At 41.2% G+C, this 72,089-nt stretch overlaps 2 pseudogenes; one reads left to right on the top strand and one right to left on the bottom strand.

Annotated features, from left to right (window-relative positions):
* Positions 1–31,725: 31,725 nt before the first annotated feature.
* On the top strand, positions 31,726–32,171 carry LOC100756861 (annotated as a pseudogene).
* Positions 32,172–42,354: 10,183 nt separating this feature from the next.
* On the bottom strand, positions 42,355–43,098 carry LOC107979286 (annotated as a pseudogene).
* Positions 43,099–72,089: the final 28,991 nt, after the last annotated feature.

The raw sequence follows: 72,089 nt of genomic DNA, 5'->3' as shown, positions 1-72,089 counted from the left end.
CACCTATCAGTCTGGGGTCCATGAGCAAGCCCTTGTTCAGGTCAGCTGTTTCTGTGGATTTTTCCAGCTTGGTCTTGACCATTGCTCATCACTCCTCCCTCTCTGCAACTGATTCCAGAGTTCAGCCCAGTGTTTAGCTGTGGGTGTCTGCTTCTGCTTCCATCATCTACTGGATGAAGGCTCTAGGATGGCATATAAGATAGTCATCAATTTCATTATCAGAGAAGAGCATTTAAGGTAGGCTCTCGACTATTGCTTAGATTGTTAGTTGGGGTCAACCTTGTAGATCTCTGGACATTTCTTTAGTTCCAAAATTCTCTTTAAAACGTATAATGGCTCCCTCTATTATGTTATCTCTTTTCTTGTCCTCCTCTCTTCTTCCCCTGGCAAGATCTTCATGCTCCCTCATGTCCTCCTCTCCCCTCCCCCATGCTCCCAATTATCTTAGGAGATCTTGTCCCTTTCTCCTTCTCTGGGGGGCGATGTATATCTCTCTCATGGTCCTCCTTGTTTCCTAGCTTCTCTGGTGGTGTGGATTGTAGACTGGTACTCCCTTGCTCTGGATCTAAAATCTATATGAGTGAGTACATACCATTTTTGTCTTTTTTTGTGACTGGGTTACCTCACTCAGGATGGTTTCTTATAGTTCCATCCATTTGCCTGTGAATTTTAAGATTACATTTTTTTTTTCTGCTTAGTAGTACTCCATTGTGTAAAGGTACCACATTTTCTCCATCCATTCTTCAGTTGAGGGGCATCTAGGTTGCTTCCAGGTTCTGGCTATTACAAATAATGCTGCTATAAACATGGTTGAACAGATGTCTTTGTTATATGAATGTGCATTTATGACACTATCTTATCTTTTATTTGCTGTCTCCATTGGTCTATTCCAGTCATCTCTATGGAATATTTGGAATACCTGATTTGGTGACATTTTGCTATTTGTCTGCTGTTTCTATCTGCAACTTGATAGTCATTCATTTGTTTATTTTTACTTTTGCTTACCATATTGATAAATTTGCTTACCTATTGATAAATCTGCTCATTCAAAATGGAAAGCACTGCTGTCAGAGGTCATTTTCCAGACTTTACAGAATAGGGAGACACTATAGAATAGAAGAGGTGTGCACGCTGTTGATTTCTGGCACTGCTTCTGTAATCCTAAGTACTTGTTCCTTTGTTTTCCAGGTTTTTCTACAACAATAGTCCCTCAAGTAGGGATAGAGATCATAGAGAGAACAGTGGAGGCTGCAGTCTTGAGAGAAGGATGGAGATCAAATTGGGGTAGGCTGGCTACCTCCATGTACTCAGCTGGAGAGGGCACACATGTACACTAGGTTGAGCCCAAGCCAAGCCAACAGAGGGGATGAGGTGATGCCAAGCCTAGGAGAAATCTGGAAAGGGGAACCACATTGCAGCAGTCCCAGGCATAGAGTCAAATGCTGGAGATTGCTTTTTCCCCGTGATGAGCCTGTTAAGAGTATTAAAGTTGATGCAAAATACTAAATACAATTTGAAGGTACCTACTGAAGTTGACTCAGATTCCGATTTTAATATTATAGCTTTGTATACAAAGTGTGAGGTTGAGTTTCCAATGAGGAATAGTTCTTTTCTTCTCTTCAGTGTCTTTACATCTTAAGCTCTCATTTAAAAAAATCTTTTGCCCCTGTCTACAGAGCAAATTACAGAACAGTCATGTACAGGCTGTTCTGTACATGTGAAGGTAACTATGGAAAACATAAAGCTAGTTAAGATGTAATTTAACAAGGGGACCATTTTCTAGCCTCAGCAAAACCTGATCTTGGTGGTTTCAGCAACATGGTTCTGGTTTTACTGTGCACACCAAAAAAAAAAAAAAAGGCATTGTGGATGATTTTCTGGATAGATACCATTTACAAAAATTAAATCAAGAACAAATAAACAATTTAAATAGACGTATAACCCCTAACAAAATAGAAGCACTCATCAAAAGTTTTCCAACCAAAAAAAGTCAAAAGAAAAAAAAATCTTTTGCACGAGTCAAGAACGACCTTGCCTTTCATGGTTTCCAACGAGAACATCGCAAATACTTAATAAATAACCGTTATGGAACTAATTGTTTCGTTCAGCATGCATGAGAAATTCATCGATTCAGATTTAATTGGAAAAGCATAATGAATTCAAGAGCCCATTCCCAGCATAGTTGTGTAGATAAAATTAAGAAGTGATAGTTTATAAATTTGATGCTTTAACGGGATATTGTAATGTTAGTTAGAAAATGTCCCTGAAACAGCCTGACCCTGATAAGAAATTTCCAGAAACAGCTTTTTTAAAAAAAAGCCACACTTGCAGAGAAATTGGGAAATGGGGCTTTTGCTCTAAGATCAATATGGGGAGGGAGGGTGGCAGCAAGGATTTGACCGAGGGCTCAAAAACCCAACAGCATTTGCAGTTCCACTCAGAGGTCTTATCTTCAATCACAGGCTGCTTAGTTCTCGGGAGTTATATTTATAAAGCTCATGGCTCATCTACTCAGTGAGATGGATGCTAAGATTATTTTTGCCTTCTTAGCTATGTGATGCTGGATTGTGATCCAATGAAGTGGTTCTCTGAGCAGAATGCCTTCTCTTTGCCAATGTAAAAGAAAAAATCCTATTAAATGGCAAGTTATAAAATCTCAGAATGGCTCCCAGCTGAAATACTGTGTTTGTATGTGCCACGATAGAGCCTTCCTTTGAAGTCATTGCTATTTCAAAGGAGATTGTAGGCACTTAAAAAATCTAGGTCATTCCTCACAGATTCCAGAAAGGAAACTGTGATAGACAAAGGCCCGAGGACCCATCTGGAGCTATGTGGGAACTGATGAGGTTGTAAATAAAACCAGTGGGGAGTCCAGTGCAGCTTCACACTCTGACCTTAATGCCAAGAGGGCCACATGCTCAGAGCTGTGAGTGGAAAATAAAGCGGAGAAATCAGATCTCTATTTGAGCTCCTAATTAGGATGCCAATTGTATTCACTTAATAATGAGGATTTTAACATTGAGGAAGGGTGACAAGGGACCACCAAAGCTCAGCAAATGATGATTTGCTGACAGTCGACCATTCTTAGCTGTGAGAGTCATACTGGTCTCTTTTGGGTTTAAAAAGAAAAGATGGATTAGCTTTTAGGACAAAAAGATTGTTGATAATACTTACATTGATTGGTAAATGAAATAGTTGAATGGAAGGAAGGGAATGGTTTTTCTCTGGGCTTTCTGATCTCACACATGCACATGCACACAAAATTCATGGCCCCTTTTTTGATAGTGTGTGTGTGTGTGTGTGTGTGTGTGTGTGTGTCTGTGTGTCTGTGTGTGTGTGTGTGTGTCTGTGTGTGTGTGTGTGTGTGTGTGTCTGTGTGTGTGTCTGTGTCTGTGTGTGTCTGTGTGTGTGTGTGTCTGTGTGTGTGTGTGTGTGTCTGTGTGTGTGTGTGTGTCTGTGTCTGTGTGTGTGTGTGTGTCTGTGTGTGTGTGTGTGTGTGTGTGTGTGTGTGTGTGTGTGTCTGTGTGTGTGTGTCTGTGTGTGTGTGTCTGTGTGTGTGTGTGTGTGTGTGTGTGTGTGTGTGTGTGTGTGTGTGTGTGTGTGTGTGTGTGTCTGTGTGTGTGTGTGTGTGTGTGTGTGTGTCTGTGTGTGTGTGTGTGTGTGTGTGTGTCTGTGTGTGTGTGTGTGTGTGTGTGTCTGTGTCTGTGTGTGTATGTGTTCAGGCAGGCACTTGTGTGTGTATAGGTGCACCTGTATGGGCATGAATGTGCATGTAAAGGTGTTTTCTTGGTTTATCCTTCATGTTATTTTTTGGGGCCAGGGTCTCTCACTGAACCTGTGGCTCACAAATTCATCTATACTCTCTGTCCAGCAAGTCCCATGGTTCCTCCTGTCTCCACTTCCTCAGTGTTGGGATTGCAGGTGATGGCTGAGATGGAGCATTTGATGAGTGCTGGGGAACTGGGCTCAGGTTCTGTTGTTGTGTGGCTCAATCTTTCCTGAGACATGTTCTCAGCCCCTCTTCTTGGAACTTTTCACTTTCCTCTGTTCTTTCTATTTTGTCCTTTATCTTTCCCTTCTGTAATGATAACTCTTTCTGCCAGCTGCCTGAGTTCCGATGCCATGTTAGGGCCCCAAATAACACAGAGTCTTATGTTAGTTACAATGATGCTGGCCAATGGCTAGGATTTCTCATTTTCTAGCTCTGTCCTAAGTATCAACCATAACCATTAATCTATATATTTTATAAAGACTTATTTTACCGAGGACACCAGCAGTATGAGTCCTCTCTTGCTGGGATCACATGGCAACTCCCTCCTTTACTACATTTCCCAGAATCCCCCTCGACTCCTGCCCCACCTATCTTGCTTTCCTATTGGCCAACAGTGCTTTATTTATCAACCAATTTTTTTTTTTTTTTTTGAGACAGGGTTTCCCGGTGTAGCCCTGGCTGTCCTGGAACTCACTCTGTAGGCCAGGCTGGCCTCAAATTCACAGAGATCCACCTACCTCTGCCTCCCAAGTGCTGGGATTGAAGGTGTGCACCACCATAACCTGGACCTTTTTTTCTTTCTGTGACAGAGATGTGTAGCCCAGGTTGGCCTTGAACTTGATATGTAGCTGAAAACAAACTTGAACTTCTGATCCTCCTGGCCCTGCCTCTCAGGTGTTGAGATTACAGGCATGGGCACCCTATCTGGTTTATGCACTACTGGGGATAAAACCCAGGCTTTCCTGCATGTTTACTATACACAACTGAGCTACCTCATTAGCCCCCATTCCTTCATAGATTTTAAGAATTTGTAGTAAGCCTGATAGGTAGTGAATATAGAAGAGAAGGTAGGGCTACAGGTGCTGGAACTGCATTGAGTTTCAGTCTTGACTGTGATCATTTGTGTGACCTTGATCCCCCAGTCTATGTCATCAATGAAGGGGTTTATGGAAATGCATAAGTAGAGCACTATCATACTCATATCAATACTTAATATTAGCTGGGCGTGGTGGCACACGCCTTTAATCCCAGCACTTGGGAGGCAGAGGCAGGCAGATCAATGTGAGTTTGAGGCCAGCCTGGTCTCCAGAGCGAGTGCCAGGATAGGCTCCAAAGCTACACAGAGAAACCAAAAAACCAAAAAAAAAAAAAAAAAAACCAAAAAAAAATCCCAACAACTTAATATTGATAGGTTTGTGCCCACCAAAGGATTTACTACAGCAAAGAAACTGTCTAGCATTTTACCAATTGCTGCTTCATTGACTTTTGCTTACTGATGCTTTAGTGGTATCTGATAAATGTGATTATCTGTGAAAGATCATGCTGAATTCATTTTTGCTACTTAAAAGTTTATCTCCATTGGCCAGAAAATGGTTGTTTGTGTGCAATTCCAGACTAATATATAACCACCCACAACAAATGACAAAGAGACAGTGTTTCTACAAAGTCAATCCCAGGAGAATTGTGATGAGCTGACCCATGTCTGAAGTGGAGGAGAACAGGGCATTGTAATAGGCAGGCTTACTGTGTCCTGATGATACCTGACAAGTAAATCTTAGGAAAGAGTAGGATGCCATCAGCAAAAGAAAAAAAAAGGATGGAGGTGTTCAAAACCAGGAGGTGCCACAAAAACCCTTGATGGCTACCACATGTGCAGGGTGAAGCCTTCTGCTCCAAATGAGCAAGGGCTTCAGGGCCACTGCTTGGAGCTCAGTATCTTTTGGCACAGGACAGTTCTCTCTTGAAATGCTTTCCCCATAGCTTCTGTCACCTCAGTTACCTGGTCTTCCTTCTGCCTCACTAACCTTTTACTCTGTCTTCTTCTGGCTTTTCTGTTTAAATGTGGAGTGTTTTCTGCCATGAGCTTTTATCTTTTCCTTATGAACATCCTGAAATTAGTGATCCAGGCAGTCTTAATCCCCAAATTACAAAGTAATAGTAATTGACGAAGCAAATATTCTTCTAACATTAGGTCCAAGTTAGACTTTGAGTACTCTATTATTTATGAAATGAGTTAACATAGTACAGCCCGAGTGAAGTAGGCAGTAATATCCCTGTGGATAGTTGAGCTACCTGTCTAAAGTCAAATAGGATGAGAAGAGCTGGGATCAAGGACAGATGGTGCAGCTTTCTTGTAGCAGGTTAGGGCAATGCCTTTTGCAGTGAGTCTTTCTCTGTCTCACCTGCCAGCTCCCAAATAACCACACAGAGACTTCTTATTAACTATGAAAGCTTGGCTAATAGCTTAGGCTTGTTTCTAGCTAGCTCTTATAACTTAAATTAACCCATATCTTTTAATCTATGTTCTTTTACGTGGCATAGTTATCTTTACTTTGTGATGCCCATGCTGTTTGTTCTGTGTGTCCTGGCAACTCCCCCTTCTTCTTAGAATCCTCTGTGCCTGGAAATCCTGCCTGGCTGTTGGCCATTCAGCTTTTTATTAAACCAATCAGAGTGACAGATCTTTACAGTGTACAAAAAGATTATTCCACCACAGTCTTTGACTAATGATCTTAGGAAGTCAGTCATGGTGGTGGGACTATTCTGGACATTGCATTGCTACCTTCTCTCTGCCCTGGTTACCACCTACTTTGGTAACTGGCATTATACACCATCAAGTAGATGACTCCCTTGTTTAAATCACTTACCCCATTGTCTACTGATGTTTCTCATACTTTCCAAGTAATCCTTTGGCATCTAAATCCTCATCTCAGGGGCAGTTCCTGTGAGAACTCAAGCTAAGATAAATAGAAGTTGTGGAGGTCCCCATAATAGAGTGTCCGATGCATGTATCCAGGTCTCCAATGGCCTCTGCATATAAAGAGGTGAAAACCCAGAACTCCCTTTGATTTCCTTTGCACACTATCCAAAGTCCTCACTTCTTTGTCACACTGATCTCACTTCTCTACAGCATTCTCTTACCACTCCCATCCTGTCTCTGGTCTATAGACATATTGACATCATTCAGGTTCCAAGACATTCTTCTATATCTAGTACTGAATGTTTTCTTAAAATCAAGGGCAAGTGTTGAGCTTAGGCAAGAGTTTTTTTTTTTTCCTACAGCTATTGGGATGAGCTTATACTTTGCCTCTTGTTCAGAATGCAATGTGTTAAAATAATTGATTTGTATATATCAAGCCATTCTTTGACTCTAAGGATGAATTGCATTTGGTCATGGTGTGTAATTCTTCTAATTATTTCTGAATGTAATTTTCTGGTGTTTTGTTGAGGATTTTTGCACATAGTCTAGATAGGTATTTGTCAGTTTTGTTTATCTTCTTAAAACAGCTTTTGTTTCATTGACTTTTTTCTCTCTCTCACTTTTTCTATTCTTATTTTGTTTATTTAAACTAATTCTTTCTTTCCTTCTGCCTGCTATTGGGCTAATTTCATCTTCAGTCTTTTGATATGTAACATTAGGTTTCTTGGGAAAGAGACTCATTTATTTATTTATTTATTTTTGTTTTTTTCAAGACAGGGTTTCTCTGAATTGCTTTGGAGGTTGTCCTGGAACTCACTCTGTAGATCAGGCTGGCCTTGCACAGAGATCTGCCTGCCTCTGCCTCTGCCTCCCAAGTGCTGGGATTAAAGGTGTGCACCACCAACACCTGTCGAGACTCTTTTTTTAATGAAGGTATTTATGATTATAGACTTTGTTTTGTTTACTACTAATATCATATCCAATAAGTTTTGCATGTTTTGTTTTTATTTGTCTTAAGCTATTTTCTTGGCTAGAGAGATGGCTCTTTTGATAATACACTTGCTTGGTAAGCATGAGGATCTGAGTTCAGATCACAGCACTCACAAGTTTGCAGACATGCATGTGTGTCAGGAGCCAGCCCTGGTCAGATATAAAAGTCTCCTTTACAAGAGGCTGGCGACCTCCATGCTAAACTGCCAATTTAGTCAAGCATTCCACCCCTTAGATTAGTGTTTGAGATAACCACAGGAAAGTTCTGGGACACCTGTTCAGGCCTGAGGGCATTTAACACCCATTCCTCCCCCCTCCCATACTTCCTCTTTCTTTGCTTCCTTTTTTCTCTTTAAAAACTCCTTGCTTATAATCAATAAAATTAGACCTTGACAAGGACACTGCTTGGTCTCGCTCTTTCTTTCTCGCCCATTTATTTTCAGGTGTAGTCCCCCTCGCACCCACGAATTACCAGAACCCTACGGGCCGGGGCACATGTGTGCTCATGTGTACACACACACACACACACACACACACACACACACACACACACACTTTTTTAAAAGATTGTGTTGTTTCTTTCCAGTTCACTTCTTAAATTATCCACATATTTAAAGTTTTATTTAATTGTGGTTGGAAATTATATCTGGCATGGTTTTAATATTGTTAAATTTGGAAAGACTTGTTTTGTGACCCAATGGTAACCTATCTTTGAGGATGCTTGAGAAGAATGCATTCTGTTGCTGCTGCTGGAATGTTCTGTGTGCCTGAAACATCTGTTTAGTCTATAGTGACACAAAAATCCACCATTTCCCTTGGAATTTTGGCTTTGATGTTCTATTCATTATTGAAAGTAGGAAGCAAAACTCTCCCTTTGATGTTATGTTGTTGACTACTTCTTTCTTCAACTCTGTCAATGCTTGATTATTGGTAGATTGTCTCCAAATTAATGTTGATTCAACTTAGGATTTTTCTACTATATGATAGTGTGAAAGTTACCCAGATAGACATTTTGCTTTCATTACATCATTGACCAAATTGTGGGAGAGTCAATATTTTGTTGTAAAGTATCTTTGTGATAGATGATTTTGCTCAGTCTTCGACTATGTAAGTGGTTTGAGCATGTTTGAAATAGGCTAGGCTACACTATGATGTTTGTCAGATTGGTGACATAATATTGACTGTCAGTTTATGATATTTTCAACTTAGAGTGGGCTCATTGGAATGGAACTCATTGTAAGTCAAGGAACATCTATATTTAAGTACTCTACTGTGTGGTATGTATATAATTGTTTTATCTCTTATTGAATTAGCACCTGTATCATTTCATAGTGACTCTATTTATTGCCACAGTTTTTAATTTAAAATATAGCACCTTCTCACATAAATGTAACTACCTCTGCACTCTTGGCTATTATATATCAGGAATATCTTTTATATATATATTAGTTGGTTTGGGTAGTTATAGGAAATCGCCTTTAACTCTATAGCTTATAAATAACGCAATTTATGCCTTAGTTCACGAAGCTAAAAGTTTAAGATTGGGATTCTCTTAGGGAACCTCTTCTGTGTTTCAGGCTTCCATTTTCATGAAGTACTCTCACACAGCAGAAGGGAAGAGAGTGCCCTTGGGACTCTTAGAAAGGTTGTAATCCCAATAATGAGGACCCCATTCTCAGGAACACATCTGATCTAGATTATCCCCTAACAATGCTGCCTCTTAATTACATCAGTGGACAGGATTTTAATATCTAAGTGAGTGGGGAGAGGGACACAAGTGTTCATGCCCTAACATCTTTCCTTCACTTTCAACTTACATGTGGTTTCAATTCTGGAACGAGTCAGTTGTTGATGATACATAATTGGGTCTTGTCTTCAAAGTCCATTTAGCTATTTTGTGTCTTTGATTGAAGGATTTAATCCATTTCCTTTAATTATTGATAAGCAAGGACTTATTACTGCTATTCAAATTGTTTGCTGCCTGTCTTATAGCTCCTTTGTCTTTGCTCTGTTTCTCTGCCTTTGTGCTTTGTTGAATTTTTGTGGTGATAAGCTTTTATTTCCCCCCATCTCTTATCTCTACCTTTTATGGGTAATTTTCTCTAGATACTATGAGGCTGATAGAAAACACATAGCAATTATGAGAGTATATTTTTCAACTGACAACTCAATGGCATATGACATTGCACATGTCTAACCCTTTATGTTCTCGATGTCACACCTTCCATGTTTATATCGTTTATCTTCTGACAAGAATGCAAAGTGAAGATATTTAGAGGCTAGACTTGGTGGTGCAGTGTAACTGGAGTTTCTTGTCCCACCAGGTCCTGCCACCCTTCAGCCCCAAATAAGCACACAGAGATGCTATATTAGTTATAAATCTGATGGCTGATGACTAGGGCTTCTTATTGGCTAGCTCTGTCTTAATTATTAACCCATAACTACTAATCTATTTATTTCTACATGGCCTTATCTTACCAGAGAACACCTGGTGTGTTCTATCCTCCCGGTCTCTACATAGCTTCTCCTCATCTCTTAGTCCTTTCTTACTGCCTCTATTGTTCAAACAGTGTTTTATTCATCAACCAATAAGAGAAATATATATACAGAAGGACATCCCCCATCAGTGCAAGCCTGTAGACCAGGAGGTCAGAGAGTAGAGTCAGTAGGATCACAGATTCCAGGCTAGCCTGGGTCACACAGTAAGGCTGTAGCCATCATCAGAGAAGTTTCCTTCAGCAGCAGATGGAAACAAATACAGAGATCCACAGCCAGACAATGTACAGAGAGTGAGAGATCTTGGAATAAAGCCCTAAAAGGGATATCTCCATCAAATTCCTCCCCTCAGAGCCCAGGAAACTCTGTTGAAGAGGAGGAAAGATTTTAAGAGCCAGAGGGGATGGAGGACACCAAGGAATTAAGGCCTTCTAGACCCAAGAGGGTCGGTGGACATATGAGCTCACAGAGACTGTGTCAGCATGCACCAGGCACACAAGGGTCAACACCAAATGAGGTCCTAGAGCTGAAAGAAGTGGTCACAGCCCCATCTCTAACTCAGAAGCTATTTCCAATTGATAGCCATTTCTCAAATGAAAGATTAATTTTCTCCAAGGGAGTGTCACTGGGAAACAAACCACTCTTAAATGTGGGTCCCATACCCAGAAGTAGATAGCCAACACAACACAAAACAAGCTTAATAACATCTTTGGAGGCTCTTTGTCTCATGATGTTAAGTCAGAGCAAGCTGTTGTTTTTTGTTTTTTTTGTTGTTATTTTGGTTTTTCTACCTTACAGATCCTTTGCATACATATTATGCCTTCCAGTTTTGTTTTGTGTTTTTTTTGGGGGGGCATTTCTGAGTGCAGAAGTGTGTCTGTATCTATGTGTGTTTCTTATGCTTTTTCTTTGCCTTTTTCTTGTTTGTTTTGGCATATTCTGATGATTGTTTTGGTTCGGAGTCATCTCACTTCTTTTTTTTATTATTATTCTTTAGATGCCTGTTCCGTTTTCCTAAGGAGAGACAGAAAAGGCGTGGACCCAGATAAAAGAGGAGATGGAGAAGAACTGGGGAGGAGTTGGGGGAAAGGGAAACTATAATCAGAATATATTGTATGGGGAAAATCTATTTTTAATAAAAGGAAAAAAATAGCAACCTAACTAATTTGCACATTAATGCTCCACACATGGTTTTCAACCAAGGTTCTCATCTGTAACAGCACAGAAATAAATTTTGCTTTTAGAGACATTTTCAAGAACATGGCTGTTAAATTCTCAATTTCCTCTCATGAGTAATGTGCTTATAATTAATGCTAACTAAGGAAATAGGAGAGATTTATACATTGGTATACACACTGAAGTGTTATTCAGTCATTTCAAACCAGAAATAACCCTAATCTGTCCCTCACTGGCAGTTCTGTTGAAAATATGCTTATCTTCTTGGAAAATTCCACTATTATGAATCGGATTTCAAATATTTATTTAACAATATGGAAAATTTTTACAGTATTATATGAAAAAAAAGAAACATTTGTTGGACATACCTTTGCTCCTAATTTGGGGACCAAAAAATAGTAGTTCTCTCCTAAAGAACGTAAAAGGATAGATCACATTATTCACTGCTTTTTTCTACATTAAATTAAGCAAATTATTTTTAAAGCTTCAAAACTTAAAGATTGATGTTATTTATTTTCTAGTTATGAAAATGAGTGTTTTTAGAAAAGAAATGAAGTAATCTTGTGTTCAGAAATTAATTTGTGTTTTCTACTTCTATTCTTTTAGTGGGGTCTCTGATTCAATACTTACACCAGTCTGAAGAATTTTACTCTAGTATCTGCACATTTGTTTAGTTCTTCAACTTTCCTTTTCTGGGGGAAATGTTAGACTTTTCCTTCCTCACCACTTTACTATCAGTTGATTTCTTAATGACAAAAGGGAGGTGGGTTGAGGTGAGATGGCTCAGTGGGTAAAAGTATTTGTGGCACAAGACTGAGGGTCTGGATTCAGTTCCCACCCACAGTGGAAGAGAAGCAACACAACCCCCCCAAGAGTCCATTGAATCCCACACATTCACTGTTGTATGTGCATGTCTGAACATTCCCCAATGCAACAATAGCATACTTAAAATAATTTTATTTTAAAAATATTTAATCTATCCAACCAAAGCATTATGAATGATGTTAAACCAAAAGTGCTGAGGACCAAGTTGAAAGTGCTATTTCTGCATATGAAATAACATAATAGGACATAATAGCAAAATAGGATTTATGTGGGAAGCAGAGACAATGAGATGTCACAGTGATTCATAAATCTAATGCTGATTTTCCAAGGTTAGTCTATTGCTTTGATTTGAAAGATGAAAAAAAGTGAGAATAAGAGATTTCTGCAGCATCGCAGGGGTAATTATGAGGAAGAACCCATTTTAACAATGTAGGATAATACACAAAATTCCAAAGAAATCAAATTCAGCCTCCATTAAAGAGTTTCAAAAGAAGCGGGAAGGGGACTACTCAATGACTATCCTCTGGCTGTGACTATTTCAGCAGGTCACTAGCCTGGGTGGCCCTCAGTCACCAAAACGACCCTCATCAATGTCACAGACTGTGGTTATACCCTAGGTGTCAGGTACAAGCTTTTCAAATGTACAAAACGTTTGCTGGGGCAAATATTAGTTTTTTAAATTGGGCAATGAAGTTGTCAGGATACTTTTAAGTGCTAGAAACTGAAACTATAATAAAATAAAGAGATGGAAGAACTTGTTGATTTATTCCTGGGAGGGACCATGGAAACTGCCTTCAGGAATTGTGGGTTTACATGTTGGTGTTCGAGGGCCTTGCCACTGTTAGGGCCATGCTGATTAGAATGTCCTGTGCTCTGACCCAGCATCATGGTGTCCTCTGGGCCAGGGCTACAGTGTCTATGGCCCTATAGCAACCAGGGTCTGAGTTGATGTCTGTGGCTCCTAATACTACCAAGGGCCATGCAGATGACCAGGGTTTGGTCAGCCATGGAAGACCATCTCAGTGTTCATTCAGAACCATCTGGAACTCCAGTTTTAGGAGATCTGATACCCTCTTCTGGTCTCTGTGGGTACCAGGGACACAGTGCTATACATGTACCAAAACACCCATACACATAAAAGAACTTTAAGAAATGGTGGTCTTGAGGGGCTCCATGGTCTGCTTTGACTCTGGTTTCCTGTCTTAGCTCATCTCTGTGTGGCTTTTCTTGTTGGCAGATGTTCCCAGGTGCTTGGTAGTATGGCCCCAGACACCAAAAGACCATCATCTACTGCTTAGGACTCACGGGAGATGTTTTCCTAGAATGCCATAGCAGAAAAGCCTTTGGGGGAGACTTTTGTTTCCAAGGGCATGCCATAGAATCCGAGTATTTGGAGAATTATCAGTCTTTCCTAACCATGTAAATTCGTCTATCTAAAGAGTGTCCTCTTGACAGGACACTGGGAAGGGACAAAGTCTGATCTGGTATCTAGTGTAGGAGATGTACCAATGAGCTCAGCTGTTAACTGTGTAAGAGGACTGATAAATACAGGAGGCGATGACAAACACTGGAAACACAAGCACAGCTTTCCGGAGAAGGAGGTCGATGACATATACTAGGGTAATGCACAATTCTGCTTAAAGTAACAGACTAAATATGGTCTAATTATAAAGTGGATCTCATTTAAAAACAAAAACCCACCCTCTGCTAAACAGAGACTCATTTTTTTTAAATGACATTTGCTTTTAGTGGTAATTGCAGTGACTAGGCCAGTCCAGCTCACAGCTATTAGAAATGAGATACTCCTTTCTGAACAAACACTTGGACCAAAGTCTACAGGGCAAAGTTGCAATAGTGATATCCCTTTAGATTAGAAGCTAATCATTCATATGAAGTTAATGGAAATTTTAATTAGGCAGCACCATTTCTGCAAACAAAGAAAGAAAAAACATCCTGCCGATCTCAGCAACACCTGGACGTTGACAGTGAGTATTCTCTTTTCCAGTGTGGTGTGTGCACAATGTAGCAGAACAGTAATCCCCCTGATGTTCGCATCAAGCTTCTACACTGTCACAGGCTGACTTGATTGATCGATGCCATGTTCCCACAAAGCAGACGTTGTCATACTCCTCTGCATCTGCTAGAAACGAAAACTGAGGTCACAGTAAAGAGAGGAGAACTTTAACTCTCCTGCTTTTGTTACCGTCAGGTTCCAAAGTGAGAGAGAAATGAATTTGAATTCTGTCTCCACCACCTGCCTGCTACACACACACATCAGTCACATTTTAAACTCATTTTCACCAGCGCGTAAATGTGTGACAGTTAATGCTTTTGTGTTGCAAGGACACAGATCCTGATATGAGCAACTGGTTAACTGGCTGTGTTGACTCTGGGCCCAAAGTGGTGCAGAACAACATGGGGCATGCGGCAGAGGCTGCTCGCCCCGTGACACACAGGAAGCAGTGAGAGAAATACAGGAAAAGGAAAGATGAACAACCTCCAGTGACCCACTTCCTCTGTCTTGATCCTGTTTCCTCCTTTTCGTCACCTTCCATTTGGGATTATTATATTGATAAGATCGGGGTCCTCAGGATCCAATCACTTCCTAAAGGTCAATCAATTGACAACCACACCCCAATATGTGAGCCCAGGGGGACATTATGTAATAAATCATAAGACACATTACAAGCTGTCTCTCACTGCAGGTCCTCTTAAGAGCTGCTTTCTATCACTCTGTGTGTCATCAAGCATAGCCTTAAGATGAGAGTGATGACAAAGAAAGAGGACCAAAGCCATTCTCTGGTTTGGCAGAGGTGAGAAGTTCTCACTTACAGGGTAGAGGGTGGGGTGGGGTGGAGACAGGACAGGGCATAGCCTGCCCCTTGTAGCTTGAGGGGCATAGACTCAGAGGGAAGGGATGAGAGTCAGCCTGCCACATCAGGATTTCTGCTTCTTCTCCTATAGGAAGTCCACCTACAGGCTGATCCAGCCCGTGCTGAGTAGACAATAAAAAGGCCGAGTGCATAGTGTGACTTACATGGAGAGGGCTCTGCCTTTTCTCCCCAAGCCCCTTAGTTGCTGATGGCAGGGTGAGTGAGGGCATTTACGAAGGTTCCCTTAGCCAAAGTCTCCTGATATACAGAAAGACCTGGAAGATCCCAGAGGTCACAGCTGGAGGCTTAGCTTTGGAGATCTGTAAGTCTAATTGACTGCTTGTACCCCTCACCATGACCACACATTCTGGTTTTATTAACACATTTCACAACTGAGATTTCTTTTTTTGCAAATTTATTTTGCATCCATTGTCTCTTCACTCCCAAAGCATGATGCCGTTCTGAGGCGTTAACTAAGTATGGGCTAAATATTAGATTATAAGCAACAGGAGAACAACAGGCGAAAGCCACCTGTGTGTGGGTGTTCCCGGAAGCCAGAAGAAGGCGGTAGATCCCTTAGAGCTGGAGTTACAGGTAGTCCTGAGCCAACTAATGTGGGTACTGGGAACTGAACTGTGGTCTTCTGGAAGAAGATCAGGTGCTCTTAACTGCTGAGCCACCTCACCAGACCCTGAGAACACAATTTCTTGTCAGCTAACTTTAATTTCCTGTGAAAGAAAAACGAGTGTATAGATTTCCAGTAAAGAAAACAAACACAGAACACTTAACACTCTCCCACTGGGTCTTTTGGCTGTGAGTTTAGCCTCCAGGACCCAGTTGCCCAGGTCCTTGTAAAAACTATCTTCAGTGCTGATGGGTGGTGTCACACGCCTTTAATCCTAGTACTTGGGAGGCAGAGGCAGGCGGATCTCTGTGAGTTGGAGATCAGCCTGGTCTACAAGAACTAGTTCCAGGACAACCTCCAAAGCCACAGAGAAACCCTGTCTTGAAAAAACAAAACAAAACAAAACAAAACAAAACAACAAAAACCCTAAAAATAACAACAAAACAATCTTTAATTGACTGTTTTTAGTGCCACCATTTTGTGATCGGAACAGCAGCAAACTTGAAATTTCTTGTAAACAAATGCTTACAAGTAATAATTTAAATGTGCATCTCCTTTCAGGTTTCATGGTAACCAAAGAAGATCTCTTTCGTCTGGATGCTGCCATTCAGAGTCAAAACACCTCCCTTTTGAGACATATGTTATCTTCTCACTATTATAATCAAAGGCACAGTGAAACCACTGAGTTGGACCACTCCTTGGGCAGAAGGGAAGGCTTACTGGAGAAAATTAAACTAAGGCTACCAGGAGCAAGAGAATGGTAAGAGGTGGGCAAAGCATTACCAGTTTTAATGGGGTGTGTTTGCAGTGGGAAGGAGCAGGCAAACAAGAACAGCTTGGAAGTAAGAGTAGCAGAGGGTGGAACGGAGTGTGGACTAGAGGGTCCTGGGAGCTAGCCTAGGAACTTTGATATGTATTAATAAGGACTAGGTGTCCCATTTCTGGAGATAGTCTGGTGTAGAGGCAGATAAGGGAAGTAACAGCTCTTCCTGACAAACAGAAACCCTCTTCACAAGTTTCTGAGCAGTGCTCATTTTAGGTTTCTGTTTATCTACCAGCTATCTTTCTGATCACCCGGTCTAAGTGCAGCCTGAGCTGAGCCCAGACTGCCATTTATGACATTGTCATTGGCACAGCCATTTGGGGCGAGGGGTTGGGAGCCCACTTAGGACTTGACAACTACCGGTTTGTGTGGGTAGTTTCTCAACTTTTGTGTCAAGGCCATCTGGTGCTAGATAATTCTTGGTCACTGGAGCTGGTCTCTGCATAGTCACCTGTGTAATAACACCCTTGACCTGAACTCATTAGATGCCAGGAGCAACAATCAAGATTGCTCCAGACACTGTCACATGTAACTTCAAGTGGGATGGGTGGTAATCAAAATGACCCCCCCACACACACACCCCGTGAATGGTCAGTAACATGGGATGCTCTTGGTCTTTGTAAATCTGTCCTAATGGAGCACTAATATGATTTCTGTACGATTAAAGAAAACAAAGAATGCCCTTTTGGAAACGTAACTACTTTGTAACTGCATGAGTTAACCTGTAATAAAAACAATGATCAAACTCTGCCTTTTAAAAAGTATTCACTGTCATTTCTGCTGGGCCCTGAACTTCAAGACACATCTGCCTTTAGGTCACCCTCCACCTGGTCGAGGCTCAGTCCGTGAGACAGGAGAGGTTAGCTTGGGGGCGACTTTGACCATAGAGGCCTGTGAGTGAGGTCATGAGTGAGGCTGAGGGCAGAGTCCTAGCTGCTAGCAAAGTCTACATAGGCATCACTGTAGGGAGACACCGTAAACACGCCACCTTAGGGCGTGGTCGGGCAGACCTGTAGCCAGCCTTTAGGAGGCGTGGTTAGAGGCGTGTTTACGGTGTCTCCCTACACATTGCTCTCTGTGGAACTTATTAACCATCAGTATAATCACCGAGATAATCAAGGGCTTCTTTTTAAATTTTCTCAGCTCTTTAACAACAACAACAACAACAGCAAAAAACCTATCTCATGTTTATTTATCTCACTGTGTGGTACAAAGAACATTATTTATTACATTATTTTAATGACAAGTAAAAATGCACAGCTGTAAAGACTGTGGAAAGATTTCACCAAATAGATCATAATCATATCCGTGGTTTCCAGATACTTATTTTTGTGTGTGTCATGAAAGCACTTAAAAATCTGTTCTCAAGGGCTGGTGAGATGACTCAGCGGTTAAGAGCACTGGCTGCTCTCCCAGAGGACTCAGGTTCAATTCCCAGAGCCCAGCACCTATATTTTGACTCCCAACTGTCTCTAACTCCAGTCCCAGGGGATCTGATGCCTTCTTTTGACATCTGCATGCATTGCATGTATATAGTGCCCAGACACGGAATGCGGGTAAAATATTCCATGCACATAAAACAAATAAATCTAAAATTGACTCTTTCTACAATCTTAAAGTAGAAGTGACATTGTTATTAACTGTAGCCACTGTGAAATGACTGAGATTATTCCTCTGTCCAAATGAAATGTTATAACCTTTAACCAAAACCTTCGTCATTTTCCCTCCTCTCACCCAGCCCCACAAAGAGGATCACTGAGAACAGGAGCCATGGCATGAAGAAGCATGGGGTGACCAATGGGAAGTGCGGAGAGTACTTTGGAGGGCCTTTCTGAGCGTTCTGAGGGTGAAGACCATGCTTATTTAAAATCTGTATTGTGGTGTATGAACAAGGAATTTTACTCTTTTTTTTTTTTAAACAGTCCAGAGACCAAATTGAGAACCTAGGAGGGTAATGAGCAAAGATGCTCCCTCAGAGGGCTCTGCATATCCAGTTTCTAACAGACCACTTGCTTGCTCAAAGCAACAAGATTGCCTCCTATTCCCTCTTTGGTTGGCTGGAGGGCTTCATTACATCCCAATTAAAGTCCAAGACAATAGGACCTCTTACTCAGCAGCGCTGTTTTGATTATTTGATTGAATTTCCCCCCAATTCCCTTGGCTGTACACATCTGTAGCCTTCCTATTTTTCTGAAAAATCAATGTGCACAGCTCAATTAGTTTATTTATTTTTTTAAAGAGAGAACTGAAATGAACAGCTGAATTTATTGAGGAAGCTCCCGCTCCAGTTCTGCTTGAAACAAGGTTTTCCGCAGCCTGTCTTTATCAGTGGAAGGCCAACATACACTCAGTCAGCAGGTTGCCGACCTAAGAAACCAAGGCGTCCTGGAGTTTCTGCCAGCGAAGCATTCCCTGGGAGTTGGCAGAAGACAGCAAAGTGCCAGCTTCATTCACAGAAGAGGACTCCTGCTTTTGGAGAAGATGCCACCAGCTCACAGAGAGCCCAGCAGGGGGATTCTGAGGACATGGCTCAGAAACTGTCAAGTGACATTCTCTATGACGACCCCCCCACACACACACAGCACCTCTAGGTTTCTTTTCATTGCTCATCTCCTGCTTGGGCAATGGCATGGATCTCATTTTCCAAATAGAAGGAGAATGACAGCATGCTGTGAAAATACCTCTTGACTGTGAAAAAGCAGTGTTTGTCCCAGCTTCTCAGCTATTACTCGGGCTAATCATTTTCTCAGTGGGAACCATGCTGCCCAGATAACCAAAGAGCCTTTTGTTTTTTGTTTTGTTTTTCTGAATCTAATTCTAGTATGATCATGGCTGTATATATGGATACCTTCCAATACAGTGAGATGAACAAGGTGGTGATTGAACTTCTCAGCTCATTCAACAAATATGCCTAATGGATATAGATTAGGATATTCATCATGGAAAGTCAAAACAGACCTGGTCCCCACCCCCACTGGACTCGATGATCCTAATCAGAAAAGTCACTCAAAAGGATTTTGAAACACAAGATCAAAAAGAGAGGTGCAAGAAATTATGGGAGCCCTTTTGTCAGAGACGGCCCAGCTAAGAGGCCAAGAAAAGCCCCTGAAGAGAGTGAGCACCGAGTTGAGAGCTGTGAAGTGGGGAAATGGGAAGAAATAGAGGGGCATACATTGTTGAGTTAGTGCTTCCCTCTTGCAGAGGTTACATGCCACTTTAGGAGAACAAGGTAAGTGTAGCTGGCTGCAGAGAGAGCTAGTGAAGATCAGATTGGAAGCAAGACCATGCTGTTCAATGCTTAGTATAGGTCTTTGTCCTAAAGCAATGAACACATATTAGCAGTGGGTCTGAGCAAGAATCTAATAGAATCAAACTTGCCTCGTATAATGTAAGTGATTTAAGAAAAACCTTTATTTTTAAAGGGTTATTGAGTAGTTGAACTAGTATGAACTAGCGCTGAGCTAGTGTGGATGCTCAGAATCCCACAGTGATTCCCGAAGCAGATATGAGAGACTGGCAACTCCATCTCCATCTGAGCAGAGCTTTTCTAATTGGCTGGGGAATGGGCATGGGGAAGGATGGTTTATTTCACTGTGTATTATTTGAATGCTTTAAGGTTTTGTGTACATGAAATTTATTACCTGCCCCCACTAAAGCTAGGCAAATAGCAGATATGCCCTTTAAATTACAGGCATCAGTCAGATGACCCAAATGCTTGTCATTTTTCTATACATGTCATTTCCAAGCATTTATGTGCATTGACTCACGTGGCTCTTAAAGCAAGTTCACACTGTAAGTGCTATCTATTATCTTTGTTTCACAGATGAAGAACCAGATGAGGCACAGACATGTTGAACAACTTGTTTAAGGCTGCAAGGCTATGTATGGTGGCAGTCCTAGGCTCAGGGCACATAAGGACAGGAGCTGAAACACATAGCCACCACCCACTGCCTCACCCAGAACTACTCCGGTTGTCACTTGGCATCTGGCCTTTGCTCTCTTGATTTCGTGCCTGAGAATATCTATGCAAACCTGTTAGAGTGACATCCCTGGGAGTGGGTTTTTATCTGAGGAATTAAAAGTCCTCTTGAGCAGTACAATAGGGGAGGAAAAATCCCAGCTTGGATAAATGTTTGCCTGGTGTCTGTCCTGGGACTGTCTTCTAGGCTGGTCTTTGTAATATCATGGATGAGTTATATGGTAAGATGGCTATAGTCTAGTGCATGTTAGGAATAAATACAACAGAAAAAGGAGCCATGCCATTTTTCTCAGTGACAGTCATGAGTGGATAAGGAGAAACTCATTCCATGTAGTAATCTTCTTGCTTGGCACCAATCCGAATTGTTTTGATTTGGACATGCTATATGTGTTAGCTTCTTGTCACTATAACAAAACACCTGAGGCAAACTTATAAAGATAGAGGGTTTATTTTGGCTCAATGTTTTGGAGGTTTCAAACCACAATTGGTTAGCTTTGTGTCTTTGGGCCTGTGGTGAGGTACCAAACAATGGCAGAAGTATGTCACAGAGCTAAATAACTAGCCTCATGTCCGGGAAGCAAGTGATAGAGAGAAGAGAGGTTCAGAGTTGCACTGTCTCCAGCACAAACATGCTGCCAATGACATAAAGTCCTCCCTCTGGGCCCTACCTTTAAAAAATCCTGCCATCTTTCACTAGTGCCTTTGGGAGACATACAAGATACAAACTCTAGTGATAGGTGACAGCAGTGGGACTAATGTCAACAGAACTCAACTTTCCAATTAACAGTGAATGACAGGATCCATCTTCATCATGAAGTAAAATGGGCTGGAGGAAGCAGCCACTCCCATTGCTGAGAGAAGGGCATTGGGAGACACATGGAGTGAGTTTGGAAATTCCCGAAAACACTTCAAAGGAATTTCTGTAATACTTGAAGTGACTTCAAAAATAAACTGCTGTCCTCCAGCAACTGGAAAAACACTCTTGCTACTGTTTAGTTTGATACTGGGTACCAGATATTTGATGACTCTCTAAAGAGATCCCTGCTTCTACACACACACACACACACACACACACACACACACACACACACACACACCACATACATATACATACTCTCACACACACCACATACACAAATGCATACATATGCACACATACATGCACACACACATAAACACACACTACATTGTTCATTGATTGATGGTGGGTGGAACTAGGAAAGGGGCATGGACTGAGATGACCCAGAGTAAAGCATTCAATACCATTTTTATTTTTATATCAGGCATGATCTAGTTTAAAAATAAGTGAATGCCAACCAAAAATTAAAAATAGTATTAAGATAATTTTTGTCTAATATAGCTGTGCCATGGGTGCTCATCTTGGATGTTATTTCTGGCAGGGTATGAGAGGGTGCTTGTAGACAGATGATGCTGGGGTCATATCTATCAATTGTGAGGTAGATTGCCCAAATGGGCAGATATCACTCAGTCCACTGAAGGACTAAGCAGAGTGTCAGGAGAAGGAGGAATTTACTCAGTTTTCTCCCACCTGCCTGGTTGACCTGTGTCTTCCCTTTATCTGCTCCTGTAGTTCCAGGCCTTTAAAATCAGGCTAGCGTCACCTCTCTGACCTTTGTGAGTTTCCATCTCACAGATAGCTTCACCCCACACCATTGTCGTATGAGTCCATTCTTCATAATCTCTCTCACCTTCCAGACTTCTCTCCCTTTCTTGATGATTTTACTTCTCTGGAGAACCCTAACTGAAAGCAGACAATCCAGCAGTTCTATTTCAAATAATATATATGGAACTAAAAGCAGGGTCTTAAGGTGATATTTTGTATGCCCATGTTGGTAATAGTGCTACTTATAATAACTAAGGGGCAGAAGTAACTCAGACAGCCATTGGTGGGTGAGTGAATAAGCAGAATGTAGCATAAATATAGAATGCAGTCTTATCCAGCCTTAAAAATGAAATTATGATACATGTTACAACACGGATGATCCTATGCTAAGTAAAATTACATGCACTATCTAAAGTAGTTAATTTCCTAGACCCTGGAGTTAGAACATGGGTACTATGAATCCCACAGGTAAAGTAAAGCTGGTCTTGGTTCTCTTTGTTAGTGGCTTCACTAATATAAATGCTCCAGGACTACATTCATGTACTGAGGACTGACTTATCCCATCCCCAGACATGTGGTTCATATTGGATTCTCTTCAGTCTATACTTCGCTTTTCTGGATTTCATTTTTGTTCCTTGAAATAGTCACTTGCTTAAATGATTGACAGTAAGAATGTCCAATCCCTTCCTCTGTAACCCCCATCCTTCATCCAAACCCAGTCATCTTTGCTCAGTGTCTGTCAACAGAAAAGCTGTTACTGAATCCAGTGAGTTTAACAATACATGTTGATCACGAATGGACCATCATTTATGGGATGGCATTATCCATCATCTTTCTTTTCATTTAGGTTGTGATACTATGAACCTGGTCCAATTCGGCTTGTATTTTTGCCTCCTTGACTGACAGTCCTTCCTTTCTTATCTCCTACAAAATGCAAAAATGTGTTACATATCTCTGAAGCATTCTATCAAAGTTTTAAATCAAACATTCTATGTAGGTAGGTATCTACCATCTCTACCTTTCTCCTCCCTCAATCTGAAGCTGTTATGGACTCAGTTATGCCCCCTCTCATTTTGTGACTGCACTACATGACTATATTTGGATCTAACATCTCAAAAAAAGCTAATTAAGTTTAAATTACTTCATTATAATGAGTCTTCATCCAATATGACGGGGGAATTAGAGACAGAGTGGGGACCATGGGAACACACTGAGAGAAGACAGTTATCTGCAAGCCACAGAGAGAGCGGGGCAGGGGCGGGGGGAGGTTCAGAAGAAATCAGCCTGCCAGAGTCTTGATCCTGGGTCTCTAGCCCCCAGACCTGTGAAACAATACATTTCTGTTGTTTAACCCCAGTAGTCAGGGACTCTTTGCTATGGAAGCCCTGGCAAAGTAAGACTGGCTGACAGCTTCATTGCATAGGAGCAGGCGGGTACCCACCACAGAGTCCACACACATATTCCTAGAGGAGCCAAACTCCAAAGATGCTGAGCGTTGCATGATCACATGGAAACATTTACCTTACCAGAATGAACGCTCCCATTACAGCCTCCAGCATCTGTCTATTCTAGCATGTGTGTGCCTGTGCGCATGCGTGCTTGTGTGTGTGTTTAAACTATCTCCAAATACTGAAGTTGTACAAACTGAGAGGCTATGCTGCTAATGACTGTAAATACATATGTTCCAGGTGCATACCACAGAAATGATAGCCAACTGCCTCCCCAGCAAAGCAGAACCTCCCTGGGTGATGAGCAAAGCATAGAAACCAGAGCATGCTGAAAGCCCCGCTCTGATTTGAATGGCATTTGTCCCCTCAAAGGTTCAAGTCTCGGAGGATTTGATTTGCAAGGTGATAGCAGTGCTGAAAGGTGAGACTTTAGGATGGGTTAGTGATTTTTTTTATTATTTATTTTGTGGGTGCTATGTTCTTGGATGTCTAGGGTCACAAGCTAAACCAACTTTATATATTACTCAGTATATTGGGTCTTATGTGGTAGCAATGCATGGTGGGCGATGAAAGGCACCTTTCACTTTAAAATGTAGTGCTTCTGTGTGTATCTGTTGGAAGAGTTTGCTTTGTTCTTGTTAGTATGTGGGAGGAAGGAGCTAGGAAGGTGACAAGCTAGGGATGCAGGAGATATTCTGGGTGTGGCGCTTTATTGGATGGGCCTTAACTCTGCAGTGGTCTGTAGATTATGACAGTGAGCTGCAATGGTGGACAAAATTGCAAGCCTTGTTGCCCTCCTGAAGCTTGGGAGATATGAAGGGGGTTCTCCTTCCCAAGCATGGACCAAAGTCTGGGGTTGGGACTGCAGCAGCCTGCACCTGTTGGTATTCTTCACTGCTTGCTTATTTGTGTCACCGAGGTGATTTGAGTGATATAAAGCAAGCCGTCCTAATGGTTTCTTTATAAACAAGTTTAGTCCCAGATAAAAGGCTGAATACTAAATGGGGGATAAAATGGCTGATTTCCATTCTAGCTTTCTGCTTTTTGCTACAACTGAGCTGGAAGGAAAGTGAGCATGAAGCCTGGGGGTTTATTTCTAAACACACACACACACACACACACACACACACACACACACACACACACACACACCCTGCAGCTCTGACTTATTTATAAACATGCAGACATTACAACACATCTCTGAAAAAGACTCAAGCCTTCTCGCAAGCTTCAAGTCTAAGCACTTTGTTTTGTTTTGTTTTTCACAGGAAAGTCACTTTAAATATGACTTCATTGATTGAAAATCCAAACTGTTTTTAAACCCTGATTAATGATGAAACAGGCAGGGAGGAGTGTTCAAAATTACTACAGGTTTGAAAAATATAAATGTAAATAAAAATATGCATTGCTTAATATGTATGTCTATCCCTTATGTAAGTGGAGACTGTAAACCATCAAAGTCTGTATGAGATGTGCAGGGACAGAGAATCACTGTGTATTCAAGCAGGTAAAATCCCACAGTCTGGGGCTGCAAAGGGCATGCTTCCTGCCCACAGAAACACCCTCAGTAAAAACAAACTCGTCATTTGTTTAGTCAGCTTGGGTCTGGGAAGATTTTGCCTATTTATACAGATGCATCCAGATCTGAAGATTGTACTCTAAACACAGAACTATTGACCACAATAAATCATCCCCAGATGGTGGAATGCACAGCTGTTCCAAGTCAGTGTGCAAAAGCAGTAAGGCCTGGCAGTGGCATGCAGACTGTGTTTAGTGTAGACAGAGAGTGGCACTATAGGTGGGATGTTACAGATCACCATGGAGCTGGCTTTCCTGTCACTCCAATGAGCCAGAAAAGGCCAATCAGTCCCTGTGACACCAAGAACTCATGTGCTACAGTTGGAAAATTAAACCCAATCAGTGTTTCCTAAACTACGATCCACAATAATAGAGTTCTGTGGGATGGGAAAAAATGGATAATAAGGGATGGAGAAATGGCTCAGCAGAGAAGAACATTTATTGTTCTTTTTCAGAAAACTCAGGTTCCGTTTGCAACATCTACATGGTGGCTCACAAACATCTGTAACTCCAGTTCCAGGGAATCTGATGTCTGATTCTAATCTCTGAGAGCACCAGGCACTCAAGTGGTGCACATACATACATGCAAGCAGAACACTCACACACATGAAATAAAATAAATCTTTAAAAAGCAAGGATTGTACAGATGTTTAGAAAAGTCACGGTTAATTAAGTAAGACCCCTTAACATCTCTTAGGTTTGATACAGTGATACTGTGACACCCCTAAATGGAAAGAGGATAAAGTGTGCTTGCCAAAGGTTCTGGAATACAGAGGTGTGATGGGACATGATTCTACGGAGAGAACCAGGTCATAGGATGCAAGAGAAGGGGAGGGGAGACTTCTGGGTCTGGCTCTAGTCCCTCCTTTATGCTCATCTGAGTGGAAGGAGCAGCAGAGGCCCCTTAGCTGTCCAGCCGGGGTCAGAAACAGAATCCACAGCAGTTTCTTGTGGAAAAAGTTGATAAAGGGGGGGTTAAGAAGGAAATTGAAGTAATATGTATTGGCAGAGATGATGTCACTTGCTTGGCCTCATTGGGGAACTTTGGTCCCAGCTGCCTTACCATCTGCTGTCTTCGCCCGGAGTCACGGGTTACCTTTAGTACTGGGTGTTAATAGGCTCAGGGGTGCTGACTGTCCCATCCCCATGCCCGAGTAATGTAGAACCTTCCAGATGAGGAGACTTTGGTACAGCTGAGGGCACTCCAGGGATGAGGTGTGGTGTGAACTATCTGTGTACAATAGAAATTATATTGATACATTCTCATGTGCTGTTTGCATTATGGACAGCTGACTCTGAGAGATGGGCTACCTTGTTCTAGACTCCAGCTTGTTGACTTCAACTGTCCAGGCAGGCTCCCTAACATTGTAACAGGAAGAATGGAAAACAGCAAACAGTGAAAAGTATTTTAAAAAACCACTGCACCCCTGAGAGCAGTAAGAAGGTGAACCATTTCCAACAGAGCTTATTATCATTTGTTTCCTGGTATAGCAATGCTTGTGATGGGATCACAAAGCCAGAAATTCATCCACAAAGAGACTTCTCTGCTATGCCTGAAAATCTCCTACCCAGGAGCATCAGGCTGCTTCAACAAGGCTCCCCCACCCCTAGTCATTTCTACTGGATGCTGCAAGCTCCTGACCTGATGGTGGTTTGGCATTTATCTGATGCTTCTGTCACTTGCTACTGGTTCTTTTTTTTTTTTTTTTTTTTGAAGCAATCTTATTTTACATATCAATCCCCCTATTCCCTCACCCTTCCATCCTCCCATGCTCCTTACCAACCCCCCAACCCCCCTCACCCACTCCTCAGGGATAGTAAGCCCTTCCACAGGGGGTCATCAAAGTCTGTCACATCATTTGGGGGAGGGCCCAGCCCTCTTTCATGTATCTGGGCTGCAATAGTATCCCTCAATAGGGAATGGGCTCTAAAAGCCCATTGTGCTCTAGGAATAAACACCAGTTCCACGGTTAGAGGTCCCATAGACTGCCCAGACCTCCCAGCTGGCACCCACATTCCAAGGGCTTGGTTCAGTCCAATGCTGGCTCCCCAGATTTACAACTAAGGTCTCTGTACTCTCACTAGGTCAGGTCAGCTGTTTCTGTGGGTTTCTGCAGCAAAGTCTTGGCTCCTTTACTCATCCCTCCTCCCTCTCTACAACTGGATTCCAGGAGTATGGCTCAGTGTTTAGCTGTGGGGGGCTATTTGTTCTTTTACCTTTGTCTGCTACATGTTTAACAATGTCATTCATTCAAGACCAAAAGCATGGCTATCCGTATTGTTCTTTGTGAAACAAAACAAAACAAAACAAAACATGGTTAGCATGCTCAGTGACGGTGTGAGATAACAGCCATGGGAGAGGATGCTGCTGGGGCGCGTGCCACACCCATTTAGAACTGGTTCTGTCTGGCTAACAAAATGTCCAGTCAGTCCCAGGTGAAATGGTGTGTGAAATCCCAGATGTTCATCCTTCTCTTGGAGCCTTGAGAGTTGATTTAGGGAAGAAATTCTCAGGTGAGATCTTGCCACTCCTAAGGGCTTTAGCCATGCCCCAAGCCTTGCTCTCAGCTCTAGTGATTATTAAAATTAGAATTGCCCTGTTCTCCTGTCTGTCTGGGTTATTGTCCTTTCTTTCTAGCGAAAGGATCTTTGAGAGGCCATCTGCTGTACCCACATCCTTTTGAGCAATGCTAACGCTTTATAGTGAGAGGGGAAAGGTCAGGTTTGCTGTTATCTTTGGGAAGGAAGAAGCTGGTTTCGTGGCTTTCATATTTCTCATAAATCTGCCCACAAAAGAAAAAAAAAAGAAAGAAAAGGAAACCTCCCATTCAGCTCTTTACCATAAAGGAATTCTAGATCTATTTCAAGTAGACATTAAAGAAACCCTTTGTAGTTTTCAGCACAAGTAGAGTAATATGCTTCCTATAGATGATTAATTTGCTTCATGATTACTATGTAGCTATAAAGTCTTTATTAGCTTGAGCCCTGGGAACTGTAAAGGGCTTACATTTACTTTTTAAAGAGTCTCCAATTGGACTGGAGAGATGGCTCAGCAGTTAATGACACTGGCTGTTCTTCCAGAAGACCGAGTTTGAGTCTCAGCCCTCACATGGCGGCTCACAACTCTCTGTAACTCCAGTTCCAGGGCATCTAATGCCCTCTTCTGGCCTCTGTGGGCACTGCATGCATATCGTGCGTAGACACACATAAAGGCAGTACACATAGAATAAAAACAGATAAACCTAAAAGCCTCAAGGTCCCTTTTGTCTACATTTAAGATGGTTGTGAGGGTGGATCTGCTTGATGCCTTCCCTTATTCTGCTGACATTTGGCAAGCGAATTTGGGGAGTCTCACTATCTTGCCTATTTTATACAGTGTGGTTCTTGTGGTGGTTTGAATGAGAACAGCCCCTGCCCCCCAGGCTCACAATTTGGATGCTTCGTCACCAGGGAGTGGCACTACTACAGAAGGATCAGGAGGTGTGACCTTGTTGGAGGAAGTGTGTCACTGGGGATCAGCTTTGAAGTTTCAAAAGGCCAAGGCAGGCCCAGTGCCACACTCTTCTGCTGCCTTTGAGTGCAGACCTAGAACTCTTAGCTACTTCTCCAGCACCACGTCTGCCTGTGTGCTGCCATGCTCACTCCCATGACGATAATGGACTTTGAAACTGTAAGCCAGCCCCAATTAAATGCTTTCTTTTATAAGAGCTGCCCTGGTCATGGACGGTGTCTCTTCACAGAAATAGAACATGGACTAAGATAGTTATGGAAGCCCAAAGTCTTGGAAATTTCTTGAAGATTCTATCATAAAATATCCTCTGGAGTTCCAAGAGCTAAGAATCGGCAGTCTCAGAGAGTCTCAGAGAGTAAGGGCTACCCATTGCCCTTACTAGATCCAAGAGACTTTTCTGAAGGGAAATTCTCTTTTATATCCACAAAGCATAAAAATTACTTAAAGTAAAATTCTAAGTTCTCAGACCCCTGCCTTCCGGTAAGACTGCATTCCCTTTGATGCATGTGGGATGCCATGTGGCTGAAACCCTTTTCTATCTTTCCCTTCTCAGTGGCTGATTTCTAAACCTAAGTTTCTGATTTTCCAGGCTTTGGCTCTACATTCAGATAAAAGCCCCCAGAATTCCAAAAATAATAGCCTTGTCCCCTCAAAAAAGAATCTTTCTATTCGTCTCTTTAAAAAGCCTGGCTTATGTAAATAAAATGTTCTGTAGCTACCAAGTAGCTGGGTCTGCAATGAATTTACAAATCCAGCAATTCATCTGACTTCAGCCTCCCCGGGAGACAGATCAGCGTGCATCTATGTGCTGTAATGAAGGCCAAATTTTGGCTGCAATGGTGGCTTTGTACAAAGAAGGACAGGAAAACATCCCAAAACGATCACAGCATCTCAGGATGGGTTTGGAAAACTAAACGTTTCCAGTGACTATGGCAAATGTTCCCTGTGGGTAAGGAGAAGAAAAAGACGCCAAGCATCTGCCCAGCCAGCCCCAGCGTTGCAGAGACATAAGCAGATTTAATTGTCAACTATTTTCTTCTTTAGCTCCTAGTTCTAAATTTATCTAGTTAGAGCCTACTCCCTTCCCCTGCCTCCTATGATTAAAAAGATAAACAGCTCCTGCTTTTAATGCCAGTCCTGGAAAGTGTCTACTCGATTCATAGAATACAGTAGGCTAAATGTGCCTTGCTAAATATTTCCCTCAGATGCCAGCATCTGTCTTATCTGTGGCCCCACTTTTCTGTGCTTGTGCCTCTCCACACTCTTCTTGCTGCTCTGTTTCCTGAGACACCTCTCTCCCATGATACTGTAAGCAGCTTGGAGCTCAAAGACCTTGCCTTATTTGTGTATTCTCGTCAGGACATCCACAGTACTTGCCTATAGTCAGGTGCCATTTGTAGGATTGTGGGACATGTATGGAATGGCTCCTGTTCCTCAGGAAATGACTATGCAAGTGCTATGTAGATTCCAGAAGAGTGGCAATGGTGAAAACCGTGCGTCAGCTATGACAATAGTCCACTGAATAGGTAAGGCGTGCCCGGATGGCCCAGTGTGGCAGATAGAAAGGCAAAGTTCAAAGGTAACCTCAGCAGGCTGTGGGAATGACCAAGTATAGACTGGCAAGGAATAAATGAAAAGAGAAAATATTGTAAGTTTCAGAGCCTTTTGCATTTTTATTTTATTTTGTGTTTGTGTAGTCTATGTACATGATCATGTGGGTGTGTGTTTGAGGGTGTACCTGTACTTGTATAAGCATGAGTGTGGAGGTCAAAGGTCTATTTTAGGGATTAAGTATCCTGAGAATTAAGATTTAGGTGGTGGGGAATAAGATTAATACTATTTTTTTTTCCAAAAATGCACTGGTGGACACGTAGTACTAGCTCTTTGGAGATCGCTCAGATATTTAGTAAAAATATTTGGTAGTCATTATTTAAGGGGGATAGTTGTTCTGTCAACCCACAGGCAATTCATTCAGGAAGAATCCAGAAGGATATAAGATCTTCTAAAATAGCAATTCTCAACCTTCGGGTTGCAACCCCCTAGGGGTCAAACAACCCTTACACTGGGTTACCTAAGACTATCAGAAGACACAGATATTTACATTATGACTGATGACAGCAAAATCACAGTTATGAAGTAGCAACAAGAATAATTTTACGACTAGGGGTCACCACAACATGAGGAACTGTATTAAAGGGTCGCAGCCTTAGGAAGGTTGAGAACCACTATTGTTTGAAACATAATAAAATATCCTAAGATGTTTGAGCAAAACAGTGGCTTATTACTTTTTCTGTGGAATACAGACTATTGGATATTGATGGTAGGAGCTGAGAAAGTCACTGACATTATCCCCAAAGAAGAGTTATCAATATGCTTACCCATCCTTGAGTTGTGTGGCTTGCTTTGCCCAGGCAATTCAGAACAGAAGGATTGGGCTTGCTTACGGTTATGCTTTAAGACACAGGGCACAATTTGCCACCCCCCACCCATATGCCCACTCAAGCATGTATCTAAATGCTTCCCTCCCTTCTGATGGTCACTGAGCAAGCACATGAACAGGTCTGCTCTGATGATTTGTGTTGAACATGTAACACCTGTGAAAAAGAAGTCTTTCTTTGGGTAAAACCACTTAGCTTTGATTATTGCTTACATACCCCACCCTAACCCAGACTATTCTGACTGATGTTCAGGCTAAGCTGCATGACAAAGATCTCAAAAGTCTGGACTGTTAAGTGGTCACTAGGATCCTAGGTTCCTTCTGTTTTATAGATTTCCGAACTTGTGTGTATTTCCAAACCCACATGGTTAAATTTTATTCCCTGATTACATGGCTGAATTCCAATCTCAGGAAAGAGGTAAAGTGGGACCATGGAACAATGGATTTCCTTCAGAGGATGTGAAGTTAAGGTTTCGTGAATCACTCTCATATCCTATGTATGAGAATATGTCACAGAGTCACTCTCTAGCACTATGAGAGGCTGGGAAACATAATACCAGTTAGGGCCTTGCTAAATCTGGGTGAGAATGGGGTAGGCTTGATGATGAAAATGAGGAAGGGGGCTCCCTTTCTGCCTACTCTGCTGCCATGGTGCCCATGAAAAAGCCTGTGGCGAAGGGAGGCCAAAAAAAAAAAAAAAGAAGTAGGTTTTGAAGTTCACCCCTGACTGCACCCACCCTGTAGAAGATGGGATCATGGACACTGACAATTTCGAGCAGTTCCTCCAGGAGAGAATCAAGGTGAACAGAAAAGCTGGGAATCTTGGTGGAGGGGTTGTGACCATTGAACAGAGCAAGAGTAAGATCACTGTCACTTCTGAGGTGGCTTTCCCCAAAAGGTATTTGAAATATCTCACCAAGAAATACCTGAAGATGAACAATCTTGGAGACTGGTTGTGAGTTTTGCCAATAGCAAAGAGAGCTACCAGCTGCGCTACTTCCAGATTAACCAGGATGAAGAGGAGGAGGATGAGGATTAAGATGCATTGGTCTGCAATGTTTTGTATTAATTCAAAAATAAAATTTAGGAACAAAAAAAAAAAGAAAATGAGGAAGGGAAGAATGGACAATGAGTCAATTGTAGGATTGCAACATGTTCTGAAGTAAGGCCATAAGGCTGGAGATTAAATTGAGGCATGAACATAGACGCCAAACAGGCCATACGTCAAAGGATCAAGACCAAGGAGACCTAGACAACATTTAAATGTACTGGAAAGTCAAAGGGCAGGTTTGGGGTTTCTTTTTTGGTTTTTTGACATTAAAAATTTTTGTTGTTGTTTTTTTTTTTTTTTTTTTTTTTTTTTTTTTTTTTTCGAGACAGGGTTTCTCTGTGTAGCTTTGGAGCCTATCCTGGCACTTGCTCTGGAGACCAGGCTGGCCTCAAACTCACAGAGATCCACCTGCCTCTGCCTCCTGAGTGCTGGGATTAAAGGCGTGTGTCACCAACACCCGGCTTGTTGTTGTTTTGACATTAAAAAATTGTTGTTGTGTGTCCAGCTGCTTTGGTTTTAGTTGATTTGAGATGTAGTCAATTTCACAAGCAAGATTAGCCATCATAGTGCTATTTTATGAATATAATATTTAATGTGTTCTGGGGGTCATCCAAAAGAAGTTGTATAATAGGCAGTCATACATGTACAAGCTGAGCTTGAAGAGGCAAAGTCTGCCCAAAGGGTAGGAAATTTTTGGTGGATAATTTCTTCTTAAGTTCAGGGATGTTGATGGGTGGCCCAGCAAGATCTGAGTTTGAAAGAGTCTTGGGTCAAATGAGAAATGAGGGACTAAAGATAAATCAAGCAGGTTCCCTAGAAGCCCAGTAAGAGCTGGTGATAATTGAGACTGGCAACAGGACCATAGCAAGATGAGCTTCAGTTCCATGGCTGTGTGCAGCACAGAGTCAAGAATACTGAAAAATAAAATGAGTCACCATGTAAATTTTTCTGATGAAATAAGTATTAGAAATTAAAAATCTATTCCAGTAAATTAACATGCAGGAATGTGTCTTGAGCCATAGTTATACAACAAATATAAATATTCATGTAACATTACTCATTGCAGTACTGTTCATTCTGGAAGATTACTGGGAGCCAAATGCTCTTTCCTGGGAGCTGATTGGTTGTACCAACTCTGGTACTCGCACAGAGCACAATGTTGTGATGGAGAAGGGGGCAGTTCTTACTCCATGGTAGGGTGAGGAGAAGCCCAGATTCATTTTCAGGAGTACACAGTCCCTTTGCTAGCTGGAGACACACTTGCCCAGTAAAGCTGCTCAGGATTCTGCTCTGGCCCTGGTGGAGAGGACTGCTTATGGTCCCTGTCTTGTGCTGGGTGCTGTCATCACAGTCTTTCCAATGCCAAGGGGAGCAGAGCCTTCTGTTGTGTCACAGAGGTATAGGGGCACTGGTTGACACAATCATAATCCTCCTCGGGCTGGTGAGCCACCAAAGAGCCATACTCTCCAAGTTTGCCCCCAGAGGCCTTCTACATGCTGGGATGAAGCATGAGTCTAATTAATCTTATCAATAAAAACCTGGAGTCAGATATCAGGATAAAAACCTGAAAGATCAGAGAATCAGGAGCAGCTGCTAGTTGCTTCCTATCTCTCTCTGTTCCTCTATCCAAAAATGCTGAGATCCTCTCTCCACCCTGCCTTATCACTTCCTGTCTCTCTGTCTACAGTCCTCCAAACCTCTGTGGTTAACTAGTGGCTAGCTCCGCCCTCTGATTCCAAGTAAGCTTTATTTTGTCAGAACACAAACAAAATATCACACAACACTGTCGGATTGATAAACCAGTCCCTGGACATTGACACAGCACGGAGGACTTCTGCTAACTCAGAGGAAGAAAAGATGTGTCAACAGAGCTTAGGCTTTTTCAGGGGATAGAGGAGGGGTGTGTGGAGGTGTAGAAGTTAGTGTCAGGTTCTCAGTTAAAGATGCTGAGGTGGATGTCATTTTTCTAGAGACAAACTTTTATTGAGGAGCAGACTTATCGGAGAGCAGGGTGCTGCTGTGAAGATACTGTGTCTGATATGTAAAGGAGCTTTCCTGTAGGTAGGTCTGGTTTAACGAGGTAAATCTAGGATAGACAGAAACGGTAGGGAGTAGTCATGTGTGGCTGCTGCTTAGACTCATGGATGTAGATGAACAGGGTCTCCCCTGTGCTTAAGCAAAGGGGAGAAGTCAGCTGATAAAGTTGGGAAGAAAGTCCTAGAAGGAAGACAGCCAACAGGAGAACTGTGCAAGCAGAAACTGCTACTCTGAGAAAGACACTAAAACACAATGAAAAGGCAAGCTGTAGGGACTGGAGAGATGGTTCAGTAATTAAAAGCACTAGCTACTTCTGCAGAGGTCCTGGGTTTTGTTCTCAGCACCTACATAGGGGCTCAAAACTGTAACTCTAGTTCTGGAGACCTGAATTCCCCTTTCTGCAGGTACATATACTGTGTGTATATGATTTGATATATATATATATGTGTGTGTGTGTGTATATATATGTGTGTGTGTGTGTGTGTGTGTGTGTGTGTATTGCACACATATATACACAAATACATTTTAGTTATTTTTCTATTGGTGTGAAGAGACACTGTGACCAAGGCAATGTATAAAAATAAAACATTTAGTTGGGGGCTTGTTTACAATTTCAGAGGGCAAGTCCATGACCATAATGGTGGAGAGCACGGCAGCAGAGAGGCAGGGATGGTGCTAGAGCAGTAGCTGAAAGCTTATATCTTATTCTCAAGCAAAAGGCAGATGGGGGACAAGACTGGGCCTGGAAAGGGCTTTTAAAGACTCAAAGCCCAGTGACATACCTTCTCCAACAAGGCTACACCTCCTAATCCTTCCTGAGAAAATCCATCAACTGGCAAACAAGCATTGGAAATATGAGCCTCTGGGGGGGGGCATTCTCATTCAAATTACCACAATACCTTTCCTTTTTCTTTTTCTTTAGAAAAGATAAACTGTAGAGTAGGAGAAAAACCTCTGTAAAAACATGTACTCACTGAAGGACATATCTAAAACACACAAAGAATTCTTAAAATTAAGCAAAAAATAAACAAGTTCAAAAAGGAGACAATAACCTTACCAAAGAAGATATCCAGAGGGAAAACAAGCAAATGGAAAGGTGTGATGAAAATAAACTTGTCTGTGGATACAAATTAGAAAATAGCAAATGTCAAAAATACCATACTGCTTAGAATAGCTAAAATATAAAACATTACAACATTCCAGAGAAAAATTTTGTATTGTTAAAGAACAGTTACAGCTAGCCAGCCAACTAACCAAAAAAAAAAAAAAACAAAAAAAACAAAAAAAAACAAAAAACAAAACAAATCATTAAAACTGGAAATAATCAAAACGTCTGCACACAAAACCATAGCTCAATATTTTGAAGTATCCTCAAGCAAAACAATATCACAGAGAGGTTGAAACAAATAAATCATAGTCTTAAGAAATAACAGAAATCAATCCTAGGAGTAAAACTGGACTAAAAAGTGAGCTCTAGACCATTACACGTAGTGTATATAGCATTGCTTACAAAAGCAAAGGTAAATTTATTGTTTAGGGATGGATTCAAAGGCAGAAAGTCACTTTTGGGGAAAGATGAGCTCAATGCTGAGTGGTGGATTCCTCAGGGTCTGAGGGTAGGAGAAAGGGAGGGGCCCACAGGTGGACTTCACTGCTGTGCAGCCGTGTCTCAGTTCTTCTCGTTCTTGTTCTTCTTTTCCTCCTCCTCCTCTTTTTTTTTTTTTTTTTTTTTTTTTTTTTTTGAGACAGGGTTTCTTTGTGTAATAGACCTGGCTGTCCTGGAACTAGCTCTGTAGACCAGGTTGGCCTCGAACTCTCAGAAATCTGACTGCCTCTGCCTCCTGAGTGTTGGGATTAAAGGCATGTGCCACCACCACCTGGCCAGGTCTCAGTTCTTAAGTTGGGGAGTGGGTTCATTTTCAAAAGTACCTTTGGGGCTTGTGAGGGCACTTACTGCCAAGCCTGACAAACTGAGTTCGACTCTTAAGACACACATGGGAGGAGGAAAGAATGGGCTCTTGAAAGTTGTCCTCTGACCTCCACAAAGGCACCATAGTGTGTGTACTTACATATAAATGAAATAAACGCAATAAAAATTTTAAACTATATTTATACTTTATACCTTACTTAAAATTTTTACATATTTTACATGTAGTAGATCTAACTTCAACATGTTACAAAGTGGTGTCCATATAACCCAAGATAGAGAAATCTGGTGAACTTGATTTTCCTGAAGTTGAGAGTCAGGGTTAATAAGTCTCTCATGTCATTAAAACACATTCCTAATACAGCACTCTCAGAAGTTCAAAATGTAGTGCGCGTAGCTTCTTATTGGATACCTTTTGTATTTATAAAATGCATATTTGCTTAACAGAATGAGTTGTAGTCTTAAGTAAAATGTAAAAGGAATTTATTTTCCCAAAATTATAGCTTCTGCTTTGGCAATGTTCATTTTGTACTTCTATCAGCACTATAAATAGAAGCCAGACCAGGCTCTGTGAAGACAATCACTGTTGTGTGACAATGACTCAAGTTCCTTCACTTGCAGGAATGCTCAATGTCTCATTCCTGACACAGGCAGCTCATCCAAACATTCTCAGAAATCCATTGTGCCCAGAGGGTCAGGGCCCACCTCTCATTATCTCAGTACACATTGTCACCACACACATGAAGGCTGCTCCCAGACTCTGACACAGTTAGCTTTTAAGACCGGTGACTGTGTTTCGAATTCACAGAGCTCAGCTCGTATTCAAAACCAGCCTGCAACATTGCAGCCTGAGAACTGATCAGCAACACTGACTATACTGGTGCTGTGTCCTACCTTGTCCTTAGCAAGTCTTTCTTTGGGGCACTTCTAATCGCATAACTACTGCAATTATCATCAGCCTAAGAAGTCCACATTTGTAATTTAACAAGAAAAAAATTGATAAAGACATTTCATGGAATATCCAATAAAAGGCTGGTTAAAAAAAAATGGGCACAGAAGAGACTGAATTTCTTATTTTTTTTAAAAAAAGGACAGATTATGTCCAAGCAAATGACACTATCAGGTTGTATACCAGTAAGTGGAAGACGGCAGTGTTTCTGGAAAGTTCCAGAGGCAGGCAATTCTTCTTAGGTGCTTAAGTTTCCCAAGGCTTCACGTTACCTTGGGAGAATTTAGTAGTCAGAGGTAAATATTTGAGTTTTAAAACCAAGTATCTTCTGAGATTTAAGAGTTGTCCTATTTGTCAAATGATGGTGCTGTGGAATGTTGGTTAAAGATGTGTTACATTGGAATATTGGCTGTCCTGGATTCTTTCATGTTGCATTTGTTTGACTCTGTGCATCTGTGTTATTTTGCCTGTCTGGAGCACATGATTGGTCTAATAAAGAATTAACTGGCCAATAGCTAGGCAGGAAAAAGCATAGGTGGGGCTGGCAGGCAGAGAGAATCAACAGGAGGAGGAGAATGTGAGAGGCAGAGAAAGAAGAAGAGAAGGAGAGGAGGATGCTGGGGGCCAGCCACACAGCCACACAGCCACACAGCCACACAGCCACACACAGCCACACAGCCACACAGCCACACAGCCACACAGCCAGACACAGGATAAGAAGGGGGAAAAAAGACATACAGAAATAGAAAAAGGTAAAAACCCAGATGCAAAAGGTAGTCAGGATAATTTAAGTTAAGAAAAGATGGTTAGCTCTGGGTGGTGGTGGTATATGCCTTTAATCCCAGCACTCAGGAGGCAGAGGCAGGAGGATCTTTGTGAGTTCAAAGGCCAGCATGGTCTACAAAGTGAGTTCCAGGACAGCCAAGGTTACACAGAGAAAACCTGTCTCAAAAAACAAACAAACAAAAACAAAAACAAAGCAAAACAAAGTAAAGCTGGCTAGAAATAAGCCAAGGCAAGGCTGGACATTCATAAGAAAGAGTAACTATCTATGTGATTATTTGGGAGCTGGGTGGTGGGTCCCCCAAAAGAGGAAAGAGTAAGAGTAAGAAACAAAAAACAAAACAAAACAAACAAACAAGCAAACAAAAAAAACCCAACTACATGATGGTTCCATTTATCAGCCTTCCTCAGTGGAATCAGCATGAGATTTTAACTGAAAATGGGCTGAACAACTTTTACAAAATTTGAATGTACAAAGGAGACTGAGCAAGGATCACATTCCTGCTCAGCATCATGGATGGGGGATGCAGCCTGATATCTGGGGAGCTGACCTTAGTCTGGTACTTGCTGTGATGTTCCCATTTGACATCAGGTCACTGTGAAGTCAGTGCTGTGAATGTCCCCATCTCACAGAGGTTAAAGGTGATCCTGCTGAATTCAGAGCCTAGATCTTCACTGTTTCTAAAAATGAATGAATATAAAATGTCTATCTGTGCAAGACAACAGGAATTGGGGACTATGGAAGAATTGACTTTCCACCAGTCTAGTTGATTTGCATAGCTGATTCCTCACAAGGGGATCAAAGGTCAAAGGCATTGTTTGGAAAATTTGTTATTTACTCCACTTTTGCCTCAAGGTTTCCTCGTGACTGCATCTGAGCATTCCATGACGAGCCAGCTCCTTGTAAAGTATTATTTATATCATTATGAGTGACTGTCACACCTTCACCACTGTTTCCATTGCTCCCAACTAATTCAACAAATACCCTGTGAACTCCCACGCTAGCTTCAAAGAACAAGGCAGAATGCCTCCCTGTGGGAAGAGGAGGTATAAGCCTTTGTATGTATGTATGTATGTATGTATGTATGTATGTATGTATGTATGTATGTATATACATGTACATATACACATACACATACATACATGACCAGTGTGCTTGTTGTATAGTGTTCTCTCCCTCCTCAATAGGCTTAGTGCTCCCTGACAGCTTGGATACACCACATAATTACCTTTCCAGGTACTGGAACCTCCTGTTCTCTTAGATTGCAAATTCTTCGGTGTTTAAATAAGGTACAAAGTGATGCTTTCCTCTTGGGTGAAATGCTTTCTCCAATGCAGCAGTTCTCAACCTATGGCCTGGGGGTTGGGGTAGGTTTGAACCACCCTTTCACAGGGGTTGTTTAAGACAACCAGAAAGCACAGATATTTACATTACCATTCATAACAGTAGCAAAATTACAGTTATGAAGTGTCAATGGAAATAACTTTATGGCTGGGGGTCGGCACAACCGTATGAAAGGGTCGTAGCCTCAGGAAGGTTGAGAACCACTGGTCTAATATGATGAAACTTCAGTTCATTGAATTCATAGATTCTTATAGTAAAGTCTAAGTTGGGAGGGAGGGGCAGAGAATTTACTCAAATACTTAAAAAAAAAATACAGGATCTCCCAGTTTGTCTGTTGGTTGGTACAATGCTTAAAAGGATCCTAGCTAGATCACATCCATGAACTTTAAACATTAAATAACTTCAAACAGAAAACTACATCAACTTGTACTGAATCTCAACTCCTATCATCACAATTTCATGGTGTGAGTTTTTGGAGAATTTTTGGATTGTTATATTTATTTTTACTATGAGACATGGCTAGACATTCCAGATCTTAGATATCAGCAGTTCCTCCTATAAAGCTTTCCAAAGGAAATAAAATAATAGGCACAAATTTAAAATGATGTAAAAACTAATTAGCCAGAGTAGAATGAGCCGTTATGCAAGCATGTAAAAGGCTTTCATATGAGACAGTTACTATGGCAAAAGTGAATTAAAAAAAAAAGAGAATTACAGAAATCATCTCAGCAATTTCAATTCTTGATAACCATGTCTTGGCCCTCTTCAGCAACCATATGGTTTTCTGTGACTTAGGTGCATTTAGCTCTACAATTCAGATAGAAAACCATTCTTCTGGGATGGAGGGGATGGCTTGGTTGGAAGTGTTTGTATTGCAAATAGAAAGATCTATGTTCCATCCCCAAGACCCACATACAATGCCAAGTGTTATAGTGGGTGCTTTCAGTTAACCACAGAGTTGATGTGGCAGGGACAGAAGGTCCCTGGAGGTAGCTTTCCAGGTAGTCTACCTTAATCGGGAAGTTCTAGGTTATGAGAAATCATGTCTAAAAGGAAATGGATGCTGTTTCTGAGAATGACAGCCATGGCTAGCCTCTGGCTTCTGTGTGTGCACATACATTCCACTCAAACTGATGTTGTTGCATCAAAAAATTATTACACTACAATCAAATGACCAATGAGGATGTACATGCTTTCATCTTGAAACTGGATCTAATTTTTCTCGTAGGTTCCATGCAACTGGGAATTTGTAATTTGGACACATCCCCTGAAGTAAACACAGTACAATCCAGTTGACTTGAAGAGTCTGCAGATGACTCACAGACTGTGGGTGATTTTATGCTTAGATTAGCTGCCTCCTTGATGATCATCTTTAGAACAGTGTCTGGCAATTTCCAGTATTTAACATTTCAGTGTCCTGACAGCCACTGTTGTAACAATTTTTGAGCATAGTTTGAGGTCTGTTCTTTTGTAATTTAGGATTTTTGTAACCCTGATTACTGATGTTCTTTCATCTGCCCTTGGTCAAGCTTCATACCCCCAAAATTTGGAAATGTGTACAATTCTATTGGTATATTCTCCAGCTACATAGTCTCTTTGCCTTAAGGACAGTGAACCTCCACCAATGTCCAGCCATATATCTATTGCTCAATACTCTCTGGGAGCCTTCAGTAGTCTCTTAGATCCCATGCACTCCACAGAGAAACTGACAATGACTCGGAAGGCTCAAACCCAGGTCCATGGGCTGCCTATCTTGGTAGATGGCAGGGATTAGCTGTGAGTTGCCCCTCTTCCCTGGTTCTAAATGGAAAGTGGGCAATGGGTGATGCCCTTAATGTCTCCTTTCCCATTTCTTCTCTCCATGACTTTAGCTGAAAGGAGGACACAATATCTCAGATCCTCAAAGACTTGCTTTTCCTTCCCCTTTTCATTGAGGAGATGGGTTTTGCCCATTTCATCTTAACATCTTCCTACATCTGAGGTCCTCCTTCCAGAGGTCATTTTCCCCTGAAGTTTTGGCAGGTAATAAGGCAAGGAGGTATTGAAATTGGAAGGTAGATATCAGAACATATTTTCATGGCCAGGAAACCAAAAATACTGATAGCAGGTTATTCAACTGTGTAGGAGAGTATTCTATGTCTTATGAGTTCAAAACTCTGTAGACCACTCTCTCTTCATTGTTCATCTGTGAAAAGTATGGCTGTGTTCCTCTTAGCACAACCCTGAGAGCCCTTGTTATAGCAAGCACAATGAAAAAGACTACAAGGTAAAGCTTCTTCGTGCTTGACACAAACATTTGTTTTGCTGAGTTGTGTCAGTCCAGGCTGGAGTCTTTGCCAGTCAATTCTTGAGATTTGAGATGGCCTGACCCCTGAAAATTAGACAGTAGCCTCAATTTCTTCCCTGAAGAAAGATAGAAGGTTCAGCATAAAGTACAGTCCCTTGCAGGGAACCTGCTTTGTGTTGCAATAAAAGCTGAATCTAGGGAAAGTGGGGAAGGAAGAACTATTTTTCAACACTCATTTTCATTTCCTTGCACAATGATCTGTAAAATGTCTTATTGATCTTCCCCTAACTCTGAAGAACTTTGAGCACTTTTCTTGCTTTTTACTCTTTCTTGTTTGGTCATATTAAGTGAGTCATTTAACTTCAGTCTTAAATATAAAACCATCCATGATTGTAGTGCACACTTCAAAAGATTGCTGTGAGGGTTTGATCCAAAACAGAAAAGCCTTCATGCCTTACAAAGAGTTGCAGGCTCCACTGAGTATAGTTTGGGTCAAGGAGTCTCATCTGAACCTCACACTGGATCTTCTAGACATTCCATTTCACACCCCCCTTCATAGATCAGGAGGCCAAGGGCAGTTTATGGCAAGGTTAAAATGCAATGGCCAGAGTCTTGAGAAAGCAATCAAGGTAGTTTGAATTGGGATGTTACTAGTCCTCTGACCTTAGGAAAGATATGTGGTCTCTCTGAGCCATAGTATTCTGCAAAGTGTGAATAGTAAACCTGTTTCTCATTTGAAAGCAGATATTTTTCAAAAACAAAAACAAAAACAAAAAACAAAACCCTTCAGTGTTTAGTTAAAAAAAAAACGAGAAGACAACTGATGGTACAAATAAGTAGACAGGCAGAATTTAGTTCTGTTTTTTTTAATGCATGATTATTTATTACCCTTAAAGGCTTATTTTTGACTGGATTCAGACTTAGAAGTAGAAGCTCTCAGTGAGGACAGCCTACATCTCTTGGTGATCTGTTCCTGGCACTTTTCTTTGACTTTCTTCATTCTCTTGGCCAAAAGTTTAGCATATTTTGCAATATCCTCCTTGGTTTTCTTTGTTCTATGTTTCTTCAGAGCAATATGACAGCATTTGTGTTGCAGGACATGTGGAGTAACAAGACGCTGAATCTTGGGCGCTTTCATCCTGGGCTTCTTCTTTGTTTAAAGACTTTCTTACAGTGTATTGGTGGACATTATCTTCTTTAGAGAGATTAAAAGGACTTTGGATTCTGCTAGCTCTTTTAGGTACCAACTGATAAGGGACAGTAGTATCTGTCAGTCCAGGAATATCCTTCTCTCCTTTCTTTACAATAACCAAGTTGAGAACACTCAGATGGGCACCCACAATGCATCCTTGAACAGACTTAGGCTTCCTCTCTCTAGTTCTCCTTGGTCTATAACAAAAATGCCTCTTACTCAAGAGCAGGCACACTCTGCCATGAGTCAAAAACCTTGCTTCATGGGAAAACCTTGTTTGTCATTCTCGACACTGATTCGGAACACTTAACCCTTCCACTCTTCACCCAGAGCATCGGCAGCTACCTCTGTGGCCATGTGCCTCTCATAGAACATATGAAGCTTGCATTCATTGTCCACTTCAATGAGTTTCTGGCATCTGGTGTTGAGGAAGGAGATATTCAGCTTCATCTTCACACAGACAACTGCCTAGGAGGTACCACAAAAAGACCCAGAGTTTAGTTCTTATAGTATTAAATAGTGTTCAAATTTGGGAAGACAGGATTTATGACTGCTGGAAACAGTACCATTGATATAATTCCCAAAGGAAAAACATGTTTAGATTGAGAAAATTTTATCAACACTTTCATATATATATATATATATATATTATATATATATATATATTTGTTAAAGGGTTTTAAATGTAGTTACCTTATGATGGGACACATGCCTCCCTCAGACATTGTTGGTTATGAAATAAAAGCCTGGAGCTAGGAGTGGGTTTCCTGTTTTCTAATTGCTTGTTAGTAGGATCTCATAAACTCCCCAAATATTATTAACCTTGCTTCTGGCTACACTCTAGAACTCGATGGCAAAGCCTTATTGCTGAAGATAGAGACACCACATACTTCAGTCAGTGGATATGGAAAATCAAGCTGGTATTAATCTAGAAGCAGCATCTCTACTGGCTAGTTTTCACAGTGATAGAAAGTGTTATCCATTATACTGGGAGAAAAAGTCATCAACAATCTTGTCCAGCTGTGAACCCTATGAGCTATAAAAATGACCAGTCTGCAAATTGTCCTTGAAGTTCTAGCTAGAGCAATAAGAAAACAAAAGGAGATCAAGGGAATACAAATCGGAAAGGAAGAAGTCAAACTCTCACTATTTGCAGATGATATGATAGTCTACATAAGTAACCGGAAAAACTCAGCCAGGGAACTCCTACAGCTGATAAACACCTTCAGCAAAGTGGCAGGATACAAGATTAACTCAAAAAAATCTGTAGCCCTACTATATACGGATGACACATTGGTGGAGAAAGAAATCAGAGAAGCATCACCCTTTAAAATTGCCACAAACAACATAAAATAACTTGGAGTAACACTAACCAAAAAAGTGAAAGACCTGTACCATAAGAATTTTGAGTCTCTAAAGAAAGAAATTAAAGAAGATACCAGAAAATGGAAAGATCTCCCATGCTCTTGGATAGGCAGGATCAACATAGTAAAAATGGCAACCTTGCCAAAAGCAATCTACAAATTCAATGCAATCCCCATCAAAATCCCAACACAATTCTTCACTGACCTTGAAAAAACAATTCTCAATTTTATATGGAGAAACAAAAGACCCAGGATAGCCGAAACAACCCTGTACAATAGAGGAACTTCTGGAGGCATCGCCATCCCTAACTTTAAGCTCTATTGCAGAGCTATAGTCCTGAAAACAGCTTGGTATTGGCACAAAATTAGACAGGTAGACCAATGGAATAGAGTTGAAAACCCTGAAATTAACCCACACACCTATGAACACCTGATTTTTGACAAACAATCCAAATATATACACTGGAACAAAAAGAACATCTTCAACAAATGGTGCTGGCATAACTGGATGCAAACATGTAGAAGACTACAGATAGACCCAAGCCTTTCGCCCTGCACAAAACTTAAGTCAAAATGGATCAAAGACCTCAACATTAACCCAGCCACTCTGAACCTAGAAGAGAAAGTGGGAAATACCCTTGAATTAATTGGTACAGGAGACTGCTTCCTGAACATAGCACCAGTAGCACAGACACTGAGATCAACAATTATTAAATGGGACCTCCTGAAACTGAGTAGCTTCTATAAGGCAAAGGACTTTATCAGAGCTGTTTTTAATGATGTTGTTCAGAGTGGTTTCCTTCCAGATGATTATTGAGAAGCTAGTTTATATATATAAAAAAATGGTGCCAGGTACCACAAGGGTAACAAAACTGTGCTGTTTTTCTGGGATATTGTTTTTTACTTTTTTTTTTTTTAATGGAGAGTGCTGGATGTCTGTACAATTTTGTTTAAATGACTGCAGAACCTGGAAAACCTGTTGTTGCTATTGATGCATAACATACTGCCATTATTGGCACATATATATATATATATATATATTATATACAAATACACTAAATAATATATATACATATACATATATACATTTATATATATATAAAATTTGAATTTTTGGAAACTTTAGCTGTGCTGTCAACTTTGGAAAAAAGTATCCCAGTTTACCAAGTTCAGTTGGCATTGTACAAAAATTAACAGCCATATTGTTCTAGAAATGTTGAACTTAATTTTTTCCCATTTGTACAGGGGTAGCGCACTGTATTAAATATGTAAGGTCTTAAAGAAAAAAGAAGGGATTTTGAGAGCCCATCCCATATGAAGGGATGCTCTCTTGACCTGGACACATGGGGAAGGGCCTAGGCCAGGCCCAAGATGATGTGGTAGATTTTGGGGAGCCCCTTTTGAGGGCCTTACCCTGCCTGGGGAGTGGAGGGGGGATGGCTAGGGGCAGGTGGGATGTTGGGGGGGAGGGAGAGGGAGAAGGGATTGACATCTGAAGCAAGCTTGTTCCTAATTTGAACTAATAAAATAAAATAAAAATTTAAAAAAAGAACAGAAATCACAGCCAAATCCAATCAAATCAAGAAGTTATACCAGATACAGCATCGGAGGGTTCTGCTAAGTGGATCCAGGGACATACAGCCCAACCTGAGTGGTAAAAAGAACCTCGAGTCTGAACAATAAATTAATAAAATCAAAAAAAATTTCAAGTCAGCCCCGAATTTATTTAATGGATCTATAAAAGCAACTTAAATTTAATTTCTATGGTATCCTGTGATCAGATTTTAGGAAAAAGAAACACATAGTGAAAAGACATCATGTTGGTGCTGGACCATAGTGTCAGCAGAAAGAACAGTGTGAGCAGCATTTGGGAGGATGCATAGAAGCTTGTAGACAGTACAAATTCAGGTGGGTGATGAGTAGGCTCTGAGGTTCTGATGTACTGTGTGGAAGACATGGCCTGAAATAATTATACTGTTTACTTGAAAATTGCAAAGAAAATAGATCTCAAGTGTTTTTGACATACACACACACAATGATAACTATGTGTGGTTACAGAGGTGCTAATTAACTTGTTTATGATAATCATCTCATGGTGAATATACACATTAAATCGACATGTTTAACCTCTTCCCCAGTTTTTATTTATCCTATTTATACAGTGAAACTAGGGGTGAGAAAAAGAAGACAAGATAAGCCTTTCCCAGCTTATCTTTCTTGGCTTAAGGCTTCTTATTTTGTTACTTTCTGATGTCTCCTGTCTTTCTCTTTGATTACCCCATTGGAAATTCATTTTAAGCCAAATCCATCTACACTAAAATATCAAAGTTGGAGGGGATGACTCAAAGAGTTTTCACAGGTACAGATTAAGAAGTACTACCTGAAGGGACACTAGCCCTCTGGCATGTGGCTCTGGCAGGCCTTGCCCTTCTCCTCGATTCCTGAAACTAGCCACCAAGTTCTATTTCCTTACTTGGTCACTTTCTCCTCCTGAGGCTGACTATCAAGGTCCAGCTATTGAAATATTGAAATCTAGCAATCAAAAGCTCCCTTTGGATCATCTAATTAACATGCCCAATCAAAATGAAACACCTCATCCTAACAGGGGGTTTCCCCCTTTACCTTTATAAACTGTCGTCTGCTTAGGCGCCATGTCTGTCTCCTCTCTGTCCAGACTCAGTCCTTTATCACCCCTGCACAAATACTCCTACCCATTTTCCCTTGTCCCCTCCTCTTTCTCCCTCATCCCCTATCTTCTTTACCATGGAACTCTAGCCCATTCCCTTTTGTTCCCTTTTATTCGTCTTAAAAATTATACCTGCAAGGTCGTTTGCTGCTGTTTCCTGCCTGAGTCAGAAAGCAGCCACTTTAACTTTTCTTCCCCACTTGGGAAAGGATATCTGTGAAAACAGGTGTTAGGTGTGGTCTGGGAGGAATCCCCTGCTGTGCAGATGTTCCCTTCCCTACCATTCATTTGTCTGTGTCTTTTAACAAAAAGCTAATTTATTTTCTTACGATATTTTGGTGACCCTGAACTTGGAAAACTGTCTTCCACCCTACAGTAGAGTATCAGTATTATTTGAACAGTATAACTCTGAATCTTGACATTAAATATGAGAGATATTGAGGCAAAACACAAAAGAACAGGCTGATTGTCATCTTTATTAGGTCATGTATGATTAAAGTGACTTTTACGTTTTTGTCTTGTTTCTGCTGCATGACATATATACTCCATTGCCCTCTCTTGTTCCCTGACCTCTCTCTGTAGACCTCTTTAGCCTGTCCTATAATCTTTTTAAAAACTTCTATGCCATATACATATACACACATATATATAAATTTAAATACCTCATATTCTAAATTCCTTAATTCCAAAATTAGATTACACACCTGATAGGAAACAGTGATATCTGAGTTTTGAGACTGGCTTATATCATTTGACATAATGACCCCCAGTCCCCAGACTTCCCTGTGAATGTCATTTCATTCTTTGCAGCTGAATAGGAGTCCATATATGTTTGTGCCACATTTGCTGTATTTACTTGGCCATCCAACATAAAGTTTTATCTGAGACTGTCTTGCACTTCATCGCTTATTAAACTGAATCCTGGAAGGATGTCACTTATTGATATCAATTATTGATATCCTGGAACCTAAATATTTGGAGACATATGAAGTGATAGGAATTGTGGAGAAGAGGGAGAAAGCAAACTGAAATTGCAAACTGCTGTGTGGGCCACAGTGGCAGACTTCCAGACTACTGAAACCAGTGACACACTGTCTCCAAATTTACCACATCTCAAAGGTCAACATGGAAAGTAAACTACACTGTGCTGAATCAGTTAGGTGATCTTTGCAGTGATAAAACATCATGGCCAAAGTGACTCATGGGACAAACTATTTTAGCTTTTACCATTTCAGAGTGAGAGTTCACAGTGGTGAGAGAAACACGGCAGTAGGCAGCTGGAGCAGGAAGCTCAGAGGACATATTTCTACCTTCACACAGAAAGCAGAGAGTGCAAACTGGAAGCTGGGCTCTAAACCCTCAAAGCCAACAATGCTGTACCTTATTATTCTAAATGTCCCATAACCTCCCCAAACAGTGCCACCAACAGGAGGCCAAGTGATCAAATCATTAGGTCCAATCCCTGTACTACCCTCCCTTTTACAGCCAACTACCTCTAGAAAGGGTTTCTAGTATCCTATTAACTCTTAACAAGCCTCCAACAGATTAAAGCCCCATGCTAGCTCCCAGGCTTAAGCTAATTTGTCTACTTCCCACTTCCTGAAGCAACTAAAGCCCTTCTACCTGCTAAGACTCTCCCACCACTTTTCTTCTCTCTGCCTGCCTCCAGTCCCCAGAGACAGCCGTGGCCATTTGAATAGCCTTTTCCTCTTATGGAGTAGCCTAGTTTGGTGGTTTCACTGCACTCTCACTTACACAAATATGTGAGCCTATGGGGAACATTTCTCATTAAAACATCACACATAATGCAAAGAAGGCAGACAGGAGATAAAAAGGATCAGAATGAATATTTTTATTGTAAAATGAATTTTTTGTTCTGGGCATTGACCTAAATTATGCTGCACTCTGATTTTTGATTCAACGGTTTTTCTATGACTTGTCCAAATATGCTACACACAAAATACAACTCTCACAAGGAAAAGACTACGGTGTGTCATGGGTGTCATACCTACTGGTGGTCTGGGTTCCACTGACAGACTCCTTTCTTTGAAAACTGACTATGAGATGGTGTGTAATATAACACTGAATTTTCTAGGATTTTCTTTTAAAAAGAATCAGTTATTCTGAAGGAACCAGCTTCCTTTTGGCAGCCATAACAGCCGAACACGTGCTTGCCATAAACCTGCCTTGGTCACTTAGAGGTCAGATGCCTGTCTCGTGACAAGGAGCCAATCAGAAGTTAGCTGGTGGCGCTATGCTTTACGACCCTGGGTGTGCTTTACAGACAAGTGCACAACAATGACGTAGAGAGCATAGCAACCACCCTGGGAGGGCCTATGGGCCATAACAACCAGTTGACCAATCAACACAGGGCAAGCCCTCCAAGCCTGGAAGCACACCAATCGTGAGCCTGTGCGTAAGCCTGTGCGTACCCCTAGACACTCCCCTTACGCTGCCCTATAAGATCTTTTGGGAGCCCGTAGGAGCCGTCTTTTCTAGCCGTCCGCCATGGCGGGTGGGTGAAAGACCCGAGCTAACATGGGGTTAGCTCGTTAAATTACAATAAAGCCTTGTGCAGTTTGCAGCAAGCTCTCGAATCCGCCTGGTGATTGGGGTGACCGCGAACCTGGCCTGAGTCCCCGGATACTTGAGGTTTTCGGGGGTCTAACAATTCAAAGTGGGTATTTTATCATTAGTAACATATCACCATCAATCATGACAAAGCTATTTCCAATGACATTAGATTAGTGAAATATGCTTTCAGTTTCTTGTCCCTTTCAAACACTGTTTTGCACTACACTGTTGAAAGAAAACACTGCAGCTAATGTGACAAAGAACCAGCATTTCAACATTTAATATTTTTTTTAACAAAGAGCTAAGATGATTGAATGAGAAACTTTATATCACATAATAAAAAATTTCATGTCTTTTATTTGTGTTATGTGTTGTAGTGTAAATGTATTTCTTCCCTTATATTTTGTTTTATTGTTTTATTTTATATTTTCTTTAAGGTAGGGTCTCACTCTGTAGCCGCAACTATCCTAGAAACTAGTATGTAGTCTAACTTGGCCTTGAATCCATGTCAATCCATGTCAATTCACGATTCCCGTTAAGACTCACTAGCTCATTGAGTCTTTAAAATGAACTAGAAATTGTAAGTGATATGGGAAAACTTTGACTTCACTAACAATTTTATATGCAAATTAAAGTAACTAAGAGATACCACATTAAGACCTTAGACTAACAATTTAAAGAAGTTAAAAATTTCCCTTTTGCTTTGGGGAACATTTTTAGGGATTTCTTTTGTCAGTATAAGAACAACAGAGAAAAAGTTGAAAAAAAAAAGTGAAGTTTTAACCAGGAAAGCGAAACCTTTGCCCTGGCATGCATCGGGCTATAATGACAACCAGACCAGGACAAAGCTGGCTTCTAGACACTTGTGCCCTGGTTGTGCTGTTGCTGTAAAGTTTATAATGGAGCCGTTCTTCCAGGAACTAGCTCTCCTATGTTATAAAGCAATCTTGTTTTCTGAAATCACAGGCTGTAGGGAACTGTGCTCTTTGAAGTCAAAGAACGTTGGGAGGGCTCCAGCCATTCTGACATGGAGACACAGCCTTGATTTCCGGCCCCATGCTGAGCCACCATAAGTGGTTTCTGGCTTCAGTACTTCTGGTCTACCTTAACTTTGTGGTTTCCCATTAAAGTGTCCCCAGGGTGGGCCTTGCAGTCTCAATGTCATGCTGATTCTTTTCACACAGTCCTGCTTAACTCTGTGTCTTCCAAAGCCTTTCTTTTCCTTTAGTGGAAAAGACTTTTCCTAAGTGGGCTCTTAGGTGCAGCCAATCACAGATCCTCCAGTGGTTTCCTTGTTTGCAAGAAGTCAGTAACAGAACTACATACTACAGCTCTGTTCCACTGATGGCCTTTGGCAGACCAGTCTAGCGCACAACTAAAAAATGATAATGACTGTGTTCAGATGATAAGGCTGTCCCTTTAAGTATCTTGTAGCTTTCCACATACATTTCCAAGGCAAATTATTTCCTTCATAATGAGGAAAAGTTAGACATCATCATTTTTAAGTAAAATTAGTTACTACATCTCATATATCATAACACTATTACTCTATCTAGGTGGGAAAATTACGGGTAATTTGTTTTTCCTTCCTTGATTTTTTTTTTCTTCTAAAGTCATTAGAAGTAAAAGTGTGTTACTTTTAAGTTAGAAGTAAACCCACAGTTACTATTTAAATGTCGTATGACAAACAGTTCTACTTATTAGCAAAATAAAAACTTGTCTCCTTCCCAAAACACGAGGACATTCAGGATCTGGAAAGACACTGGGGACAGAAGTGATGACTCATCCAATAAAATGGTGGTACCACTGTCTGTCACCTCTGTCACGTTTTAGTTTCTCCTTCTCTCCCCATTTGTACTCTGATCAGCCAGAGCCATGGGTGTCATGGCTCTGCTTAGTATTTTGGAAAACACACTTTATCTTAGAGCACTAGATAGAAAAGTTGCAAATACTTAAGAACATTGACAAACCATCTGCCATTCACCCCTTCAGTGGTCTTCTGACAATTACATCATTAATTAAATAAAGTTATTTGCTTGGTAAAAAGACCTAATGAATGCTGCTCTGGAACTGGCAGGGGCTATTTTAGCACTTTTCACTTTCACTTGTTATTTGGACTTGATGAAATAAATATTCTAGTACAGAGTGGTCTTTAGATATTTTTTCTGCTTCTCATTCGAAATCCATAGTTAAAATGAAATGGAACAGAGAGGAGGTGCCCATTTTTTTCTGAATTATAACAAAATATGTAGGAATATAGTTTGCCATCTTGACCATCTCTATAGTGTACAGTTCAAAGCCTTGATTAATTCCAAGGTTCTGGTACTTGTCACTAGTACATATTTTTGAAAGCTTTTTGTCAAGACACATTCCATGCCCTCTTCCAACCACCCTCACATTGAGAGTCTACTCACTTTCCCCTTTCTCCTCTACATCTGTAATCTATAATTTCCTTTTGATCTCTATGAATTTGACAATTTATATAGTTTAGATGACAGAAATTAAATAATATTTGTCCCTTTTCACCTGGCTTACTACAATTAGCACGATGTTCCCAAGGTTCACCCATTGTTACCCTTTGGATGTTGAATGTCCATCCCCTAGGTCCAAGTGGTAAAGGCATGGTACCCAGGTGGCTCTATTGAGAGATGCTATGACACCTTAAGAGGTGGAACCTTATGGGGGGTACTTAGGTCACTGGGAACATGACCTCAAAAGGGATTGTTTTTTGTTTGTTTTTTTATTTGTTTTTTAAATCATTTTTTATTTGAATTAGAAACAAGATTGTTTTACATGACAATCCCAGTTCCCTTCTCCCTCCCGTCCTCCCCTACCACCCTGCCCCCAACTAAAACCCTACCTATCACATATCCTTTCTTCTATTCTTCCCCTGACTCAACCTTTCTGCTCCCTCATGACCTCTGCACCCTTCCTCTTCTTCCCTTCTCATTCTCGTAGCTCCCTCCCCACTCTTCCCTTGCTCTCAATTTGCTCAGGGGATTATAAGACTACCTCCTTATTCTTTTTTGAGTCTTGTCCCTGTCCATGAGGTAACCAGTTTCCTCTACTCTGGCCTTCCTCACCATTGTCATCCAGCATGTCTACCAGGGGTCCACAGTAATGGATCTGCTTGGTTGTCAGATGGAACCTCCAAGTCTGAGTCAAATAAATGTTTTCACTTCATAATTTAATTATCTCAAGGATTTCAAGATGGTGAAGAAAGTTATATACCTAAGTCATTGCATACATAGAACTTCATTGCTTTCTGGGGGCTGGATAATGTTTCATATGTATGTTCCACATTGCAGTTATTATTCAGTTGTTGATGGGTGCTTAAGACTGTTTCTACCTCTTGGTTATTATGCATAACAAGTGATGGGGAATGTCCTTCTATATGCTGTGAATATATGTTTCTCTTATTGGTTGATAAATAAATGCTGATTGGCCAGGCAGGAAATATAGGTGGGACTACCAGACTAAGAGAATTCTGGGAAGAGAAAAAAACAAAACAAAACAAAAAACCCAACAACAACAGGGAAGTGGTAGCCAGGGAGAGATGCCATGTAGCCACTGAAGGAGTAATATGCCAGAGCATTACAGGTTAGCCACAGTCTTGTGGCAATACATAGTTTAACAGAAATGGGTTAATAATTAAAAGAAAGCTAGCCAATAAGAAGCCTGAGCCATCAGTCAAATAGTTTATGATTAATAAAAGCCTCTGTCTGTTTATTTGGGACTAAACAGCTTCAGGATCAGGCAGAACAGAAACATCCAACATCAAACAAGTATTTTTGAATACTGATACACAAGTTTCTGTTCAAGTCCTACTTTCAATTCTTTTGAATGTGTGCAGATCAATAGGATTGGGGTCATAGAGCCATTCTTTGCTTGAGTGTTTGAGAAATAAGCAAAGCGTTTTCCACGGTGTTTATATTATTTCACATTTCAGCAGCAATGTGTAAGAGTTCCATTTTCAAGATGGAGGTACATTTGGGAACTGTTTGCTAATCTCAGGTCTTCTAAAAATTTCAGTTACTATTGACAATGATTCTGAATGGATTATTACATTTTTGGTACATTATTTTTCCCTTTCTTGTCTTCCATTGAATTACAAATGTGTACCAAAAATGTAAAATCTGGTAAAAGATTGACTAATCATTGTCTTTGATATCTGCTTGATGATTATGCTTAATACAATAAATCCAACATTTCATCTGCTAGAACCTTTTCCCTAGATTCCAAGATGATGCTTGTTCATACCCAATTGAAATCTTTAAATTGAATGGGAAGGAATGTCATTATAATGAAAATCACTTAGAATAGCTGTGACTTATTTTTCTCTACGTGTAATTGTAACTGTACTCACAGGAGGGAAGGTGTTCTAAGGAGAGACACTTAGGTCCCTGTTCAAACAATAGTCCCCAAGAAACTGGATTTCCTCCAGAAATGCAATTGTGGGAGAAGTAAAGAGCTAGTCTCCTGCCAGAAGGGGGACAAACTGTTTCTTGGAAAGAGATTTCATGCAGTTAAGACAGTTTGTCAGGCCACTTTGCAGGGAGACTGGAGCAGGAAAAATAACTGGCCAGTCATGGGTAAGACCACACCTTGGCCAGGACCGTTTAGTTATACATACTCTGTTTAAGTCTTTACCTTACTTAGGTCAAGACCTTGAAGATGTACTTGATGGCCACTAGACATCTTTGTTCCTTGAATAAATTCCTTTCCTCTGCTTTTGACTATTGTTGCCTGTTGAAAATGGGTAGCTAAGTCTAGTTTGTTATGGCTGCTAAAGCCCATGATTTGGCCCTAATATCTCCATAGTAAGATACTTCTATGTCATTTCCATAGAAAATAAACTGTAAAAAATTGTACCATTTTGATTCAAAATACATTTTTTCAGAAGAGTTTTTTTTTTTGTTTTTTTTTATGATCATTGGTGTTTTGCCTGCACATATGTCTGTGTGAGGTTGTTAGAAATCCCAGAACTGGAGTCACAGACAGGTGTGAGCTGCTATGTGTGTGCTAGGAATTGAACCCAGGTCTTCCATGCTCTTAACCACTGAGCCATCTCTCTAACTCCTTGGAAGAGATTTAGTTACCTTTGACTTTAAATGTGAATGTTGGCCACACCCACTGTGGTGATTTGAAAGAAAATGGTCCCCAAAGAGAGTGACACTATTAGTAGGTATGGCTTTTTTGGAGTAGATGTGGTCTTGTTAGAGTAAGTGTGTCACTCTGGAGGTGGATTTTGAGGTCTCATACATGCTCAAGCCTTGCCCAGTGAGACAGACCACTTCCTATTGCCTGTGGGTCAAGATGTAGAACTCTCAGTTACTTCTCCAGCACTATGTCTGCCTGTTTGCCACCATGTCTTGCCATGATGATAATAGATTAAAATTCTGAACTGTAAGCTACCCCAATTAAATGGTTTTTCTTTTCCTTATAAGAGTTGCCATGGTGATGGTGTCTCTTCACAGCAATAGAAACACAAACTAAGACACCCATTCTCCTGAAAAGCCTTCTAATCTTCCAGATGAAGCCTTTGTGTTTCACTCCTAAATTCTTGTTATTTGGCAATAGCATAATGCAAAAGTTAAAACTAGTAAGTAGGCACACCTTTGGTAAATACTTAAGATAATAACTCATTGTTTTCCTGGCTATAGCCCTGGTTATCTTGGCTTTGTGAAATCCTAGGATTATTGGAGAAGATATATATTTCCCAGGCACTGTCTTGTATGAAGATTTAGCACCTTTCAAGTATGGAATTGCCCAGAAAAAGTAACACCTACAACCCATATGCTGCCATCTCTAAGCACATTGCTAGGAATCTTCCATTGTCTTTCCACTTGAGAGCCATTTGGATCTGCTGACTCTCATTTTCTCTGGCTTCTGGCTGCATTCAGTCAACTGGAAACTCAGGGAAAGTTCCTGGAGAAAGAAATCAGGATGAATATTTTTATTTGGCTCCTGTTCTAAGCTGCTTCCTCGGGCAGCTTGGAATGCTTGACAAGGCATCATTGTTGCTGGGTGTGGTGGTCACCCCTTTAATCCCAGCACTTTGGAGAGAGAGGGAGGCAGATCTCTGTGAGACATAGAACAGCCTGGTCTCCATAGAAAGTTTCAGGCCCGCCAGGACTACATAGTGAGACCATGTCTCAAAAAAATACTGTTAAAAACTCTTTCCCACAACAGTCTCATCCTTACCGTGGTATCTTTTTTGTCTCTGCTAGCACCATGTCCTGAACCATCCTTTGTTCTTCTGCTTTCACAAAGATTCTTCTCTTTTCTTGTTGATAAATGTTTCCTGAATCCCACCTGACTGTCCATCTGTTCTCTGTTGAGACTCCATATGGCAAAGCAAGAAAGGGACATAAATGACATATCTATGCTACAACCCACTGCCTAAGGCTCATAGAACATCATGAAAGAGGGAGTGCAAAAACATGTATAAGCCAGAGGAAGGAATGTAGTGCTGCAGAACACTGTGTTCCAAGCATTCACTAACATACATGAACTTACACATGTTCACAAGAGCTGCACATGGGGATGGGAGCAATGGCTCAACAGTTAAGAGCCCTTCCCATTCTTCCAGAGGACCAGTTTCCAGCATCTGTGTCAGGTAGCTCATAACCAACCACCTGTGACTCCAGGGGACCCTACATTTTTTTCTGTTCTCTAAGACCACCCCTTCACACATGACATACATTTATAAGACACAAAAATAAAAATAAAAATAAAAATAAAAATAAAAATAAAAATAAAAGACTCATATGAAACTGAGCCTATTAACATTCTGCCCTGAAGTGAGGAGTGGCTTGAGAGCCTTCACTCCTCCCTGAGTACTGACAGGCAGTTTGTGGTTTCTAAGGAATAGAAAGATCTATTTCTTTTGAATGGGGTAGCTGCTGGTAAGGTATCCATACTCTTGTAAATATCCTCTCATCGTGCTTCTGTAAGCAACCTTATAGTTAGCTCTCTCTCTCTCTCTCTCTCTCTCTCTCTCTCTCTCTCACACACACACACACACACACACACACACACACACACACACACACAAGAGAAGGTAGGAGCTGGCTCTCGGTAGAAAGTAGGGGAGAGAGCCCATGGTGAAAACTACAAACTGCTCACATACATTGCACTGAAACAGGTGCAGGGGCTAAAAGGAAGGTTAGTGTTTAAATAACTAAATGAGAAACACTAGGGATGAGAAACAACGAGCTCGAAATTTTGTATGAGACAGCCCAACAAACCCGATAAGAGACCAGCAGACTTGGAGAAGCAGGGCAAGTATTGGGTAGGCTGGCTAGCAAGCACGCTTCCTTGATGGCCCCTGAGGATGTGTGCTAGGCACGATCATTCCATTCCATATTCTTCATTTTAATGCAACTAATGGTACCACTCTAAATCCATTTCAGGAAAGAGACACCAGACTGTCCCATAAACAAAAAGTTAATTCTTGATAGCTGCAAGAGAGTTTAGTGTAATTGACAGCATTTGAGGCTCCTGAAAAGTGGGGGACAGCAATGCCAGCCAAGTGACCAACAGCTAACAGATAGCCAAGGTCAATAACTAACAAAACAAGAGTTAGAGAGGGACAGAGGAAGCTTCAACCACCCCTAACTAGGTGGGAAGTACATGAACTGTTATAGTCATCTCTCTAGTTAGGCCAGGTTACAGTTACAGGGAACGGCACTGTTAGGAGGTGTGGCCTCATTGAAGGAAGTGTATCACTATGTGGGTTGGCTTTGAGGTATCGTTCTCAAGCTTCCTAAGTGTGACAGTCAGTCGACTTCCTGTTGCCTCTGAGCATATGGGCCCTCATTGGTTCAGCCCATGATAGCCCAGATGACTAGCTATTCTCACAGAAGTTTGTCCAGTTTCTGTCATAACCCTGTGGAAAATTCCCTAGACAAAGAAGTTCAACAGGCATTTTTCCCTTTGGGGAATTTTTCTCACGTTTTCTTAATTTCTTATTTTTTGGTAAATCTCATTAAAGCTTTCTTCCACATTGCATATTCACAAAAGAGTTTCCATTTTTAGTTTTCTTTGGCATGAGACAATGGACTGGGAAGATACTGTCTCAGTTCATGTTAGGTGACTGTGAGTGACTTAATGTGACCTAGGTCCTTGGTTCTAGGTCCTTGGCCAAGTAAGGCCCAATCACACTCAAAGCTGTTGTGTCTATTGGAAAGAGGAAGAGATTGGCAGGAATACGACAGAGAGCATAAATGGGGTCAGGGATGGACACAAACATCATCTCAAAATATACTATGTACATGAATGGAAGTGTTTTGATGAAACCCAGGGCTGGGCATAATTAATACGTGTCAATAAGAACTTGGAGAAATGAGCAAGGGTTGGATGTTGCTGCTTGTGGCAGTTTGAAAGAAAATGGCCCCCAAAGGGAATGGCACTGTTAGGAGGTGTGGCCTCATTGAAGGAAGTGTGTCACTATGTGGGTTGGCTTTGAGGTATCGTTCTCAAGCTTCCTAAGTGTGACAGTCAGTTGACTTCCTGTTGCCTCTGAGTCAAGATGTAGATAGAACTCTCGGCTCCAGCACCAAATCTGCCTGCACGCTGCCATGCTCCCCACCGTGATGATAATGGACTGGACCTCTGAAACTTAAGCGAGCCACCCTCAATTAAGTGTTTTCTTTATAGGAGTTGCCGTGGTCATGGTGTCTCTTCACAGTAATAAAAACCCAAACTGAGACACTGTTTCTTTAAGTGAAGCTCATCTGGGCAAAGCTCCCCATCTTCTATCTTGGGACGTGACAGTTCTGGTTGACAATCTTTCAATAAGTGTCACAAAATTCCCCAAACAGTTTTCACTGAGACTCAAAATGTCAATTTGACATTCCGCACCTGCAACCAGTGCGAAGGGAAGGAGGTGAGTGTTCGGATCATTGACTGACATTCCCCTGATGGTAATTGGTCACTGGAGGAGTGCTTTCCAGGAAGCTGGGCAAGAAACCAAAGAGCAGTGCTCTCATGTAGCCAAGGACTGGCAAGGTGAAGTCACAGAAGAGCTTACTATTGTCAATCACAGAGGACAGGCTTTCCCCAAAGCCATTCACATTCCAATTATTTCTTTTAAAGATTTGTTTATTTATTATGTATACAACATTCTGCTTCCATGTATATCTGCACACCAGAAGAGGGCACCAGATCTCATAACGGATGGTTGTGAGCCACCATGTGGTTGCTGGGAATTGAACTCAGGACCTCTGGAAGAGCAGTCAGTGCTCTTAACCTCTGAGCCATCTCTCCAGCACCCCACATTCCAATTATTATTATAAAAAAATGATGTAAAACTTGTGAGACGGAGCTGTAGTGTTTTGAATATAAGTACAGATAGTGAAATTGAAAAGGGCAGGTCCCATGGGGTACCACTAAGAAGTCTTAGCATATCTGTGAAAAGTTAGTTTAAATTAGAAAGCATGTTTACTTAAAACATCATGGCAGGTTTTCAGAACAATGACAAAGTATGCTTTTATTTTAATTATAATCACCACTGAAATGTCTATTGTGCTATGGATTTCAAAATTGTCATGTTAATTTTCATTATCTATAACTAATTCTCTTTGATGCCCATTTGTTCTTGTCTTATGACACACTTTAGTTATATGGATGCAGCAATCTCTATTTTTAATTAAAATTGATTATACACACTATAATATATATTTTGAGAACATTTTTCTTTAGTATAAGAAAGAGTTTGTGAAATTAGACATAATGCTGACTAGTGTGTTAAGTCAAGTGAGTGGCTGATAGGACTTAGAGAGTCTTGTCACTAAGCGGAAACACATGAAGCTTGGACAATTCCATAACAAAATCCCATATTCTGGGTAGCTTAACCAATGGAAGCTACTTTTCTCTCTGTTTTGAAGTCTAGACATTCAAGATGAAGGTGTCATCAGGGTTAGTTCCTCCTAAGGTCCACCTGTCTGGCTTCTCTCAGGTTCTCTGTGTACACATGTGTGCCGTCTATCTGTATGTCCACATTTCTCCTTTTCATGATAACACCGCCCTATAGGATTAAGGCCCATTCTAATGTCATAATTAATTTTATAGCTTCTAACTACTGTCACACTCCAACATACTTCCAACATCCCAACATCTTCAGCATAAGAATTTGAAGAAGACACATTCCAGCTCATTGCAGGTGACAGTGTTCTACTTCTTGACTGAGGGGATGGGTTTTGGAGCATATTAGTTTCTTTTCTGTTGCTGTGATTAAAAAGAAAAGAAGACACACCCTGGCAAAGGCAGCTTCATAGAGAAAGGGTTTATCTAGGCTCGTGGTTTTAGAGGGAAAATAGTCCACGATGGAAGAGAAGGCGTGGTGGCAGCAGCATGAGTCAGGAATCCGGGAAAATGGAGTGATGGATGGTATGTAAAACTTCAAAGCCTAGCAGTGGTGGCAATATACCTTTAATTCCAATACCTGGGAGGAGGAGACAGGTAATTTCTGAGTTCAAGGCCAGCCTGGCCTACAGAGAGAGTTCTAGGACAGCCAGGGCTCTGACACAGAGAAACCCTGTCTTGAAAACCCAAAAAGGAAGGGCAAACCAACAATAACAGCAAACTCAAAGCCTGCTCCCAGTAACAGTAGTTCTTTCAGTGAGGCCCCAGTGCCCGAAGGTTCTAGAACATTCCCAATCAGTACTACCAGCTGAGGACCAAGTGTGTAAACATGAACCTATGGAGATTTCATTTTATATCTAAACTACAGCAAGAGGCATTTAAGATCGTTATTCATTAAGCTGCAGAGTTATACATACTTCATGAGCTTCTGTGATTTTAATTTGCCACAGTTTTTTTTTAAAAATTTAAACAGTTCAGCTGACCATGGTGATCATGTGACCATGGTGAGCAAACCCCCAGTTCTGTGTTTACTATTTTGGACTTTGTATCAAAAGATAAATTCCATTCCTCTGATCATAAAAAAAAAGAGGTGTATACTAAGCTCCTATTCTCAACACTGTCTTCTTTTTAGGGGAAAGTATAGATACAGTGCTTTGTTCCTGTTACCTCAGCACTCATGAGACTGAGGTAGGAGAACTCTGTGAGTATGACATAAGCCTGGGCCACAGAATGACTGCCACCTCAGCCTGTGCCACAGTGAGACCGTTACAAAAATCCAAAAAGTCATAGCACAGAGTATTTTAGTATGTTTACTCAGAAACCTTATTTTATACATCAGTGGCTTTTGACTGTTTACTACTTTTTTGGATATTCAAACTGTATTACTGTCTATACAACCTTAAGACCTCCCCAAACCTTAAGACTTGAAACATATCTCCTTCATGTGACTTATGCTTAGAATCTGCCCACTGGGCCATGGATGACTTTGTAAAACTGTAGGTTCTGGGGATGAAGTCACTCAGCTAAAGGGAATGGCACCCCATTTAATGGGAGCAGTGTATGGTGACTGAGGGATCAGAGAATATCCACTTCCCCAGGTGCTCCAAGAATGCGTGCCCCAAAGTAGACGTTTACCCTGGGTGTTCATTTCCACACTGCCATCGAGGTGACCTAACATGTAATTGGGTTTTATGTTATCTTTCCTTAGGACAGACAACTGGGTTATGTGGTGTTCTTTGAAGCATAACAGAAGCCTTTCTTCCCCAGGAGAACTTCTAATATGAGAGTCCCATCAACCCGTTTACTCATCTTTTGATTCTCCTGCACTACCCCAAGTAATGGGAAACACAAAGGAAGTGTGAGCATCCTTAAGGGGCTTCATCTATGGATGGAACTATGTGCGTAAACTGTTAATTATAATGAAATAAGGAGAAGCAGTAACTGAGGTCCGTCCCTGGGAATACAGAAGTACAAGCAGATATGCAAAGCAATTTGGAAGTTCAGGGGATTCTTCTCAGAAGGGGTTCTGTGCTCACACACAAAGAATGAGGAAATAATTAGGTTAATCAGCTGAGGGGAACCACCTGAGAAAGCCTCAGGAGCCTTGGGCATCACAGGGTATATGACTGCAGTAATTTCTGTGTTGGAAACACAAAAATGGCAAATGTGTGGAGAGGTGGAAGGGAAGGAGACTGGTGTTATATTAAGAAGGATAATGTCATATTTCCTTTAGCTGTATTAGTCTTGTGCCTAGATGTAGGATAGACTTGAGAAAGAAAATGGAACAGTGGGGAAAGAGGATGAGAGTTTGAGCCCTTGCCTATAGCAGTGAGAATAGATAGGGCAGTGAGCATGGGGTAGCCTTGTGAAACTGAAAGGCTTAGGAGTGACTCAATGCAAGGGTGGGAGAGGGGGCAAGGAGGAGCAGAGGCTCTGGGATTCAGTGAATGACAAAGTCAGAAGTATAAGAGCCATGGTCTGTGGCCTCAGGACCACACCCTGCAGGTGACAAGGAATGAAGCCCAGAGGCTCTAGAGAATGTTTATTGGAGAATGAAAGAGAAATTCCCAAAGTAGAAGAGTTCTAAGGGAAGATACCATGCAGGCATCAAGGACTGGGTATATTTGCTATCAACAGTTAAAAGGGGTAAAGGTGGCTTCTCATCTGGGCATGTAGTGACTGATTTCTCCCCATACTAGAGCATCTTTATTGTGGTAGTTTGAGTGTAATTGGCCCTCATAAACTCACAGAGAATGGTACTATTAGGAGGTGTGGCCTTGTTAAAGTAGGTGTAACCTTGTTGGAGGAAGTGTGCCACTGTTGGGGTGGGATTTGAGGTCTCTTTTGCTCAAGCTTCCCTCAGTGTGACTTTCAGACCATTTCCTGTTGCCTGCAAGATGTAGGACTCTCAGCTACTTCTCCAACACTCCATCTGCCTGCACACCACCATGCTCCCTGCCATGATGATGATAGACTGAACCTCTGAAACTGTAAACCATCTCAATTAAATGTTTTCCTTTCTAAGAGTTGCAGTGGTGGTCATGGTGTCTCTTCACCACAATAAAAACCCTAACTAAGACACTCCCCAACTTGGTGTTTAGGCACAACAACAGAAGCTCTAACTAAGACACCAATATAATTATCTAATGGTTTTCCAGCAGAGGGATTTGATCCACTCCTGTAACTGACATAATGAGAATTTGTTCAAGTGGTCAAAGTTTCTAGGTACTCCTCACAAAGTGTGGGGGCACTTGGAAGCAAGGCTAATCATCTTAGTTGAGACTTGATGTGTGTGACATATATATTATATATATATATATATATATATATATATATAGAGAGAGAGAGAGAGAGAGAGAGATGAGTATTTAGATATGCATGCAGGATACATTCAACAGAAGAATCTTAGCCAAGGTGAATTAATTGGTTAGCTCATGGATGTGACTTGAAAACACAAGAATAGGCAGAACAACACATTGTTAGATCTCCAATTTAATATCCTTCTCCCCCGCTTTTTTTCCCCCTTTTGATACAGCTATTCCTATTGTTGGGTAGCTAGACAGATAGTAGGTTTGGATGCCATTGAGAATGAATGCCTCACTCATAGACTTTGGATGTAGCTCTGGTTTCCCTGGTAACACTAAAAAAGGATACCCCTTCTTTGGATTTAAATTACCACATTTAAAACTCGTGGAAGTATCTGGGATTTGTTGATGCCCATTAAAGAACTACTTCCTCCGGGTCAAAAGAATAGAATACCTGGGTACCTGAGATTCTAAGATACCCAACATTATACTCCATGCCTCCCTTTAAGAGTTTATCTAGCTGCAACTATTAGTCACTTGGCTAGAAGTATAACCCCCAGGAAAGCTGATTCACTGGAGACATGCTAAGGATGGGAAGGACTAATTCTACCTCCAGAGGCCTCTTCCTCTTTGTTTGCTTACAAAGATTCCATCTTGTAGCTCTCCCTACTCATTCTCTGGTTTACTCAGAACAGCATAATCTTTGCTTTTCCTGTTTTTGGTCTCTATTTCTCCCTGATACTGGGCATACTTTCCCTGATGCTCTGGGATTTCTTTTTCTCTGAAGCTCCTGCTCCCTGCCTTCTTCATGTATCTGCATGTTAAACTCCATTTTGAAACTCATGACTTTCTCTGCCTTGACTCTCTCTTCAGGCAGCTGCCATGCCTTTCTGATTGCCTGTCTCATTTTGCTTTTAAACTCGAAACTTGTCTCAGAACTTCCTCCTGAGTTTGCTTAAAAATTCTTAGGTTAAGGCATTAAGAACACAAAAAGGAAACTCCAGTTTCCTCAGTAACACTATGAAAGGAATATTTATCATTTGCTAATGAATTATATTGAGGGCTTGATAGATGATGGCTCAGGAAGTTAGGGCACTTGCTACTGAACCTGATGACCTCAGGTCAATCCCCGGTGGAAGGAGTGAGTCAACTCCCTCAAATTGCCCTCTGACTTACATACATGTACCATGGTGTGCATGTACCTTCTCTCTCTCAATATATAAATGTAATTTTAAAAAAGTTTTGTTGAGTTTTAAAGCACCAAAAAGTTGCTACCAAAAGGCATCTACACAGATAAATCATGCATTCTCAGGCTATCATAAAAATTAACCATATTGTCCTCATCTCTTGGTTAAAATTATTTGGCAAAACTCCATACCTAAGGAATCTGGCCAAGTTTTAAACATCCTTTCATGAACTGTACAAAGTAAATACCCAATAATGATTGTAAATAGACACTTAGGGGATAATTTCAAAGTGCTTGTGTGACTTTAAACTGTAACAACTTTGTATAAACACAGGTGTTTCCTAACATTTTTTAATGATATATTTAAAGATAAATACAATATTATATTATCCATCTGCCAATATGATTTCTCAACCATTGTAAATATGCTGCATATCATTTTATCCACAGAAGAGTTTTATAAAACACATTGAACACTTTGTCAATAAGTGCTCACTTGAAAACATACGATACAGAATGTGGTTATTTATGTGGGTGTATTAGTCATTTTGTTGTTTCTGTGATAGAATACCCCAACAAAAACAACTTAGAAGAGAAAGGGCTTACAGTTCCAGAGGGAAGGCAGGGTAGGACCTGGAGTTAAGAAGCAGAGTGGTCACATCTCATCCACACACAGGAAGCCGAGAGCAAGTGAGAACAGCGTGAGGGGTAGGTTATAAACTCTCAAAGTATGAGTGATGCATGTCTTCCATTAAAATTTTGCCTCCTAAAGGTTCATGTGGTAATTGGAATGTAATTGGCCCCCATAAGCTCATAGGGAGTAACACTATTAGGAGATGTGGCCTCGTTGAAATAGGCATTGCCTTGTTGGAAGTGTATCCTGTGGGGGTAGGCTTTGAGGTCTCCTATGCTCAAGCTTTGCCTAGTTCAGATCACTTCCTGTTGCCAACTGATCAAATTTGTAAACTTTCAACTCCTTCTTCAGTTCCATGTCTGACTGCACACTGACTGCCATGTCCCACCATGATGATAATGGATTAAAGCTCTGAAACTGTGAGCTCCCTAATTAAATGTTTCCTTTATAAGAGTTGCCATGGTCATGGAGTCTCTTCACTTCAACCTGTGGATTTGGATTTTATAAATATGTTATCTAGGTGTTATGGTTTTGAATGTGAAATGTTCCTCATAAACTCATGTACTTCAACATGTGGTCCCTAGCTGCTGGTGCTGTTTAGGAAGGTGGCAGAACTGATAGAAGAAGTCTTGTCATTAGAGGAAGTGGATCACTGGGTGTCATTTTTGAGGCACCATTTTGTAGTCTAGCTCTACTTCCTCTCTCTTTTTTGCTCCCTGTTCCTCCAGATTCGAGAGAGTGAGGGATTCCAGCAGCGAGCCCCCCCAACACCATGTCTTCTCTTCCAAGATGGGAAGTACCTTCAAACTGTGTGCCAAAACACACACTTCCTTAACTTGTGTTTGTAGAAATCTTGTCACAGAAAAATACCAAATAAGGATAAAAAAGCACCACTGGGATAGTGGATTGGATAATGGACACCAAATTAGGAGATTCTCTTATTTGGAGGAAAAATAAACCTTTGCATATGTCATAAAATGTTCAGATAATTAGTGACTTTAAAATAAGAGACTGTGCTGGTTTCATAGTTGTTGTGACCCAGCATGTCTCAGCCTTAGTCCATGAGGTTCTACCTGAGTGGGGGTGTGTGGACCTGGAAGCTCTGAGCAACCCAATGGCGATAATGACCAAACACAGGCATCTTGTCATCTTCAGAGAGCTCTCAGTTCCATGTTGTAGAACTAGAGTCATTTCTTTATTAGCCATCTTTTCTGGTGTTTCTTAACCATCCCGCCAATAGCACGGAGGGAATCATTTCTCTCTTTGTTCCCTCTCTGCTCTGGCCGCTCACCCCTAACTCCTAACCTTCCATTCTCACAAGTTACTCACACACCTCTAGCATCTCTGCCCAGGTGAGGGCCTATTCAGATGCTTAGGCACATACAGATGCAAATTAGGAGGCATATTACCCTGAGGCCATAGTAAACAATAATAGCCCTACTGGCATTAACAATACAATGGTGACCCGGAGATTTCCAGGCACCGCTGTTTACAGCAGCTAGAGACTGGGACCCAAAATATTCCATAACAGAAATATTAGGTCCCACACACATAGTGAGCCCTACCCACCATCACAGGCTTGCTAGTTAGAGAGAAAGAGAGATACAGGCAGTGGGGCAGACCACACAGAGACTGGACACACAGTGCCACAAACCTAAAGATATCTGGAGTCAGGAGAAGATGCCAGGGGCAAGCAATGGAATTTTTCTTGGGAATTCTCCAGCGGTGTGTGTGTGTGTGTGTGAGAGTATGTGTGTGTGTGTAGTCTCGCTGACATCTTTGTATCAGACTTCTAGCCTCAAGGACAATAGCAGAATAAATTTATTTCAAGCCACCAAGTCTGTGTTGCTTTATTATAGAAGGTACAAAAAACAAAAACAAAACAAAAATAATAAAATACTGAGGATGAGCTCAAAACATTTAAAATGAACCATTTGGAAAACCCATGATGTCCTGTAAGACCCTCGGAAAGCTGAGGCTTCCAGAATCTTAGCCCAGGACCTCAGCACCCCAAACACAGAATGGAGGCGGAAAGTTTGATGCAAATTGCATGAGGCTTTATTGTAGTTTAACGAGCTAACCCCAAGTTAGCTCGGGTCTTTCACCCACCCGCCATGGCGGATGGCTAGCAAAGATGGCTCCTAGGGGCTCCCTAAAGATGTTTATAGGGCAGCGTAAGGGGAGTGTCTAGGGGTATGCACAGGCTCAGGATTGGTGTGCCTCCAGGCTTGGAGGGCTTGCCCTGTGTTGATTGGTCAACTGGTTGTTATGGCCCATAAGCCCTCCCAGGGTGGTTGCTATGCTCTCTACGTCATTGCTGTGCACTTGTCCGTAAAGCACACCCAGGGTCGTAAAGCATAGTGCCACCAGCTAACTTCCGATGGTTCCTTGTCACGAGACAGGCATCTGACCTCTTAGTGACCAAGGCAGGTTTATGGCAAGCACGTGTTCGGCTGTTATGGCTGCCGAAAGGGAAGCCGGTTCCTTCAGTCCCTTCTCCTGTTTTGCATTCTTTTTGATAGCCATTCTCACATCTCGATTCCTCTGACCTTTCTGTCTCCTTTCTTATCTTTTTGCATTGATTCACTTCCCCAGTATTATGTGCACACACACACACACACACACACACACACACACACACACACACACACGCACGCACGAATGCACACCCCCCATACAAAGAGAGAGCTATGTAGAAAACAACAATATATGTAAAAGGAGAACAAAGAGAAGAAAAAAATGCCTTATGATGTTAGATGCTTATGTGGATAATTTAAGTAGGAATTTAAATTAACAGGCAATCTGAATGTCTTTTGAGAAAAATCAAATTTGAATAGAAGTATAAGTAGTAAAACAAACAAACCACAATTGTAAGAAGAAGTGGGCAGGGATTTCCTTGGGTCAGACGCAGAGCATAAACACAGGGGCTTGTTCCCAGGTCATCCTTGTGTTAGTGGCGGAAGTCTGCCAATAGATGAGGGATGCAAAAGAAATCCTGATCCTAGCGTCTGACGAACCAGGGAGAGACAACAGTGCATCAACAGTGGGGTGCTACTGAGCCACCCTCTCCCATGCGGCCTGAAGTCTAGACTTTTCCCCTTCTCACTTATCAAGTCTGGGTATAGTTCTTTTTTTTTTTTTTTTTTGGAACTGGCCATAAATATATGAGCTGAGTTATCCAAAGCATAAATACTTTGGGAGTTATCTGTAGAAAATAAATGCCAAGTTATAAATTCAAAATAAATGCAAAAATGAAGTTTTAAAATATTTTTTCTTTTAGAATTTCCTTTAGTTATTTTTTTAGAAAATCAACTATCATAAAATATATTTTTTTCAAAATCTGGTTGATATAGTTTTTGATGTGTTGATATTGATATATAATTGATGAAAAGTCAGGCATTATGCTGGCCTGCCCCTGTTACCTGGTGGAATCCACTCAGGCAGAACCCTGGTCAGCCCAAGGTTCCATGGGAACTAAGTCTGCACACAGGTGCAGAGGACCCCTTTAAAAGATAAGTCCCTGCCCCTTTACGCTCTCTGTCTCTCTCTCTCTCTCTCTCTCTCTCTCTCTCTCTCTCTCTCTCTCTGTTCCCTTTCTCTCTGTTTCTCTGTCTCTCTGTTTCTCTGTTCCCGCTCTCTCTGTTTCCCTGCTCTCTCTCTCTCTCTATGGCGACCGGCCATGGCAGTCAGCCATTTACCCCTGTTCCTCTTCTTAGTCTCCCCATTCTGCCGGGCCTTTATAATAAACTTATAGTCAATATGTCTGTCTCAGCAATTTCTCTTTTCTTCTTTTTAAACAAAACAATAACAATTGATATATTTGATACTGTCATATAACTGATATATTGACACATTTGATATATGACAAAGTCAAGAAAATCCATGAGTCTTCATACTTGACACCTTTCTACATGTATTTTACTACATTTTCTTGGCTACATTTCATGGGTGGACTTTGAATCATACAAGGGCCACACCCATCATGGATGACAGTCCCTGAGTCTCATTTTCAATGGCTTAGCATAGCTAGTAAGAGCCATTCCCACGCCAGGAGAGCTAGCAATAATATAACATCGCTGGCTCTGACAGGAGCCACAGAAGGATAGCCCACTTATTCTTAGCCCAATGTAATTCCACCTCACTTTTCTGTTAGCTGGATCAAAATTCTGGTGATCATCTGGTGCCACAGAAGTAGGATGTAGGGACTCAAAAGTGACAAGAGATGAGGGCCTCCCTCACACAGTTTCAGTGAAAACAGCTGACTGCTGCAAATGTTACAAACCCATGTACGTCCTGGGCTCCTCTCCAGAACCTTGAAAGGGGACAGTGGCAGTGGGGGGCATTGTAGCTGGTGCTTCGCTGTCTTCCTGGGGAACCTCTCTCTTTACCTGTGCAGCCTCATTCATCTTAGTGCAGCAACTCAGCCCGTGAGATGTGATCTGAGACAGGCTCCCTTCACCCAGAGTTCTTCTCCACAATTGGTGGAGACATAAGGGTTGCTGATTCTTATCCCAAGCATCCTTTCTGCCAAGTACCATCAGATGCTACAGGAGTATGGTATTTAATAGACCCATTATCTGTCTCAGGCTTTGAAAAACAGTTATAAACACAGCACATGCAACACCTTTTCTCACTGCAACACCTTTTCTCACTGCAAGTCACCTTCCAAATCGTTTTCTTGGTCCTGAACAACCCTCCTGTGCGGCAGATAACAGTACAATTGGAAGCATTTCAAAATGGAAGCTTGTATACTCAGATGCTTCACACTCTAACGCAATATCTGTCATTATACTATTTTTGTCTGAAGGTTTCAAAGTACATGGAGCATGGATTATGAAGTGATGCTTAAGCAGAAAAATGTGCCAAATGAGGGGACATTTTGGCATTCCTGAGGACACCCTGCTGATTAAAACCTAGGAAAGAGAAGCTCTGAGCATGGTTAAAGATGCAGCTGCAGGGCCTAAGCAATCTTTCTTTTTGTTTTGCTCATTTTGGCGTTCACTGTTTTTTTTTTTTTCAATCCTGTCTGAAAGCTTAAATGAAATAACAATATGAAAATTAAATTCTTTTATCCTTGAGTCTTGACAAGTTGCCAAAGCTGCAACACTGCTCAAACATGTAATCAGTCATGCAGAACTCAGAAGTTTTGAAATAGTGAAAATAAATCTGGAAACAGTTGAAATCTGCATGTAACACACACCCTGCTAATCTATACTGATTTATATTCTGAAATTGAAGTTACATTTGAAGAATATACTTTTGTAGGTTTTTCTGCCAGTACTTTTTGAAGTGAGGTTTCATATAAAAATAAATATGAAAGAAACATTCTCACTTCCTTGGCTGTATTTTGGAGTGAACATTAGTCTAATTGGCTTTCTCGATTTTACCTTTGTGTGTGTGTGTGTGTGTGTGTGTGTGTGTGTGTGTGTGTGTGTGTGTGTGTGTGTTGAGACAGGATTTCTCTGTGTAACAGCCCTGGATGTCCTGGAACTCACTTTGTAAACTCACAAAGATCTGCCTGCCTCTGCCTCCTGAGTGCTGGGACTAAAAGTGTGGGCTTACCATTGCCTAGCAATAGACTGTAGTTCTTTGTCTAGGGTTCAGGCCTGAGGAAATTTCCTCCTTCTCTGTCTGGTCTGAGCGTGTCTATTGATGTCATCCCTGTTCAGGTCTTCTTTGGGCAACCGTGTTGCTGAGATTTCATGGCTGTAGTTTTTCTGACGCTCATGGGAGAAACAATTGCACAGCACACTTCCTGCTCCTCAGGCACTATCTACAGGAAGAGAGGCATGAATGTAGAGGGCAGTTTGAGAGTATGTCCACTTGACAGAATAAGAGACAACCCTGATGCCTGAGCTCCCTATCCATGCATTCTTGATAAAGTTTGTAGCACAAGGTGTATACTCCCTGTGCTAACCTATAATGCTATCGTCGAGATGAAACAATGTCTTCATTAGAACAAATTGTAAAAAATCATGAAAAAAGCCACATTTCTTTCAACTAGAGAATTTTCATGCGTTTGACTTTAATGTTAGTTCAATATGCATGCTTAGTGTCTTAGGGTTTCGATTGCTGTGGAGAGACACCATGACCACGGCAACTCTTATAAAGGAAAACATTTAGTTGGAGTGGTTTACAGTTTCAGAGGTTTCATCCATCATTATTGCGGTGGGACACGGTGGTGTGCAGGAAGGCGTGGTGCTGGAGAAGGAGCTGGGAGTTCTACATCTTAATCTGCAGGCAGCAGCAGGAGTCTGTGCCCATCCTGGACATAGCTTGAGCAGAGGAGACCTCAAAACCTGCCCTTCCAGTGACACACTTCCTTCAACAAGGTCACACCTACTCCAACAAGGTCACACCTTCTAATAGTGCCACTCCCTAGGAACTTATAGGAGTCAATTACAGTCAAACTACCACACTTAGCTAAGGTGCTTAATGGTTCAGTATCTAATTTTCCAGCTGTTAACTTCATAGTAGAGGCTACAGCTCAGTCAGTCCAAACAATGATGGTATTTATGGAGATAAAACTAATCTCAGAGTAAGTTCAAACGATGTAACAAGTATGGCTGATCTCGTCTCCCTACATCTGATCCTTTTCCCTGACATTTCTATTATCACCTCAGACATAATTAATATTACACAATATTAATATGATAATATATAATTATATTAATTGCATTAATGTTATATCCTAATATTTTTATATTATAATAATACTAATATATTATACAAAATATTAATAGCTCAGAATATATGTTCTGGCAAGACAGAGAAATTTCTCAATCCCTGGGTTCAGAACAAAATAGCCCATCTCTGCTTTAGATGTATTTGTGCTGTTCTACCCCAGAGGTTCCCAGTCTTGGTACACATCAGAGCACAGCCTGTCCTACATTCAGTTAGAACTCTATCAATGGTTTTAAAGAACCTTTCCAATTAGCTTCAAAATATCCAACTTTTACTGAGGTGACAGTGGGCACATGGACATATCTGATGCATACATGAGGTTTACTATATTATTCAGCCAAAATTTGGAAATGTTTCCAATTTTCATAATAATAATGTCCTTTATTTTCTTTTTCATTTTATTGGTGATTGCAATATGTATATATGAGGCCACAAGGAACAAATGCTTCTAAGTGCTTACTCTTTTAGGGCTAATGCTAGTACAGGGTCGTGGTTTGAATGAGATGTTCCCTACAAGCTCAGCCATTTGAATACTTGGGCCCCAGCTGGTGGCAGGTTGGGGGAGGTTTAGTGGTTGTGGACCTACTGGAGAAAATGGGTCCCTGGGGGTAGACTTTGAGAGTGTATAGCCTTGCCTCACTGCAGTTCACTCTGCTTTGTCACTGGGGGTAGACTTTGAGAGTGTATAGCCTTGCCTCACTGCAGTTCACTCTGCTTTGTGCTCTTGGCAAAGCATGTGATCTTTCAGCTCTGTCTCCTGCCAACTGTTGCCATGCCTCTCCACTATGGTGGACTCATCCCCCTGGAACCAAAGGTCAAACAGATTCTTCCTTTTGTAAGTTTCCAAGGTCATAGCAGTTCATCACAGCAGCAGAAAAGTAACTAATACACCCATGTCAGATTTTGAAGACTTTTTTCTTTTTTTTTAAATTTGAATTAGAAACAAGATTGAATTACATGACAATTCCAGTTCCCTTCTCCCTCCCTTCCCCCCCTACCACCCCCCCAACTAAAACCCTACCTATCACATATCCTTTCTTCTAATCTACACCTGACTCAACCTTTCTGCTCCCTCATGACCTCTGCATCCTTCCTCTTCTTCCCTTCTCATTCTCGTAGTTGAAGACTTTTAAGAATCTTC

The sequence above is a fragment of the Cricetulus griseus genome, chromosome 2 (genome assembly GCF_003668045.3).
Source record: "Cricetulus griseus strain 17A/GY chromosome 2, alternate assembly CriGri-PICRH-1.0, whole genome shotgun sequence".
Classification (NCBI taxonomy): Eukaryota; Metazoa; Chordata; class Mammalia; order Rodentia; family Cricetidae; genus Cricetulus; species Cricetulus griseus.
This window is presented reverse-complemented; position numbering and strand designations above follow the sequence as displayed.